This window comes from Abrus precatorius, unplaced genomic scaffold, assembly GCF_003935025.1.
Source record: "Abrus precatorius isolate BTA unplaced genomic scaffold, Abrus_2018 Scaffold2, whole genome shotgun sequence".
Lineage (NCBI taxonomy): Eukaryota > Viridiplantae > Streptophyta > Magnoliopsida > Fabales > Fabaceae > Abrus > Abrus precatorius.
The window spans coordinates 23075331-23147419 of NW_020874362.1; the positions used below are offsets into that span (position 1 = coordinate 23075331).

The 72089-nt window shown below is 30.4% G+C and overlaps 5 protein-coding genes across 6 annotated transcripts; 3 read left to right on the forward strand and 2 right to left on the reverse strand.

Moving 5' to 3' along the window:
* The first annotated feature begins 12063 nt into the window (after positions 1–12063).
* On the forward strand, positions 12064–15620 carry LOC113859637 (probable serine/threonine-protein kinase PBL10). Its single transcript, XM_027492358.1, has 6 exons — positions 12064–12067; positions 12515–12816; positions 13285–13420; positions 13564–13703; positions 13855–13978; positions 15277–15620. Exons 1-6 carry the CDS (start codon positions 12064–12066, stop codon positions 15618–15620), a joined length of 1050 nt encoding a protein of 349 aa, XP_027348159.1.
* Positions 15621–15901: 281 nt separating this feature from the next.
* Positions 15902–19102, reverse strand: LOC113858719 (probable serine/threonine-protein kinase PBL3). 2 transcript variants are annotated; one of them, XM_027491456.1, is made up of 6 exons: positions 18845–19102; positions 17853–18169; positions 17577–17712; positions 17125–17261; positions 16911–16995; positions 15902–16515 (listed from the first exon to the last, which is right to left on the reverse strand). In XM_027491456.1, the coding sequence occupies exons 1-6, from the start codon at positions 18906–18908 to the stop codon at positions 16064–16066; spliced, it is 1191 nt and encodes a 396-aa protein (XP_027347257.1). In that variant the 5' UTR covers positions 18909–19102; the 3' UTR covers positions 15902–16063. The 2 variants fall into 2 exon arrangements, with proteins under 2 accessions (XP_027347257.1, XP_027347256.1); XM_027491455.1 differs by having other exon boundaries at positions 16911–17034.
* A 4647-nt stretch (positions 19103–23749) lies between these two features.
* LOC113859639 (protein MAIN-LIKE 2-like) lies at positions 23750–24484 on the forward strand. The gene is made up of 2 exons (XM_027492359.1): positions 23750–23824; positions 23912–24484. The coding sequence occupies exons 1-2, from the start codon at positions 23750–23752 to the stop codon at positions 24482–24484; spliced, it is 648 nt and encodes a 215-aa protein (XP_027348160.1).
* Positions 24485–32653: 8169 nt separating this feature from the next.
* Positions 32654–35309, forward strand: LOC113859127 (UDP-galactose/UDP-glucose transporter 3-like). The gene is made up of 7 exons (XM_027491942.1): positions 32654–32757; positions 32840–32937; positions 33276–33406; positions 33865–33895; positions 34163–34266; positions 34384–34505; positions 34904–35309. Exons 1-7 carry the CDS (start codon positions 32654–32656, stop codon positions 35307–35309), a joined length of 996 nt encoding a protein of 331 aa, XP_027347743.1.
* A 1912-nt stretch (positions 35310–37221) lies between these two features.
* On the reverse strand, positions 37222–49408 carry LOC113858390 (transcription factor MYB88-like). The gene is made up of 12 exons (XM_027491037.1): positions 49119–49408; positions 48431–48614; positions 48308–48354; positions 48145–48201; positions 47908–47980; positions 47610–47665; positions 47342–47521; positions 47066–47253; positions 45938–46011; positions 45241–45377; positions 44963–45165; positions 37222–37854 (listed from the first exon to the last, which is right to left on the reverse strand). Exons 2-12 carry the CDS (start codon positions 48497–48499, stop codon positions 37751–37753), a joined length of 1188 nt encoding a protein of 395 aa, XP_027346838.1. The 5' UTR covers positions 48500–48614; positions 49119–49408; the 3' UTR covers positions 37222–37750.
* Positions 49409–72089: the final 22681 nt, after the last annotated feature.

Here is a 72089-nt window from a genome sequence, read left to right on the forward strand (position 1 = left end):
GCTCTATATCTTGACTATTCATAAAGGAGCTCGTGAGCTTTGCCATACTGACATCCTGAACAAATAATGTTGTCTCGTATCTTCAAATTTGGTAGACCCCTTAACATTGTTTTCTTCATCATTACCTTCAACTTATTATAACTCATATGTCTAAGCCTCGCATGCCACAAATCTATTGTCTCATTCTTTCTTGTCTTGTCTATATATGCCTCTTGTGCTGACATCACGTAAACAGACTCAAGTTGCTTTCCCTCCATCAATGGTTTACCTGAGGACTTCAAACTTTGATAAACTTTTACATCTTTAGGTCTAAACACCATGTAATTGCCTGAAGATGTTAGTTACGAGACTGACAATAAGTTCTTTCTCATCCAAGGTACATGGTAAACTTGGTCCACTTGTAGTAATGCTATCCAAAACGAGGAACAATAGTTGTCTTGCAAATATGAGCAATAGGCAACTAGAGTTGTTGGCTGTCACAACCACACGCTCTCCCTTGTACTCTTCCTTATTTAAGAATTTCTCCTCGTCTCCTGTCATATGGTTAGAGCAACCAGAATCAACAATTCAATCGCTATTATAATTAATTGCTTTGTCACTTAGTGTAACTAATGCCATCTCCTCTACTGGTTCCTCCATGCATGATACTGCCATTTCCTCACCGTGGTCCAGCTGGAGCTCTTCATAATCTAACTCTTTGTCATAATTAGATTCTTCCACAACAAATGATGCTTGGAAATCTCATTCTTTATCACTCTCACTTAGTATAATGACATTACCTTCTACCTTCTCAGCTCAACAATCTCAAGCAAAGTGACATTTCTTGCCACACTTGTAACACCGGTCATCTTGGTGACGATATCTCTTTTCTTCTCTATCATCTCTATATCGGGATTGTCTTGCTCTCCCTCATTGTAGACTTCCTACATGTCGACCTCTCTACCAACCTTGCCTGCCCCCTGAGCTTTCTCCTTTATTATTGAATCTAGTCATTGCATTGACTTCTCTAGGCACTTTCTTTTTGGCAAAAAGTGCCTTATCCTTCTCACTTATAGACACCTTAGACATTTGTTTGTCTAAAGCTTCTTGGTTGGCTAGAATATTTTCTAGCTCCGTCAAAGTAGGTTTATTCATCCATCCTCTAGTAGCATGTAATAAGCACATGATATTTAGGATTCAAACCATGAATTATAATTCTTCTTTTTCTAGCATCAGTAATGACACTCTCCAAATCCAACTTTGCAATTTCGTTGCAAATATACTTCACCTTCGTGAAATACTGGCTTGTTGTCATGTCATCTTGTTGAACTGACATAAGCTCATTCTCCAATAGCTACAGTTTTGCATCATTCTTCCTTGCAAATAAAGTTGCAAGGATATCTCAAGCCTTTTTTAGAGTTTTTAAGTTCTTGATCCGTTGTAAGAACTCATCCTCCATGGTGATGGAAAATACATACATAGCTTTTCAAATTTTTATCTCCCATTTATTTTTCTCTCTTTCGTCAGTTGGTGCGATTGTTTCGGCACCACCAACAACACCCACAAGTCTTGTCCAAGCATATAATATTTTATACACGTGCTCTAAGTATCGTAATTGTCATTGTTCAACTTTTCTATCGAGCTAGTTGAAGATGAAATATTTGTCATGGTCCTGGACCAACAAATACGAACACGTAGTTCCTTGACTGTACTCGCAGACAATTCTTCACAACGGTCCTTGATCGTTGTCACAACCGGAGGCACGACGGGAAGGCGATGACAAGGAGTCGCCACCAAAGTTTATTAAAGAAAAAAAACATTGAAAAAACTTTTAATAAAATAATCTTTGAAACCACGTTTGGACTTGGAAGTCGTTTACGCGTAGGGAAGGTATTAGCATCCTACGATGTCTGTTAATTAAAACGATTACATTCTAATTAATTATGTAAGAATCATTTCAACTTTAAAAATTATTTATTTCATTTTAAAAGAAAATTATTGATGTTTTTTTTTATTTTCTGATTTGTCATTTTTTTATCTTGTTTCTCATATTTAACAATTTTTTTAAGTTTTAATTTTATATATATTTTTTAGAAATACAATTAAAAAAATTTAAATTAAAGGAATGAATATATATAAAAATACTATTTTTCTTTTATTTTCGTATTAAATAAATTTAAATAAAATATGACATGATTTTTTTAATTTTTCTTAAAGTAAGATTTCTTTTTTCTTTTTTTGTATTTTTTTTATTTTTAAACAAAGAGCTAAAAATCTAATTCAAATGGAGAAAGTGAAATATTTATAAAATATTATTTTTTTTATTATCATATTAAATAAATTTGGATAAAAATCAACTTGATTTTTTTTAAGTAAGAATTCATTTTTGCATTTTTTTTTTGTAAGAACTAAAAAATTAGTTTTAATTGGGAAATTGGATTATTTACAAAATATTATTCTCCTTTTTTTTATTTAGAATGGGATAAATTTAAACAAAATTTGAATTTAATTTTCTTTTTTTTAGGTAAAATATTCGTTTTTATATTTTTTTATTTTAAATAAAGAATTAAAAAATTAATTTAAATTAGGGAAATAAATTTTTTAAAAATATCATTTTTTTAATTGATTAAATTTAAACAAAATTTAATTTAATTTTTCTGTTTTTAGTAAAATATTTTTTTTAAAATAAAGAACTAAAAAAATTAATTTAAATTGGGAAAATAGATTATTTATAAAATATCATTTTTTATTTTTCATATTAAATAAAATTTAACTTGATTTTTTTTAGTAAATATTTTTTTTATTTTTTATTTTTTATAAAGAAACATAAAAATTTAATTTGAATTGGGAGAAGGGATTAATCATAGGATATTATTGTTCCCTCTCTCTTTTTTTCTTTCTTTCTTTTTTTTACATTTTTTGCATTGATAAAAATAGTCTTAAAACATTTTCTTTTATATTTTATTTACTTATTCCCTTTTTTTTTATAAATAAACATAAAAATTTTGTTTTATTTTTATTATTCTGAATTTCTCATAGTTTAATTTTTTTTAAATAATTTAAACCTGAAAAAAAATATTTTTTTTTTACTTGAAGGGTCAGGTTCCTGCTCCTACGTATCCTCCGTGTATAACGTAGGAATCAAAGCTGTCACGTAGTTCTTTTGAAAATTAGGTTTGAATGAGTTTCAAAAGTGTTATTTTTTTTAGCTTAATTTTTACTTTGTTATTAATTTTTGTATATCTACTATTGCACGGGGTTCAAGTTAGTACAGGACTACTCAATAAATTCTTACGATCCAAGCGATGTTGAAGGTTGATCCACCACTCTATCAAAATTACTTGGTCGTTTCATGGATTTAAAAGACTTTTTTTTTTTTTATAACCAAAATGTCTTATTAATATTAGATTTATATATATGTATATATATATATATATATATATATACAATAAGAAATAAACAAGAAATATATAGAACAACAAAAACAAACACAAGAGCAAACAAAAACAACAAGAAAATAATTATTGTTTGATTTATGAATTAGTTTTTTTTTTTTGGATTTGCAAAGAAATTGAAATTTTTAAGATTTACAAAGAAAGAAAGAATCTTTAGGGTTTGGAAAATTTAGACTTTTATAATTTGTGAAATAGTTAGAGTTTTAAAAAAGGTTATTTTTTTAGGTTTTGTAAAAAAGAAATACTTGGGATTTAAAAAAAAAATATATTTTTAGGGTTTTAAAAAAAATAACTCTTTTGGGTAGAACATGTTTTAGGGTTTGCAAAAAGATACTTTAAGGTTAAAAAAAAATGTTTAGGGTTTGTAAAAAAAGAATACTTGGGATTTTTAAAAAAAATTATTTTTAGGGTTTGCAAAAAAAAGACACTTTTAGGTAGAAAACGTTTTAGGGTTGGCAAAAAGGCAAAGCAAACAATGCCCTTTTTTTAAAAGATTTTTTAGGGTTTGGGAAGACTAGGATTTGCAAAAAGAGACAAATTTTATTTTAAAAAAATGATACATTTAGTGTGAACAGACAAAACAAGGAAAAAAAATAGAAATGCAAGCAAAGTACACATAATAAAACAAAGATTTTTGTTTAGAAATAAAAATTTAGATTTTTAATATGAACAGAAGGAAGAAATGAGAGCAAAATAATAGATGAAGTGATATTTCATTTAGAAACAAAAACTCAAGACTTTTAATATAAACAAAATATACAAGCAGAAACAAGTGCAAATAATAGATGAAGTGATATTTTATTTAGAAACAAAAACTCGAGACTTTTAATATAAACAAAATATACAAGCAGAAACAAGAGCAAATAATAAATGAAGAACAAGCTACAAAAGGAAATTTTACTTGATTCAAAGAATTTATCCTTCAATTCTTTTGGTTTATTCTCTCTGTTGATCTCGGGTGTACCTTGGTATGCTCTCGGTTGATTTTCTTTTAGCTCCCTCCTCTTTTTCTTCGTTTTCCGAGCTCTCTCTAGGATTCTCTCTTTTTTTTCTCCCTATGCTCTCAAAGTGTCACGTAAAAATATGAAGTATCCAGGTCTCTCTCTAAAGACTTAAGCTTCCTATTTATAACCACACTTCCTAACCCTAGATCCTATTTTATTTATTTATTTATTTATTTTTATTGAAAAAAAAGGGATCCACCTTCCTATTTTTCGATGGTCACCTCTCACATTTTTCTTAAATATTTCATTCACTTCTCTTAAAATCTATTCACTAATCCACTAACCTAAATATCTACATATTTAAAATTTAAAATCCTAATCTCTTATAGACCTAAAATTTAAAATCTTATCTAATTTTTATTTTATTTTTATTATTTATGTATTTATTTATTCATTTATTTTTTAGATGGGACCTGGATAAAATTGAGTATTCACAATCGTAAAAAAAATATGCATTATATGCTAGGTAGAGCAAGACGGCCCTTGACCGCTTGCTCTGATTCCAAATGTTGAATGACAAATAAATGGGAGAGAGAAAATTTGGTGCCCAGCACCTTGAGTATTACTTATTACTCTTTGTTTTATGTTTTTGTGGTATATGATTGTTATATGTTACACAACGTTTACAAGTTTTATATAATACTTGATGTTCTAAAAATAATAAAACTAAAAATACTAGCATAAATATTCTCTGTAAACAAATATAGCAACTAGAATAAAAGAAAAATTAAGCAATGATGTCGCTCCTTGAGTTAAATTGAATGGAGAGAATAGACATTGCTATTCTTAACATGCACAAATTGCTAACATTAATTAACTTCAAAATACGACCAATGAAGAGAAAATTATATTAATTTGATGTACAACTCATTTTAAAAAAATAGAAATATATAATACAATGGTCCGAATACTTGTTTTGTTATCTGTTTTTAACTTAGGCTTAAATCTATTATTAGCCCAATTAGTTAATTCAAATAAACCACATGATTGGTTTGTATAATTAAGAATTGAAATAAAGCTGTTACAAATAACTTTTTCTAGTTGTTGTAGTTTGTTATTAAAGTTGTTATAAATAACTTTATTTAGTTGTTACAAATAGCTTTATCTAATTGTTGTAGTTATTATATTTTTAAATTTTTTAAATCAGTATCTATGCAATCCATTTATATATATACTAATGTAACACTTTGAAAAATTAAGAAAAAATTAATCTGATTTAATTCTCTACATGGTATTAATTTACCTATAGTTTCACCGCCAATTCGACCCTTTTGTCTCTAATTTATGGCTGTCACTAACACCACCTTTTCTGCCTCTTCTATATCATCCATTCTCCTCAATACTTCCATCACCTTTAAACTATTTCACTCTATTGTTCACTATGGCTTTACTATTTTCAATATCAACTACACTTGTTTTACTATTGATCAACTTATTATTAATTTTCTGATTGCTTCTATGATAGAGTAATAGTCATTCTTTTGCCTCTTATGAGACTGCTCGATCTTTATGGATTGCCATCAAAGCCCAGCTTACCAAAACTTCTCGCTCTCATGATATGTCTATCAAGAACCAACTTCAATGTTGCACTAAGGGGGACAAATCAATCACTGATTATCTATCCTCAGTGAAATGTCTTGCAAATAAACTTAATGTCATTGATAAACCCCTCTTAGATGATGATGTTGCACTTCACATTCTCAATGGCCTTGGCAATGAGTATCACAACATTGCTGCTTCAATCCACACCATGAACATCTTTTCACTTTTTAAGAACTTCAGAGTCATCTACTTGCTCATGATGAATACCTTTGTCCAAAATTGCTCAATGTGTAGGTTCCAATTGCCAACTTTGTCCATAGATTCTCCTCTCGTCAACAACGTCCCTCTAAATCAAATGGTCTTCTTCCAACACCAAACTATGGACATGGCAATTCTTTTCCTCAACCTGCTTAACCCATTGATGCATCTTTCTCTCTGCATTGTCCACCTAGTACTTTTTCTATAAAAAAATCATAGCTTCTCTCCACATGCTAATAGACTTCCACCGTGATGTTAGTATTGCTCCCTCGTAGGTCACATAGAAAATATTGTTCTTAAATCCTACAACTTAGTCACCCACCAACAATTAATTATGCTTCTGCCTCTTCTGCAACAACACCTAGTTGGGTATTAGATACAGGTGCTAGTCATCATGTAACCATGTATCTTAATAATTTGCATTTTCATTCTGAATATGATGGCCCCAACAAAGTTCAAATAATTTTCATAGAAGTCCTCCAAGCAATGTGCTATTGCTCAATCATTCATTAATGTAACACTTTGAGAAATTAAAGAAAAATTAATCTGATTCAATTCTCTACACATGTTATCTAGTAACATCACAGACTTTACATTTCATAGGATATGCCTCTTTTGGTGACCACAACATTTACATGTCACATGACTCTCAATCAATTTGACAGATTGAATTAAAAAAAAAAAAAAAAGCAAAATGTGATAATGCTCTGAACAAATTATTGTCATACTTTTTCTTTCTTTCTTTTTTTTTATTGATTCTCTTATTTGAATATTTAAAAGTTGATATCAAATTGTATATAATTTATTTTATTTTACTTTATATCTTTTTTATTTACACATAACTCAAAAATCCTCCTCTATATTAAAAAAAACATAAAAAAAATCCCACTTTAAATGTACTAGAACATTTTCTTTCCCTTTTTTTTATCCAGACTGCAGGTAAGTCTAGGATCAGTGCCTATCAATCTTGTGCTTTGCAATGGTTTTCTCATTTCTAAAACAACATGGAGTTAGTTACAACAACAGAACATCACTATAAAAAAAACAGGTTAGCATGTGTTGCAACACCAGGAAGCCATAGAAGAGTTGGAAGCACTTGAGAAAGCATAAATGTTAGGTGACCCCTAGAGTTCCGCTTAAAGCTTCATGGAGGACTCTGTTTTGGGTCAGATTTGGGTATATTATCCCCGTCTCTGTCTAGCTAGCTAGTCCCTACTGAAGTGTTTGGGGGAACCCCGTGGCACTTGATGCTGATAAACATCACTGAGAACATGCGAACTCCGAGATTTCCCCCATTGATGTACATTGGAGTCAATTTTCATTAATTTTCTGATTTGAAAGATAGATATCATCGTATCTGGGGGCCTTAATTTTCTTTCATGAAACTGCAGGTTTGTTTTGTTCACTGTAAATAGTTAATATTTTTTACTTTGTTAATCTCTTTTGCTATACGCATGGGGTGGTGTTAAGTTCTATTCTGACATGTGGATTTATATTAATGAGCATTCTCTACTTTAAATTCACTAATTATCTCTTCACATTCCATATTAGTGTTGCTCTTCCTTGTAGTGAATGTCTTCTTCTCTGAACATTTGATCCACTTTCGCCTATTTGCATCATAGGCAGAAAGAGCTCACTCAAGTGGGTACGCCTTGTTGATCCGTTAGCCTTTCGATAATTCAGTGAAAGTCGCAATTAGATATTAATGCAATTACTAATACTAATTATTGACTATATTTGTGATTAATTGTCATTTTCCATTACCTTATTATTTAAGCATCATCAGAAAATCAATAATTCACGATCCTTGTGGTTCCCATAATTCGCTTTCTCATCCTTCTTCAGAATCATACGCCTACGATGAGACGGAATGATCCGAGGGTAACCGGACCGAGTGAGAGAAACTGGTACCGTATTGTCAGGATGAACGAATTCATCACCACCATAGGCCATCATCAAGGATAAAGCTGCTTGCTACCACTGTCGATTTTCAGTACAAGTTCATATTAGTTCTCCAGATCTCTAAAAATTAAATGTTTTCTATTATAATTATTTATAATTTCAATCATGGAGTGTTTTTAAATGACATATCACTTCAAACTTTCCATCCAAAAAAGTTTTAAGTGCAATTCAACTACTGGTGAGACAGAGAGCTCCTGCATGATCGAAATAAATGTTGGCCTCCTGAAAATTTCACTCTTCAATGCACGTTGAAAGAAGTACATATCGTCTTGAGTGAATAAGTGAGTGATAAACAAGATTATATAATGGACTTAGTATATGGTATAAGTATCGAGTTAAACACTTTAGTTTGTATTTAACTTTTTTTTTATATATATATATTCTTATATTAGAGTATTATGAGATTTAGTTTAATTACTTACTTTATAGAGAGTTTGAATATATTAAAAACAAAAGAGAATAGTACATTTGTTATAAAAAATTTCACACAATATTATTTTTTTATTTTAAAATTTTCATGTTATATTAGAAGTATAATTTTTAAGAGATAAAGATGATATTTCCTAGTTCTTGTACATATCGTGTATAACATAGATTATCATTCTGTCTTTATATAATAATTTCAAGTCTTTATTTAAAAAAAATAGACAACCTTTATGTATACTTTTATTTTCACTGTCACACATCTTTCTGTTTTACATATCAATATTGTTTTATTTTTAGTTAGTCATTCAATAAATAAAAAAGGATTTTTTGTTTCCTTAATTTCTTTAAGCAATACTCAAATTTCCTGATAAAAATAAATATAACGAAATATTTGTAAATCAGTATTAAAACGTTATTCTCTTACTTAAAGAAAAATACTAATTATACAATAAGTTTGTCTAAATTAAAGAAAGATAAAAAGAAAAAACAGAGAAGTTGTGATAAAATGAACGATGCGATGAAGAGGGGTAAACAAAATTAGTTGTTATAAAAATATATTATTCTAACTTATCCCATGAGATAAATAACTCCTGTGGACTAATGAAATTTTTAATTATTTAGAAATAAATATTTAAAATAATTTTTAATATAATGTTTAAACTTCACTAGTACACATAGAATGAAATTATTTATGGGATAAACACTACAAAAATTTATTGTGAGAATCCTAAAGCGAGTAAAGCCCTTATTTTAGGCTCCTAATTTTTTCTTATTTATTATTATTATTATTATTATTATTATTATCTAAATAATAATGATTCAATAAATAATATTGCTCTATTAAGAGTAATTACATATTTTTTTTATATTTAAAAGTCACTCATTTTATTATAGTAGTATTTAATTTAATTTATTTATTTTTTATTTGTTTAAAATAATAAGTTGTGTCATATATAATTATATGACTAAATACATGGATCAACTGGTAGGAATTTTTCTAGTTTAAGATGTGGTCTTGCATTTAAGTCCTAATAAATGTTAAATATTTAAAAAAAGTATTTTGTCATCTATAATTGTCCTACTTGTCTGGAATAGGATAGCATCCGGTAAAGGAAATTAACCTCTAATTTAGAAAAAAAAAATTATAGAGAAAAATTTTAAAATGATAAATAAGCTTCTCAAACACACACACAAACATACGAGTTAGAATATGTCAACTTTATGAAAATATATACGAAAATATAATTAATAGATTCTTGATAGTATTACTTTATTTTAATGTGTCACACATTAATTATCTTATTTTAATTTTAACTTTAAAGCGAATTTTAAGATTTTAAAAAATGAGTAAATAGTCACTCACTAAATATCCCTTCTAAGGTAAATGGTGTATTCTTTCATTTTTTTTATTTTTTTATTTTTTAAGCTTGCTCTAATTGAACGTGACCAAAATCATGCATTTTCATTGAACTTCAAGTGCAATTGAATGCATCGTCCTCTTCACCGAAACAATTAGGACTCTTCAATTCTTCAAATTTTCATGAATGTCCATCATTAGTTTGGGCAGAATTATCATGATAGGTCTCTTATGGCCTACACCATCAGAATAAGGTCCTTTCCTACATTGAAGTCTTTCCACACTTTCTCTAAGTTAGACTCAGGTCCAGTCAATAAGCATTTGTTATAAATTGATATCGAAGCTCTTTACAGTAATTCAATATGCTAAGCCAATATATCATTATCACACTTAAACCATACATCCAAACTATCCTTTCATAGGTAATTTTACTATCTTTCCTTTAACAAAGTTACTACTATAGTGTATGTAAATGGTTATCATCTCTACATTATCAATTTTAATCTTTCAATAATGACTAATCACATTGCATGTGGTACAATACAATTACACATGCACTACACATACACACAATGTTTTCTTTGCAATCTAACTTGGGGACCACGCAAACATTTTAGAAAGAAGAGAACCTTAGAAAAAATCTTTCTTTCCCTGTCTAACAGTGAAATTTTATTTCACATAGGCGTAAAATGTATGTATGTTTAATTATGCAAAATCTTAACTAAAGTAGTTTTAATTATGTCAAAGACTAAAATAAAACGTAACATGTTAGAGTGGAATTAATGTTCTTCTAAAGTAATTTTGTTAATGATTAGTAACAATGTTTAATTGTAAGAACCGACGTGAAACATGACTGACGAAGTTAAGTTGCGTTTAAATGAAGAATTTTAAATTTTAAAAAATATAAATTAAAATAAAAAATGTTTAAAGTGAGAATCAAATATGAGAGAATTTTTAAATGAAAAATACAAAAATTAAGTATACTAAAGAAATTTATAAATTCTCTCTAATCATAATTAATTTAAAATATTTTTTTATTTGCATACAAATTATCTAATTAAAATTTTAACAATATTTTAAGAACACTTTTTTTTACTATCCAAATACATATAAATCAGTAAATTAAAATTACTTTATCCAAATACAACTTTAAGGATTAAAATGAAATGTTAATTAAGTTAAGAATTAAAGTGAAAATACATTACAAATTGAGTTAAATGTTACATATCATGACTTTATCTCTTTTCATAAATTTTACATCTTAAAAAACTCAAAATAAATTTTAAATTGAAATTATAATAATTATAATAAATTATGTTTATTAATTAAAAAACCTAGTATTAAAATTTGCTTTAAACCTATACAAAGATAAAGAGATTGGTGTCCATCACGGAAGATGGTCATAGCAATTGCTTAATGTTAGTAGTTCACAAGTACAAAGTGATCGTGAGTCATGTACCTACAAGTCTCCAAACTCTAGATGAGTTACCCATCTTAGATCACCTTAAACATATCTTTTTACCCACTTTTTTTCTTTTTCATTATACACAAGCATATAAAAAATATACCTCAAAATATAAATGAGACACCTACCCTCCAGGCTCCAGCAATACAAAAAATATTGAAGTAATTGTTATACCAGGGACATGTCAAATTTAGAACTCACTTTGTGGCTTAAGAAATAGAATAATGGAAAATTGAGATATATTATCTTATTCTTGTCATCACAAGGTGATGGTGGCAAAACCTAGGTCCTAGGATGTGAAGCGGCTATATGAACTTGCTTTTATTGCGTCAAGATCATTGGATGTTCGGTTCTTCCATTCAATTTATCTTTATGCTCCAAGTGACAAAAATGATGCATGAATCAATTCAAAATTCATACTTTGTGTGCATCGCTGTAAATGTTTAATGACAGGACTAGAAGCTTTTACATAGTCCACTTCACCAAGTCATTGTCAACAAAGCTTCTTAATTGTGACTTTATTGCTCCATTCATTTACTGTCTTTGGATAAATCACTGTGGCTTTCAAAATGCTCAAAATAAGCCTTCTGAAAGTTGAAACAGTTAATTGGGATCATGGGTAATTGTTGGCGAAATCACTATCTTAATCCGCCAGTGAATATAGTGCAGTCTCCAATTGGTATATATATATGCCATCATGACCAATGAACTAGTATTTACACTGAATACTTAAGTTTCTTCCACTAGACATTTACAAAACAAATTATAGTTTTATATCACTCCATGAAGAAGTATCATAATTATATATCATTGCTTCATTAGGACTTCTTTGGTTTTATCAAGAGTATTAGATAATTTTTGCTGCAGTGCTAATCTTTATGGAGTTCTGTCAGAGAACAATTTCTCTGTTCAATACTACTAATAGCAAGATTTTTTGGTGCAGGAAAAGATGCAAAAGACCATGGAATTGTCCAATCCCCTAACTATGGTCTTTTTCTTTTTGTCTCATTCCAACAAGGATGAAAGCATGAAGCTAGTTATCTAATAATCATCATTTCTGTTGCAGGGAAATGTAAGAAAGGTGAAAGGCATGGAGATATGCCAATTCCAAAGGACTGGAATGTTTTGAAAATAGAGAAGGGTATAGTGCTGGAGGCATGTAAGCTGAAGTGTTTTACCTATGATGTATTGAAAAATGCAACTCAAAAGTTCAACTGTCAAAACTTGATTGGCCGAGGAGGCTTTGGTGATGTTTATAAAGGATATCTCACTTACAGTACCATGGATGCTGCAAGATCAAATGAGGGCTTTCCAATAGCTGTTAAGATAATCAGGAGGCAAGGAGCACAAGGCGATGAAACATGGCTGGTCTGGTTACTTGTGATTTTGTGTGTATGTGTGTGTTTGTGTGATTGGTTTAGCGCATCACTGGGTGTCATATGACATTTACAATTTCTAACACAACTTCTAAAATTCATGTGGAGCTTACTAAATGATGCGAGTCTCATCCTCTATTTAATGATTCATATTCATTGCCTGTTTGGTTTGAAATTGAGTAGAACTGGTTTTGGTGAATTTGATTTTTAACCGTTAAATGTAATTAAAATACGTGTATAAATTAATCTGAATCACATTTTTATTGGAACGTGTGTTTCTTATTAGAAAATGGGAGAATTAATTTTCTAACTGTAAAACCCACAAGCTCACCATTATTTAGTGATTTTGCTTAATAATAGTGTCAAAAAGTGTATTAGAGAGAGTTATGAGCATAATCACAAGACATTACGAGTGAGTACTAAAATGTACGTGCATCTGAAAAATATGTTCTGCATGCAGAATGAAGTGACATATTTGAGCAAAATAAATCATTCAAACGTGGTGAAGCTCATAGGATTTTGCTATGAGGATGAGCATAGAATGCTGGTTTTTGAATACATGACTGGTGGAAGCTTGGCGGATCATCTCTTGGAAGGTAAGGCACTATGAGACTTATGTAAGGACAAAGATTAGGAAAACAGAAAAAAGAGAATAAATTCATAATAGAGGAATCAGCATGTTCACCTTAAGAATTTGATTAAGGTAAGAAATATTTTATTTTTTTCTTGGCATGAACAGAAGAAAGTGACTCAAAGCTAAATTGGACTAGAAGGATCAAAATAGCAGTAGGGATAGCACGAGGTTTGGATTATCTTCACACCTATGGAAGACCTCTCATTCATCGTGATATCAAAAGTTCCAATGTCCTTCTTGATGATGTGAGCTTTTTAATTTCATGTTTTCCTTTTCTACCTCTTCAAATAGAAGCATTCATTTTTCTTTTCTGTTGCAGCTATCATGATTTGCTATGTTCTTTGTGTTTATTACTTTATATTTATTATTACCAATTGGGTAAGAATGATATTGCAGAACTTCAATGCAAAGATCTCAGACTTTGGACTGGCTAGATATGGACCTGAAGGTAGCCTTACCCACGTGTCCACCAGAGTTGTTGGCACTAGAGGCTATTTTGCCCCGGAATACATAACCAGAGGTACCTAACATTTGCTTCATTTCTTATTAGATTAAATAGTTAGGTACTATAATTCTTTTAATGTTAATGTAACAGAATGCTGTTACCCTGAACCATTCAATATGTACAAAGTCTGTTGTAGATCATTGTTGTCTTCCACTATCCAATACACTATTCATGGTTATCACTAAAAAGAATTAAATGTTCCTGTTGAAGACAACGATGGTCCACCTAATTGACTTTACATGTTTAACAATACCATGTGAGTACATTGTTTCACACTATGTCCTAAAAATCTCCCTCATTGGATAGAGTTATTCTAGTTTCACTGTTCACAATTTTGTTTTTCAACCCCTTTTTTTTTCCAAATCTGTATCACATCAATCATCTCATTTCACATTTACATCTTTTTCCTTTGCATCTTTTTCTTTCAGCCTCTTTATTAGTGATACTCAATGAAGTATTGTAAAACTTGTATGAGTAGGTCTCTCTCTAACAAGAAATAGTTGCTTATGTAAGCATCAGTTTCTTACTAAATACATATAAATAAGACTACTCTAATTGTGCAATCGGATAAGACGAAGTTTTTTAAATTGACGTAACTTGCTTTAAAGTTGCTCTTAATTGTAGAAAAAGTTATAAACAATAGGAGTAGAAATGAAATTTCTCTATTTGGTAGTACACAAATTGGCATTATATTATACAGATTAGCCTTCACTAAAGGGAGAAGATGTATTAAGTGAGACTCGGTTTCCTGTTAATTTGAAGTTGTTATGCTTACAAAATACATGAATTCAAATTAACGATGAATTAGTCCTCACTTTCTCACTTTACATATTGGTCTACTTTAAAGAAGCTAAATCCATATTAGACAACATAGTCCATGTTAGAAGATGAACTTTCCTTGAGGTTAGTGGTAATTATACTTAAACCCTTCTTGATTAAAAAATGACATTTAACCCCATTTTTATGTATATATTTTCCTTACATATTGTCATCTGATGTTTTTTTTTTTTTTTTTCCTAAAGCTAAGCATGCCTTTCTTATTTGTTTATACAGACCATAAGCACAATATCCTTAAAAATAACAAAGGAGATGCAAGAGGGTGATAGGTCTATTTATCTAATTAAAATAGGTGTTATTCTAATCAACAACAGCATTAAGCGAGACCAGTGTAATTATTTTCTTTTGCATAATTTTAGGTGTGTGTGATATAACTATATTGCATAGATTAACTAATAAACCATAAACAAGAGAATGGACGCAGAAAGTTCTAGAGTTTATATGTACAAGCAACTCATTTTAAATTTATTTTATAGGGCATTTGACACCTAAAGCGGATGTATACAGCTTTGGAGTGGTTCTGCTAGAGATTTTATCCGGCTATGATGCAGTCAGAAAACATTCAGAAGGAGCAATGGGGGATCTTGCTCAGTGGGCAAAACCATTTCTAAGAAACAAGGTGGAGCTGCCCTATGTTATTGACAAGAGCCTTGGAAACAATGTTTCAATCAAAGCAGTCTCCGAATTTTCTGAAATAGTACTCAGCTGCCTCTGTTGTAGTCCCAAAAAGAGACCAACAATGGCCGAAGTTGTGGTTAGCTTAGAAAAACTAGAGCAAAATTTGGAACATCATAATCAGAGATTACATGGTAGCATCTGAATGATTTTAACATTCCTCCTTCATAAAGCCCCTTAACTTTACCAATAAGGATATATAGGAAAGAAAAGGTTGAGATAAAGTATTTGCATTCTTCTAACTTTGTGTGTTTATTTCCTCCAATTATTTATGCGTAACAACTTGTTCCTACTAGTTTCACATACTAATAATGATTGCATGATGATCATGTGTCCATGTAAAGACAACTGATTGGACAGCTTTAATGTAACTCTTGGCTCGCAATGTAAGTTGTACAAATGTCTAATTAGCTACGGGTCAACCGATATTCAGTACAAAAACGCCAAAGAAGAAATTAATATGCACAACACTGCTTGGCACGCTTTTACAACTTGTGTAAATAATGTGTTAATATTCAATTTGAATTACATCTCAGTCAAAAACACAACCTCATAAAAGTAAGGAATTTATATACACATGTTCAGAATCTAGTGTACATAAGCAGATTGTGGGTGAGATTGCAAAGGGAATGCAGTTGGAGCAAGTTTTAAAGGAGACCCATTTTGTGCAGAAGACTTTCTGACAGAAACATGGACTCTCTTCTGTTCTGATTGGGAATTTCTCCTACTGGTTTTTGAAACTTCAATCTGTTCAAGAGTTTCTAAAACCTCTGTCATCGGAGGCCTTGCCTTGGCTTCACGATTAAGGCATTTTAGAGCAAGAGTAGCAGCCATGTAGGCTCCTTTCTGTGGGTATTGGCCTTCCAACTTGGTATCCATAATCCGAAATAGTCTTCTCTTGTCACCCAAATATGGTTTTGCCCAATCTACCAGATTCTGCTCTATACCAGCTTTTGTTCTATCAACAGCACGTCGACCAGACAACAGTTCAAGCAACACAACCCCAAAGCTGTATACATCACTTTTGGCTGTCAACCGACCTGTCAATGAATTGGACTATGATAGTTAGCATAAAATGTGACATGGAATAAATTAGCTTCTGGATCTATTATAAGAAGTAATACAATCGAGCAAACAAAATGAATCCAAAAGTTGAGGCACAAATTTGCCTGTTTTGACAAGAACATATCGATTAGAATTATAGGGAAAATCATTAACTCCATTGATCCTAAGTATTTGTGTGACAAACAACATCAGACACTTATAATGTAAACTTGCAGAAGAAACTGAAATATAGATAGGATTAATATGTTGACTCTCATAGGATTGACTTGGACAATAGCATGTGAAAATGGACAAAATGATTAAATACCAGCAATCACAAATCCTAGAAACAATGCAAAATAAAAACAGTTTGAACAAAGCCAAGGCAAACCTGTTGCAACATATTCGGGTGCTGCATATCCTTGAGTACCCATGACCTGAGTAGAGACATGAGTTCTATCACCCGTAGGGCCTGCCTTTGCTAACCCAAAATCAGAGAGTTTAGCATTGAACTCCTGTAACCCAATGCAAGACAAGAAATTATCTTGCATGATACAATAATAATGAAGAAATCATTACATCATTTTCATTCTCATTGATCTTACTGCATCTAGTAGGATATTAGATGCTTTGAAATCACGGTATATGACTTGCGATTTGGCATTATGAAGAAAAGAGAGTCCTCTAGCAGCACCAATGGCCACTTTCATCCTCACTGACCAAGAGAGTGGCTGTGGTCCTCCTGTCAAATATAGTGAACCAATCCATCACAATACAAACTACAACTATGGAATAACCTAAGTGCAATAGTTATCAAATCATACTCAAACTATTTCGGCAACCCATGAACTGACATCAGAATTTTGACATATGTACTTTTTTCTTTTCCTGAATGACACATCCTTTGTTAATGACATAGAAGATCATTCTTAAGGAACCAGTTATATTTGTTGACATCTTTGTTATTTTGTGAGTATATTTGATGGCAAAATGATTAAGATAATAGTAAAATAAACTGAAATTACTAGACAACAGTGTGAAGGTTATGATAACTTACTTCTAAACAGATGATTCTCTAAGCTCCCTTTGTGCATAAACTCATAGACCAACAGCCGGTCCTCTCCCTCCACACAGTATCCAATCAATTTAACAAGATTTTGATGGTGAAGTTGGCCAAGGTAGTCAACTTCAGTCTGGAAAATGATTAAAGCTTCACCAATTAGACCATGAATGATATCCATAAAAAAGCATATACTTTTCCTAGAGGCAGGGGAAGGGGAGTAAATATGCTTAAGCCGCTTTATGGGCTTAGAAATGAAAACAGAACACCTACCAGCCACTCCTTATGACCTTGTAAACCTTCAGTCTTAAGTTTCTTAACAGCAACGACCATTCCTGATCCAGGTTTCGCAGCTGTAAACGTGTGTTCATCAATCCACCCTTTGTAAACATAACCAAATCCTCCTTCTCCAAGAAGACTGTCGGGGCGAAAGTTTCTGGTCGCATTCTTTAGCTCATTGAAGGTGAAGGCCTTAAGATTTGGAGAAGACAAGATTTCACCCTCAGACCTTGGCGTGGGAAGACTTGAGGCGTCACTTGTTTCAATGTATGACAGAATAGATAAGCTGGAAGGACTAGCTTTTGAAATTCCTGATGCATACAGAAGAAGAAAACGGTTAGTCCAAATATTATGCCACTTCACAAACAAAAGCACGTTTCACTTGCAAATAACCTTATTTATAATACAAACAACACACATAAGTCATATATATAACCCATTTAGGCAGATCAACATACTTTATGTATTACAACAAAACTTTTCATAATCACTTATTAGGACCACTGATTACAACATACTTTACTAGGAATATACTTCAATTCTCTGCATCATCAATTGAAGTATATTTTTGGGGACATTGGTGTTTTGAAGTATATTTTGGGTACATGTGCATACAGAAAAGATAATAAGTTAAGGATAGAAATAATTAATTATATACAACGTCTCTGCGGTGTTATCTTTTGGTGATTCAAAGAATAACAGAACTCAAATGCTAGATATCCATTCTCAAATCCAAACAAATAGCAACCCAGCAAAGCAAGCTTCCAGCCCCAAATGCAAAAAAGGAGACAAGAAAGAAAGCAATATTGAAAATCTACAACACCATAAAATCCATAGCTTTGAAATCAAGAGTGAAAAGCAACATTGACAAAGGCAACAAACAGGGACATGGGCACATGACATGTCATATACCCTTCCAAAAAATGGAAACAATGTTGTTAGGCATGGCAAGTGAAGTGTTGACATAAAAGCAAAAACAAAAGTACCAGAAGGGGTTCTGGAACTGTGAGCTGCTTCCACTTTAACTGAAGAATCTATGCAGTTACCCATATGTTCCTGCCAGCAAATCTAACAGTGTTTGTTACAAGAAAGAGAGACCCAAAAAGTGGTTTTTAGTATTTTTCTGAAGGGGGTTTAATTTGCAAGGATATGAATATGGTTGCTTGATAAAAAAGGAATGAATCAGAGGTTGACAAGAAAGAAAAGAAGCAGGAACGGAAAGAGAGGAGAAAGTGCGTAGTACGTATGAATGAGAAAAGACGTTGGGTTGAAGCCAAGTCCTCTCCTCTACGACATACACGGGAACCGCGTGGGGTCACTCTGCCCTCACACCACGGGTTCCTCCCCTCCTCATTTACTAAATTACCCCTCAATTGTCCCTTTTCTCACAGCTGGCATATCAAAATATTATACTTTCGCATTCATGGGATATTCTCCTTGGGCCGCAAGAATTGTAATTATTTATCTCATAATCATATACAAAGTTAATGAAGTTTCTTCAAATAATATATATATATATATATATATATGAAAATATTTTAAAATAAAAAAATTATTATTATAAAAAGTGAGAAGTATTAATAATGGTTATATATTTAATTTTTTAAAATTAAAATTTTAAATTTTAATTTATATGTAAAAATAAAAATCAAAAGAATTTATCTTACTATGATATAAATAGTTTTAACTCAAATAAAATTGTATTGCAAAATATATAATCTTTGATATGTTAGAAAAATATAGATGCCGAGTCATTCTAATTTTTAAGTATCATAAATAAATAACTTATTAACTTAAAAGTTTATATATGAGATATAAACAAATGCAATTGAGTTAGTAGCTACATCAAGTCTAATTCAATTAAATTATTTTTCAAAATGTTAATAATTTTTAGAATAGTTTTTCAAACAGCAAAATCTTTTGAGCCTGATTAAATAGTTTATACGATTATCTTTCATACATTTAGCCTTTATTATTTAAATTCATAATATAGGTCATGCAAAATATATAATACCAATTTAGTTATAAGAATGACATTATTTTATTAAATAATAATTTTTTATTTAAGTATTTTTTTTAATTTAAATTCACTTGTTATTCAAAAATTAAATTTAAAATTTGTGACTTGTTTTATTTGTCGTATTTGCGAAGAATTTTTTACAAAAAAAATATTAAAAAAATAAATATATACACAGATAGACTCAGCTCCAATATATTTATCCAACTAGACCTGTTCCATGTCTGGTCAGTTTTTTTTTTTTTGAAATTTGGTTTTTTGTTTTAATATAATAAAATAATTTATATTTTTTTTTATGTTTATATATTTATATATTGTGAATTTTAATAAATATTTAGTTAATTTTAAGGGTCGATAGCGTGGGAAGTAAAACTATAACATATATTAATGCAACGTCCTCTCAAGTTAGGTTTTCCTTTTTCTTTACAACATGTTACAACAAAAGAAATCAATGGTGGGAACTAGATACATAACCAATGTTTGGACATGTCTTCCTTGTATGACCAGGGGTGTGACAATAGAAACAATTTTTTGCACGATTTTGTTGTTCTCTAATGTTCATCTCTGCTCTTATCTTGTTAGAATTGAGTCGATCCCTTGAAATTCTTTTCAGTTCTGGATTTGAACACAAAGTTGGATTAGTATAAGTTGGTCAATAGTCTTCATGTCTGAGTCCTCCAAATTGACCTTCGTATACCTTAGAAACTTGTTGTAAGGTATATACAAGACATATGTAAATGTCAAAGTTGTGGTGTGCGTGTAAGGATGAAGCAACTACATGCGAGCATGGAATGTGAACATTTTGGAACTTGCCACAATTACACCACATTTCATCTAACTGTACTGTAAATCTCCCTATGGGTCGAATTTGTCTCAGATGTTGTATTTTTCCGACTAAAAATCTAGTACTTGTTCTGTCAAAGGTGATGACTCTATGAGTGTTCGCCTTTAACGGTGCATCTTGAATTGCTTTAGTTGCAACCTCCGAGTACATATATCCAGCATTAATCATTGCATATACTTCCATGCCTCTTTCAACAAAGAACTTATTGCAACAGGTATATGTCGCCATGACCATGGAACAAATGACAAGTTTCTAATTTTTTTAAGAACAAATTGATTGACTCCACTAGGTTTGTTGTCATGTGTCCTCAACATCGTCCGTTGTCCCATGTCAGCATCCATTTTTTCTTTGGGATGTTGTCCAACTATTGTGCAGCTTCAAATTATTATCTTTTACTATGTTGTAATAGTAGAAGAATCTTGGTTCAGTCATCCCATATGCTGAAAAAAAAATTACAAATTAAATTAATATAACTAGCTAAGCAAGTGTATAAAATATTAATGATAATATATAGTATGTAAAAAATTAAAATTAGCCATATTGACAAAAATTTTCTTAAGTGCAGCATTTTTGAATCGTCGCATGAGGTTTTGTGTAATGTATCTAATGCAATAGACATGGACAAAATTGTTTTTCGTCCAACCACTTCCATTTCTGGAGTATGCACTTCTTATGGCCTCGTGACAATCCAAAATGAGGCACAACACCTCTTGCGAGGTTATGTACCTCCTTAAGTTTCTAAAAAAAAAAAGAATCATGCATCACTGGTTTCGCCTTCAATCACAGCAAAGGCAATGAGAATTATGTTGTTGTGGCCGTCTTGCACAACTGCGACCAATAAAGTTTCTTTGTATTTGCCGTATGAAAATGTTCCATCCACGTGAAACAATTGGTTTGCAGAAGGCAAAACCATCAATGCATAGCTTGAAGGTCCAAAACAACCTCTTGAATAACATATTCTCCTTGTCTAACAAGCTACCCTGGTATGCCGGTTGTGTACTCAATTTCCAGATGAAGCCCAGAATATACAGTTGCATTGCTTGCAATATATTAGGTAACTTGTGGTATGACTGCTTCCAATTTCCAAAGATATTTTCGATGGCATTTTATTTTTCTGACCATCCCTTTCTGTAGCTGATTGTGTAACCCATCGTGAATTTTATATGGGCTATGATAGTTGCGATGAGTGTTGATGGATCAGCCTTAATAATTTCATGAATGGTTTGAGAAATCATTCGTGATCCTAACTTGTTATAATCCTGTGAAATGAATGGGGAAACACAAGTGTGGTACCTTTCAAGCTTCATTATTTTCCAGTGTTACTCTTTGATGCGCAATATAGCTCGACATCTCCAGTCATAGTCGTTGTGAACGCATTCCACGACAAGCCTAATTGTGTTTGACATCTTCACCTTGTAAGTGCAGTGATTCATAATGTGAAATCTGTTTATAGCATCTTGCACTTGTTCTTTTATCAAGAAGTGTTGGCCAACAAATAGTGTTCCAGACAGATACACTACCATTTCACGATCGAGGACATGGCCAAACTTAGAGTCATGTTCATGTATTTGACTTGGGAAGTCTAGAAAATATGGAGGTAGGTTGTATAATCCTAATGGTTGTGACGGTGGAATATTTGGAAGTGAGAGGAGGTCTTCTTTATCATCCTACTGTTGTGACAGGATTTCATATTCGTCCTCACTAAAAAGATCAAAGACTTCTGTTGGGAGACCTACAATAGCATATTCTTCAATAGAGGTTTCTTTAAGAGGTTGAGAGGGTAGGGTTTGCTCAAATGACTAGGAGGGTATTTCATTGAGGTCCATAGTTAAAAGTTGTGTGTAGGACTGAAGGTTGGAATTCATATCATATGTTGGAAAAGATGGATTTATGGTTTCGTAAGTTTGGTAAGGGGAAGGTGAAGGTGAAAGTTGTGGTGCATGGGTTACATTTATAGTAAATGTAACATATAATTCTATACCTGATTGAAGTTGATTTGAATCATGGATGTTAAAGAGTATCTCGACGTCTTCATCATCGTTCAACTCAACACATGTATAGTTGCTAACCCTCAAGTCTAATTGGGTAGCAAAAATGTATGGTTGCCACCCTTTCATTTTTGTCTCGATGGAGTTTTGTGTGGATGACTTTCTTGAGCCTTTGTAAAGTCATTCCTCTCTTTAGATGTTCTAATTTGGTTGATAGTGAGGTGAATGTGACTCCTTCATTAGGACATTGGTTAATGACACCAATAGAGTGAACAATGACATAGATTGAAGACATTTTTAGATTGAAAAAAATGAATGATGAACAAGCTTAGAAGGAGAAGGTTCACAAGAACAAGGAATAAGCTTGGAAGGTTTAGGGTTTTGATAAATGTCTTCTATACTTGATCCTATAGTGTAATTCATGAATGATAATTGAGATTATTTTGAGCTATTCATTGAGAGAATTTATTATTAAGTACATTTTATTCATATTTCAGAAAAAAATGATCAAGAAGTGAGAGCTTAAAAGATATTGAGAATTGAAACAAGAAAAGAACCAAAGATATACATGGGCAAGTACACACCTGTGTATATAAACGTGTACCTCACTGATTACATCAATTAAGCATATAATTAAAACCAGAGACATACACGGGCAAGTACACGCCTATGTATATGAATGTGTACCTACTGGTCGCATTCATTTAAAATACATCATCAAAATCAGAGATGTACACAGTCAAAGTATATGGGTGTGTACTTTTCAGAAAAGCTATAAAGGTCAAATGTTAGAGATCAGAGAGGTACACAGTCAAAGTACATGGACATGTACTTTTGATGGTGTCCTCTCTATGACACCATTGGATTCTCTCTCATTTAAATCTTCACAAAATTCGAACAAGCTTTATCTACTCCCAAGAACGTGACTCAATGTTCTACCATCCACGTTTTACGAGTGATGGTGACCTCTTTATGACACCATTGGATTCCCTCTCATTAAAAGGTTCACAAAATTCAAACAAACTTTATCTACTCCCAAGTAATGACTTACTCATCAATCACAAAAATATTGTTGTCAAAGCAAAATAAACACAGGTCTGCCCTCATTGGTAGAACAGTAAGTTTTAGACATTATCATTATTTATTTAAAATGTAAATCAATTTTTACGTTTAATGTTACTCACTAATTTGTTAATAACTGCAGAAAAATGAAAACATGATCTCATCTTTCTGTCATTCAATGCCAAAACCCAACCCCGTGATTGTTCCTATTCTTGAACAACTTGGTTTTGCTGGGGTTGTAAAGTTAAGGCATCTTAAAGTGGATCAAGCACTAGTGACAACTTTGGTCGAGAGGTGGAGACCTAAAACTCACACATTCCATTTTTCAACTGGAGAGTGCACCATAACCCTAGAAGATGTTGCACTTCAACTCGAGCTAAAAGTTGATGGATTACTAATCATTGGTCCAACAATGTTTGACTGGAAGGATGTGTGTGACACATATATCGGCATCGTACCAGTCAAGGGAGAGACACTTATTGGCTCTATGATGAAACTAAAGTGGCTAAGAGACAACATGTTGTCATTACTAGATGAACCATCTGAAGAGCAAGTTCATGCCCATGTTATGGCATATATATTGGCTTTGATTAGAGGTGTTTTGATGCCTGACAAAATAGGCAACAAAGTTCATCTTATGTATTTAGCTTTATTAACTAATCTTAAGAGAACTAGAAGATATAGTTGGGGGTCTGCTTATTTAGCTATGTTGTAAAGGAAAGTCAGGAGCAAAACAATGAGTGGTTGTGCATCACTGTTAATGTCCTGAGCATGTTATCGCATGTCATATATTGCACCAATTTCCAGTAATCCATCAACATACTCTCTGGTGTGCAGATGGAGCAGGGGTAAAGTCCTAAACTTCCTGGAATAAACCTCACAATGATGTTGTGGGGGGTACAGATTAATGTTTGACCACATTCAGGCTAATCAAGTAAATCTTCATAACTAATATTTTAATTTTTTTCTTATTTTATTTTATTTTACATATTATCTTAATTAACAAAATTAAATTTATTTGTAATTTTTATGGGTGCCATATCTTGTAAACATCAATGCGTATGGAAGTATACATAGATGTCCAAATGTAGACTTCATGTACCACCATCTTTTGTTTTGCAATTGTTGAATGACACCAATTATATAGAGTCAAATTACAGGTTTGTCTCTTACAAGAAGTCCCTTTTCCACCCAATAATTTAGATGATCTTCATACAATTAACATGAGAGGAAGACATGATGAAAATTGGATCACAAGACATGCTCAATGGATCGATGTGTGGGGCAACAGACGTGACCTGACATTAACGGATCATCCAATGTTAGGCCTATTGTGTCACACACGAGATTACATGGAATGGTACATTGCCAATTATATCTATTTTCTATTTGTGCCACCACTACTACAAGATCCAAGGAAGAGCCACCAATAGTTAAGGACTAGCACAACATTTGTCACTAGTACGACTTTCACACCATCGTATCACGAGATTGCATCAATATCTCCACTGGATATCACGCCAAATGCAAACATAATGGACAGAAGACATTCGTTTGCAACAACTTTGGATGATTTTTTTTTTACAAACTTATTTGGAGTTGATTTTACAATTTCATCTTCAGCACAGAGTTACATGCAGTATCTTTACCAACCAGTTTTTGGATAATCCTCCATAAGTTCATCTTGAATTTTTACAGCAACAACCACAACGACAAAACTTAGCACGTAATAGACGTCGCCCTCATTGTGAAACTAGATATCATTATGGAGATAGTGACAGTGAAAATCACTAACGAATGTTGTTATTAATATTGTGTTAAGTATTTTTTTATTAAATATTTAATGAATTATGATTTCTTTTGAATATATATAAATATCTACATTATATTCTTTATTCATTTTATTAATATTAATAACAAATTTTATATCCAAATATTATAACTATAATTTTAAAAATTAATTAAGTATATATTTTAATAAACATATGAACAAAATATTCTTCATTATTTTTATTCATCTTATATACAAATTTTATGTTTTTAGAATCAAATACTTATTCAAAATATTATTATCATATTAATATTCAAAATTCATAACTCAAAATTACATATTCAAAAAAATATATAAACAAAATATTTTTATTATTTTTATTCATCTTATATACAAATTTTATTTTATTTTAATAAAATACTGATTCAAAATTTTTTTATCATATTAATACTCAAAAAATATATACCCGTATATTCTTTATTATTTTTATTCATTTGATATACAAATTTTATTTTTTTAAAAATTAAATACTTATTCAAAATAATATTATCATATTAATATTAAAAATTCATAACACAAATTTACATATTCAGTAAAATATATCAACATAATTTTCTTTATTATTTCACATAATATAAATATATAAATATTATTTCACACAAATTAACATAATATAAATATTCATTTTCACATAATATAAAAATATAAATATAATTTAAATAATAAAACTTATTCTATTATTTAAAATTAACTAATCATTTATAAATATTTATTAAATTTCAAAATATATAAACATAAAAAATACCTAAAAATTATTTTATTATATAAAAACAAAAAATCAAATTTCAAAACAAAAAAAAAACCTAACCAAAATTCGGTTATCTGGAAATCGAATTTCAGTAAGAAAAATTTGGCCAACTTACAAAATACAGGTCAGAATTTGGTCTAAGGACACGAATTTTGAACCACAAATTCTGAAACTATAAAAGAAACAGGTCTAGTTGAGTAAATATATTAAAGTTGGGTCTATCTGTATATATATTTATTTTTTTAATATTTTTTCTATAAAAAATTCTATCTACGAGCTAATTTTCGTTATCTATTTGCAAATAATTTTGAGATTTGACTTGAACAAAGATTTTAATCGGCCATTCCACCTGATGGTTAAATTAATTTTTAAAATGTTATGTGCAAGGTACGATGAATTGATGTGTCAAATTCAATAAAATGATATTTTAAATTTTATCTAAAATAAATTTTATTAATTTAATTATTAAATTTTATATTATTATAGCAATTATGTATGTTAAATTTCAAATGATTTATATATTTATAAACATATAATAAAAATTGAATATTTATATTTTAATTAATATCAAATTTTGTGATAAATTTTAAATTTTTTAAAATATAAAAACATTAAAATATTTTATTAAGTTAATAGCATGATGAGAGATGAAGGTATGACACCAAAAGCAGGACAAAATGGTCAAGCAGAGAGAGTGGCTTGCAACCTAAACGTAAAAATGAGTATAGAATTATTTATTGCTAAAAGTCAAATAAAATAAGGAAAAAAATGGGTTGAAGAAATTGATTGTGATGAGAGGAAGCATTTAAATTGGAAGCTGCCAACCAAGTCAACTAAGCAAAGACAAGATGACTTATGACAATTGACAGATAATTGGATTGTTTCCTACCTGAGACTCCTAATGCTACAAGACTCATGAAAAATCTAGGAAAATTCTCTTTCCCAAATCGCCTATTTCTTTAACGCAACAATTATTTGATTATGAGCTAATATTATTTGAAATATTTTTAGTGTTAATTAATATTATAAACATATTTTTAATAAATAATTAGTTATATATATATATATATATATTATCTTGATTAATCTTGCAAATATATGTGCTCAAAAATGAGAAAAATATTTTATATGTAAACGGAGAATATGTATAGAGATGTTTTATTTTCAAAAACCGAAAACTCAAATTTATTAATAGCTAAAAGTGAAAAGAAAAGTAACAATATTCACTTTAGCAACTTCTGAATTTGCAAACAAAATAATAATATTTTAAACTTCAAACGAAAGAAATAATAATAATAATAATAATAATAATAATAATAATACACTTTTTAATATGTGGGTATGTATATATGTTTACAACATTCTTTATTATTAAATAAATTTCATAATGTATGTATAGGTGTAGAAACAGGAGAAGTTAAGCCAACGCTTATCTTTGACAAACTTAGCCTATTTTCCAAAATAATGGCTGAAATGTAGATTATCTATCTAAACAAGGTCTCTTCTCTAAAGAAAAAAAATAGTCTAACCTAAAGTTTATTTTATAATAAAATTGTTTAATAAGTGAATTGATCTACATCTCCATCGGCTAACATACGTCATTTTTTATTTTTTTTTTGTTCTAATATACTTTGTTGTTATGTTAACAAGTCTAAAAACACCAACAATTATATAATTTTAAGGCATGGTAGAAAAAAGTAATACATTACAATTATCTATCATAGTTATTTTAATTATCGTGATCTTCGTTTACTTATATAAGGGAACAAACATTAATAAAAAATAATCGATTGACGTATCAATATATATATGGTGTAAATTTAGGTTGCAAAACTTTACAAAAACTAATAAGTATAGCATATTTTAATTAAAAATTTGAAAATTTAAAAAAATGTATAACCAATTCAAATATAATTATAATTATAATTAGAAAAATAAGTAGTTTATACTTAGGAGAAAAAAGAAAAGTAAAAAAAAAAATGAAAAGAGCTAATTTAAAAGTCTAATTTGTTGAGATTTGAGAGAAAAATTTATATCATGCAATAAAAATTTTAAAAGTAATTAAAATTGATATTTATGAAAAAAATAATGAATTAATAATTTTAAAATTAAATAAAAAATAAGTACTAAATAACAATCAAGTCATGTATCATATTGATAAAAATAAAAAGATTACAATGAGTGCTTTGTCAAAGTTTCATCTAACATAAAAGTTTATTTCATATTTTATTTGAATATATATATATATATATATATATATATATATATAATGAAAAAAATATATAAGTGACGTAGGCAACGTTAAACAATTCAATATTAATACTTTTGAGTAAATCTTTAAATTAATATGTTAGATAGGTGTGGTCATGCATTTAAATTACTCACATTAATTAACAACTAAAAAATATTAACTTTTATCATTAAATGACACGTAAAAACTAAAACAATATCGTTTTACATTTGTCCTTTACTTTCTCCATTCCTCATCCTCAAAGTCACGTGCTTTACAGTAGTCATGCCTCCAATCTCTCTGTCTCTCTCTCTTCATCTCCTTAACGCCATTTCTCTATAACCTAACTTCCAATGTCACTATTTTGTCATCCTCCTCTTAACCTTTCCAATATTAAATGCAAATACCCAGCTACATTCACCATGAATGAAATGCACACAAACCAACCATGAATCACAAGTGAGTCTTCTTCTTTCTTAGATGTGAACTCATGAACAATTATTGAAGAAGAAAAGAGAGAGTTATAACAGTGGCCTCAATGTTGTGATTCGGCAAGAGAGAGAGAGAGAGGTGGTAGGAACTGTGGGAGCATTAGAGATGAGTGCAACATTGATGATGCAAAATTAGTCATATTAGATCATGACTTTATGTGAAACGATATCATTTTAGCTTCCACGTATCACTTAAAGATAAAATTTAACATTTTTTCAGTTAGTTAATGTGAAAAACATAAATGCATGACATATTAATATGAAAAACTAAGGGGACAACTTAAATAACTAAAATACTAATATGCAAGACTTTCATTATCTGATGGACTAATATAAGGGTTTACTCCAATATTTTTATAATAAAATTTTAAGATTTTAAGGTAGGACAAATGTACCTAATAATGTAGAGATTAAGAAGTTGATTTTGGAAGAGCTCCAATAATAGTAGATTTAGCATCCACTCTCAAACAACAAATATATATTAAGGTATAAGGAAAAAAAAATTTGGTAGCCAAAGATGTAGTAAATTGTGTTTTCCTATTAAACTTGCCAAGGGTGAAAGTCGAGCATCGACAACAATTTGAGATATACAACACCTCTTACTATTTTACAGAAACATCCACACCATAAATATCAATCAAAGAAGAGAATACACAACTTCATCACAAACCTGATGCTTTAAGAAAGGATATATAGTAATCCACTAGTTAGTAAAAACAAATCAACTCATATATAAATTGATTGGGGGCACAACACATAGAGTAGTATATGAAATAGTCTATTTCCCATAATTTCACTCCAACTACATCCTACTGACCTACTCCAAAAAATACTTTCTCACACATCCATCGCCTCTTTAACTAGATGCTCTAGCAGGAACCCATGAAGATTCGCAGTTAGGGCATGAATCTGTCCCACCTTACTTGGAGAAGGATCAGAAGGCTTTCTAGTCTAAAACAGCTCAATACTAGTGGACACTCATCCTCTTATATCCAAAAGTTGCAGTCGATGTCACAAAAATAAGGCCCAATGCTGACCTAGATGAATGGCAAAGGATGAGGGGAGTGAGTCTAAATTTTCCTTCTAAGACACCTTAGAGGAGGAAGGAGTAGGGTCGTCAAGTGGAGGTCTCACTTGATGCAAAAGGATTCTAAGAGGGAAAGAAGTACGATAAACTATATGAATGGGGATATGTAGTGTAGCACGTGTAGGTTTGTTTCTATTTAGCAAAAAGGCCACAATCTCAATATAAATCACTCTCCACTGCTTCCAATAATTGACACCCTGTTTGTGTGGGTTGAAGATAATCTTCATTGACCCAATAGCCATTTAATGAACTAAAAAATAGTCTTTGAATCTAGATTTTCTCTCATTAATGTAGGAACTATCCAATTTTATTTTTGTTTAAACAAAAATAAAAAAATAAAAAAAAAAAATTTATGCAAAATTCTCATCATCACTCTCTTCCATGTAGTCACAAATTTTCAAGTAGGAGGATAGGTAAGTGTGAGAGTTAGAAGGAGAAGAGAGGTGGGGGCAGAGAGATTGGAGAGAGAGAGAGCATAAAAAAAATTTTGTAGTGTTTTTTTATTTTTGCTATAAAAAGTGAAATTGGTCCAATTCTCGCATTAAGAAAAATAATTTGAATTCAATGATCTTCGTAAGTTGATGACATATCTTGAGTGAGTCTTATAGGTTATGTTATAAAGAGACTATAGGAACAAGAATAACATGTGATATCTTTATAGTTCTCTTGATTTTTTGAATTAAGGGGAAAAAAAAACATATCACACAAACTCATTTGTCAAGAGCACAAGAACTACTCATATTTCATGATTAAGCCATATCAACAAGCAATAAGATTTCATTTAGTCTGACATTGATTTTTCTTACTAATATTGAGTTATATTATTATTAAACTAAATGTTTTATGTGCAATATTGAATTGAAATCAAAATAAGAAAAATACCAACATCATTCAGTACTGAAGGATGAAGATATAAATAGAATAATAAATGCAAGGAAAAAAAAAATCAATTGAAAAGTTACGTTGCCAAACGATGTTAAAGAATTGCTTGGTTATTCTTGAGGTAAAAAAATCCTTCTTTAAATCCTTCTTCCAACTTTAGATGTGATTTCGGCAAAGAGAAATGCATGAGCGGAAATAAGAAGCATCTCCTCCGAAAGAGAGAGAGAGAGAGAGAGAATGGTGCTTTTATCTGCATCCCCAGAGTAACTGTGTGAGAGAGAAGTAAAATATGAAAAAAATCTTACTGTGCCCCCATCATGGAGAGAGAAAAAGGAAGTGGAAAAAAGAAAGAGAGAGAAAAAAATTGTATAATTAGTTAATTTGTTTAAAATTGTTAAAAATAAAGAAAATTTTGTTATAAAAATTCATTATCATTTATTATATTTAATTGTTTATTAAGAAATTATTATAGAACTTTTATTTTTCATAAAAAATAAAATTTATTTTTAGGTGTATTTTATTTTAGCAAACAATAACCGTTTTTTATTTTAATTATATTTTTTACTTTTACATTATTTATAAAATATCATTTCTCATTTTATTTTATTTTTTAAAATTAATTTTATCGAAGTGATTGAAATACATAATAAATATATTTACATTAAATATTTATTTTAAAATAAAAATAATTTTTTTAATTAAATGAGATGACAAGTTCAGAATCTCAGCACTTCTCATGGTGGGTTAATCAACAAGTTGAACATGTATTCTCAACCCTAATTTATGTTGTTTTTGTTCTATATGTTAAAAGTTATCACATCTCCCATGTGAACTTGTGGTCTGTAATATCTATTAACCTTAGAATTTAAATTTTATAATTAATTTTATTCTTCTTTTGACTTGAATTTGGATCCAAAATTTGTTTTTTCTTCTTCTAATTTGATAGAAGTTTCTAATAGAAATTAAAATTGAGTTTTCCTATTTTCTTTTTTTACTATAATTTGAATTTTTATCTTGAACACAACAATATATACACATAATATTAACACAGCTATCACCATTTTTTACGTTAATTATTTCTTTTTCACATGCGTAAGGAGTCCGACAAGAAAAATTAAAACTTTAATATAAAAGCACCATACACTTGGAAGTTATTGACACACACAACTTTTAGTTTTATAAAAGAAAAACACCACATTAATACCTCAAAACTTACACATGATAATTTTTAGGATGTAACTTCTCTAATTTCTGCCTTATACATATCACTTGGCCAAACAACTCATTTTAATAAATAAAATTATTTTAAAAATAATATTAATTTGGTAAAAAAAAAAAAAAAAAAACCCTTTTATGCACATTTTGAAAATCAAACAAACACATTTTACACGTTTAGGAAAAGAAATAGTATTTTAAGTGAAACAACAAACCGGAGATGTGCGTTTGTGCAGCCAATGAAGAGCGCGAAGGAAAGTCTTCAACCAACAACAACCCTCCACGTGGAACAATGATGTAAGTTGGCGCCCCCTATTTAAACATTCACGTCGGTCTCTCTTAAAACACCGTCCCATCGTCGTTAACCTCAGTCGTTCACTCCTCCGTTTGCAGCACACTAATGGAGGCTCACGACGGCGCTCTCCGCCGTGTGCTCGTCTTGGCCTTTTGCGTCGTCGGAATCTGGTCTGCATACATCACCCAAGGCGTTCTTCAAGAAACTCTGTACGCTGAAAACGTAGAAATTTCTCACAATTTTATTTATTTTTAGTTTTTTTTTTTATTGATTTCATTCGGTTCGGTTCAGGTCGACGAAACGGTTCGGTACAGATGGACAGAGGTTTGAGTATCTGGCATTTCTAAACTTGGCGCAGAACGTGGTGTGTTTGGTGTGGTCATATATGAGTGAGTTTCCCACCTCTAATTCCTTATTCTTCTTTATTTGCATTGCGAACACAATGGAGTAATTCAGATATAAAATTAAACTTAAAGGATTTTTTTTAACAAATGCTAAAATTTATACACAAAAACAACTTATTAATAGTAAATTTTAATTAGAAATCATATTATATATAATAGAATTTAAATGTTATAATTTTTTATAAAAGTTTTAGGGTTTAGGGTTTAGGGTTTATTGTGTGCTTGAATACACGTCGGCAAAACTGAAAAATTAAATTGCTTTCTTTTTTTTCTTTCTGTGTGTGTGTGTGTTTGTTTTTTTTAATTCAAATGTGATTGCACAGTGATTAAGATATGGTCAAGTGGGAGTGGTGAAGGTGCTCCTTGGTGGTCATATTGGAGTGCTGGCATTACTAACACAATTGGTCCAGCAATGGGAATTGAAGCACTCAAGTATATCAGTTACCCCGCTCAGGTATGTTTCATTGATATTGTCAGTGGGATTTGTAGCTTTTATTTACTAAATTTGTGTGTCCCCTCATAAATGGATGTTAATATTCTGCAATGATCTTTCTCATGAAAATAATGATTGTAATTATAATAATGATAATGAAATGATCCTAAAAAATGTATAAATTTTATCGGAAAATAAATTATTTATTGCATCAGAAACGCAAACAAACTATCATTTAACACTTACTATTTTTTAGTTATTGTAAATTTGGAAGTATTTAATTGCGTTTATTTAGTACACCTTAATCACTGTCGTAAGGATAGCATTAGTAAATCCTTATTTCATTACTATGCTTTGTTTATTATTGGATACAACAACGATAACAAAGTCGTATTCCACTTGGCTTTGATATGATTTTGTTTTATTTCAATATCTCCAGTATAATGTTTTTAAGGATGGTATTCTTTTGCGACTTACAGGTCCTTGCAAAATCCTCAAAAATGATTCCAGGTTAGTACAATGTACTTCACGCACGAGTTGCATTATATTAATTTATCACTGGAAAGTAGCTGAGTTTCTTTTTTTGCCAGAGAGTGAAATTTGCTCACTCATTGTTGTTTACCATCTTTTTGGTGTCTTAGTATGCAGAAATCAAGTGTTGCGCTGGAAAAATAATAGAAAATCTTGTAATTTAATTTTTTTTTTCTTCATTATTTGGTAGTTATTCATTGTTTACGACCAAATGTCTACCGAAGTATTCACTTTATATTTATGCAGTTATGCTGATAGGTACTCTGGTATATGGTATAAGATACACTTTTCCCGAATACCTTTGTACATTCCTTGTTGCTGGAGGGGTATCAACATTTGCACTTCTAAAGGTTAGCAACCCCTCGCATTAAAAGAGCAAAGCATTTTAGTCTCTAGCAAAGCATTACATGGAGTCTGAATGCTGCAAAGCTTTCAATTTGCTCATCTTTGCGTATGCTTATTGACAGACTAGCTCAAAGACTATCAGCAAGTTGGCACATCCAAATGCTCCCCTTGGATATGGGCTATGTTTCCTGAACCTTGCTTTTGATGGATTTACAAATGCAACTCAGGATTCCTTAAAAGCAAGGTAATACAAGAGAAACTTACCCCTTTGCACGATACTAACCAAATCTATCCGATTTAGACTCTTGCACTTTTTTCATATCTTTCTTTTGTGTCATCTACATTTACTCCTTGCTTCCCATGCCCTTTGGAACCTAATAATGAAGTTTTTCATGTATTACTTATCCCTCTCCTATGACGATCAAGTTGTTTTAGGTGTACAACTAGTTGAATTTTTGGTGCTTTTAGGAGTCAAAATTTTAGTTTCTTTCTTTGGTGTTTGAATATTGACTTTTCAACATTGTTTGACTATTAGAGAAGTAAAAAATAATTCCTTTTGTCGAGAACATCTCCAATGTAGATTCAATTATAGTTTATTACTGCAATTAATTTTCTAAACTATTGGTTTGTCTTAATACTTAGGTACCCAAATACAAGTGCTTGGGATATTATGTTAGGGATGAATTTATGGGGCACCATATACAATATGATTTACATGTTTGGCTGGCCCCATGGCATTGGATTTGATGCAGTTAGCTTTTGCAAACAGCATCCAGATGCAGCATGGGATATTTTTCTCTATTGCTGTTGTGGTGCTGTAGGCCAGAATTTCATCTTTTTGACTATAAACCGTTTTGGCTCTTTGGTTAACACCACCATCACTACCACTCGCAAATTTGTTAGCATTGTGGTGTCTTCATTATTGAGTGGGAATCCCCTATCAACAAAGCAATGGGGATGTGTCCTTATGGTATTCTCTGGATTATCATATCAGATTTACCTCAAGTGGCAGAAGCTGCAGAGATTGCAGAAGCGAAAAGCCATATGAAGAGGAAACTTCAGCAGTTTTGAATTCTAATGTCCGTGCTATTGTAGCTTATTTGTCCTTCAACTCATGTCAATATAACATTTTATGAACCCGGTTTAGATTTACCCATAGGATCATTTTAACTGGGTCTGTAATTGAATTGATGTTTTATTGAGAAAAGGTTAAAAGTTGAAATTTATATAATTCTTACTATTAAGTCCTTCATATTTTAAAAATCACTTATTTTAATATTTTTTCTTTATTTTTTATTTTTTTATATAAAAAATATTAAAATGAATGTCGTTTTAAAATAAAAAAAAGAAAAGTGAAATTTTTGTAAAGTCAAAAACTAAAATGGTGGACGCTTAAAGGACTAATTTCCTGTAAAATGTTTAGACCCCGATTCTTCTTGATTTGTAAAATTATTATCACGTGCCTCTTCATAGCATCTAAAATCAACACTACTCTATAAATACGATTCCCAGCTTATCTTACCTACTCTTTTGTGAAGAATTTTATTCCCACACTATGGCACTAAAGTGGCCTTGCTAAATAGGGAGATGTGATTTTATTCAATTAATAAGATCCGTAGTTAAGCTCTTACGCGAGGTTCGGGACTGTTCAAATAAACACTAAATCGTTTGTTTTTTAGTTTCAATGTTATTTACTTCGTTCAGATCTGGAAGCTCAAATTGCATTGTGTGGGAGAGGAGGAGAGGTGTTATAGGGAAAGAAATAGAATAGAAATTTCCGAGTAAATATCCCATTTTACTTCTTCTAATTGCAAGCGTCATCACTAAGTGGTTGGATCTTCTGGTATACTAATTTGAAATTGTTATGGTCTTACTTATCTTTAGTAGAGTAAAAAGAATATTTTTTAATTAAAAATCACAACTTGAGTGCATTAAAAGATCATAAAAGAAGTGCACTATTACATCTTTTAATATATAAATTATTTTTAATTTTTTTATTATTATTTTGAGTATTAGTTTGCATTTACCTTATTGTTAGAGTGGTTGGATCTTCTGGGTTGCACTGATTGGTTCAATTTTAACAGGATTGATGCTTTATGGACCACTTCTAAAGTTGACAAAAAAAAATGGACCACTTCTAAAAGTTAGTTTAATTGAACATGGATGGTATAGTACAGATGCTGAGAAATTTCTGCTTGGTCATCGTGAGATTTGTTGGGAGGTATTTCATCTCAGTTGAAAGATTAAAATTATAGTTAAAATGAATACTGGCTCAAACAATAATAATAATAAAAAAGCATCTTCCATTTTAACTAAAAAAAAAACACTTGTTTTCTAATAGTTGTTTAGAATTTCTCATAATTTCGATCACAAGAATTATGTAAATAACACCAAATATTATAACAATTAAGGTTTTTACCAGCTTATGTGTCAGTGAAATTGGATTCAATTCGAGAGAGCGGAATTTGGTTTGTCAAATCAAAGTTTGTCTTTCCTGGACAAAGTTAACAGCAATGTATGCACTTTATTTTGTAGGGTACTCCCTCCCTCTTTTCCCCATATGCTTTTGCATTTGTTATCATTATCTGCCTACTGTATTCCACCACAGCCATGAACTAAATAAGAATCAGTTGCACAACAATTCTTCCACACAGCACAAGACTATCTACATGGCGAACAAAGCATAACATAGTGATATGCTTGCCTCTGCCAGGTCAAGGTACGAGATATCCTGTAAACTCTGTCCGCGCATAATTTTGCATTCTCCATTTCTTGTTTAGTTAACTTTTATAGAAAAGGAAATGAAGCTTTTATTGCTGAGAATTTTGATATGAATTGGTTGACATTAGCTTTCTCTGACTTATGAATGTTTAATGGCATTTGTCTTTTTAACTCTGCTAAATCTGGGAAAGTAAGAGCAGAAACAGCATCTACACACCAAAACCAAAAAATGCATTTCCACTCTATTATAATTAAGTTTCAGTACATCAGAATCCAAAGGGAAAAAATATTTATAATACAACCCAAAACAACAAAGAAGAATCCAAGTTGCCCATGGTTAAGATTCTGTGTCACTCTTCTATGTTTCTGTTCATTATATGTAGTAGGATAAGCGAAATGCTAATCTATACATACTCACTCAGAATGCTAGTAATTACACAGTAGGCTCTGTACAAACAAAAAACAAGACAAAAGGCTGGATTGGAGAAAAACAAACCCAGAACAATATCAAAAGAAAACAAACCAAAGAATGATACACTAAGCACGACAATTTTATGTGCAAGCATCAAAAAGGTAATTTTGAGTGAAGGGGAGGAGGAAAAAGATGACGATAGATATGTTGAAGATGACAAGAATGTATGATAATGTTGTTTTCTTAAACGAGGCAGAGAAGATCTCCCACAAGCCACACTAGCACCAAGGATAAGAATGAACGACTTGGAAAGGGGAATGTACCAATCGGTATTTCTCTCTCAGATGGATTGTAGACTAGGTAGTAAGGCTCTTTTGCAGGGTGGCGGTTGTGACGGGTTGGCACTTGCCTTGATGGATGGAGATTCCATCCCTAGTGTTTTCCTTAAGAAGTTTCTTTCCTGAAAGAAAAGTTTTAGAACTGTTAGAAATATATAATTATAATAATGCTGTAAATAAGGAAAGTTATATCTTCATATTACCGTAATTAATCTTATATTTAATTTTGGGAATAATGATTTCAATTATAAATATATGCCCCGTTGTTTAGTTTAGACTTTAGACACAAGAATTCATCCTATGTATCTTCTTCCTCTTTTATCTCAACATGATCTAGAGTTTGACAAGTGACAATCTTAATATGTGATCACCTAGTGGGACAATTGCTTACTAGTGCAGAATTTTTTGAAAATTGTTCTCCCCTTTGGAAACAGATTATTCATTTCCAGTCGCTGACCGGTGGACCTCTTAGCCATCTTTTCCAGCAAATTTTTTTATGGGGACCACCCTCAGTTCAAGTCCACCACTACTACTTGAGTAGATCTACTGATAAACGGCAATCTAAAAGTTCTGTTGCTGATTGAGAGTTATAAGAATTTAATCATGTTATGATAAGAACTTTGGGAGAATCACACCACAAAAGTTAGCCGTTGTAGTTAAAGTCTCGTACTTCTAATGTGAGACTCAAGTTTCATACCTTGCAATTAGATCCTAACATCTCACTACTTTCCGTGGCCCTGATGCCCATAGGGGCTAGCTATGCACACTGGAATCTTTAATTAGCCGTGGGCAAACATTGTGTTGAGTTGAGATTGTATAAATATATTATATTTAGAAAGTTAAGATAAAATAAAACCATGACTGATTTTGAGTCTAATTTTGATTTTGATATGATCTTTTCCTTGTTTTTTTTATTTTATTTTGTAATCTGTTTTGATAAGAGAACCTCTTCTAATTGATTTTTCCTTTGCCTTCTTATTTTCTCTGTAACTCTAATTGAAAAATGACGAAAGAAATCATTCTGTTCTCCTAAATTAGATGGTATAAAAGCTTGACAGCTCTGATCCAGAGATTATTTCATCATGGTGAGGACAGCCATGACTGGGGAGACTTGAGAAACCGGATCAGATGGAATTAACAGAGGATTGAACACTACGGAAACCTCCTCAGCAACATCAAACACCAACTTGCCCTCTACTATTGCAATTGAGACGCTATCTTCTAATTTTGGCTTACATCTTGTAACACAAAAGCTTAATGGGAATAATTACCTAGACAGGGCATAATCGATTGAGTTCACATTAGAAGGCAAAGGCAAGATGGGGCCACCTTACTAGAGCTACTGCACAACCAGGAAATGATGACCCTGCTACAGAAATGGAACTCTGAGAATTCATTAATCATTGACGGACTTATCAACTTGATGGAACCAAAAAACAAAACCCTTACCTTTTTCTACCAATTGCCAAGGATGTTTGGAAAGCTTTCAAAAGATTGCTTTTCTAATCTAGAGAATTCTTTTAGATCTTTGACCTAAAAACGAGATTGAGGCAGTCCAAACAAGGAGAACATGATGTCACAACATACTACAAATCCCATGGTCACACTTTGGAGGGAATTGCACCAATGCTATGAAGACAACTGAAGAAGTCCAAAAGATGCTATGCGTTTCAAAAGATGATTTGGGTGAAGTGAGAGGAAGAATTTTAGGTAGGAAACCTTGAACCTCAATGAGGAAGGTGTTCTCCAAGGTTAGAAGACAGGAATCCAAGGAGAAAATAATGTTGCAATCGTCTCAAAATTTGCAAGATACTGAGCGTTCTGCCTTAGTGGAAAAGGTGTGTGATGCAGTAGGAGAAAGAAAGAAAAAACCATGGTGTGAACAATGTTGAAAGCCCTGGCATACAAAGGAGACTTGCTGGAAAATCCATGAAAAACTAGCAAACTGGAAAAGAAATCTGGAGGTGAAGGCAGAGCATTTCAGGCATCAAACTCCAAAGACCAGGTGCAGAAAAATGCATGAGTTGTCTTTTTTCACACAAGAGCAGTTAAAACAAATTCTCTGCTTCTTCTTTGGTCCAAAAAGGTACTTTCCATAGTTCTAAACCATGCTCCATTGGTCATTGATTATGGAGCCACAGGTCACATGACAAATTGCTTGAATTTTTTTCTACTTATAGTCCCTGTGCAGGTAACAAAAGTGTTAAAATTGAAGTTGGTTCTTTTTCAGCATAACTAGTGCCAGTTCCATCCTTACTTCAAGTTCCCCTACTTTCAATGTTCTTTATGTTCCTAACTTATCTTACAACCTTTTGTCCAGCAAGTTAACTCACTATCAACAATGTTTTGCTGTTTTCTATTCTTTTTGTAAATTTCAAGATTTGAAATTGGAGGAAAGACAATTGGCAGTGCTAAGGAAGTTGATGGCCTCTATTTCTTGGAAGAAGGATTTGTTTTCAATAAAAAGAGTGAGAGTAATTGTCTCAATTCAATCTCTATTTCTAGGGATGAGAAAATTATGTTATGGCATTAAATATTAGGTCATCCAAGTTTCTTTTACTTGAAACACGTTTCCTAATCTTTTCAAGAATAAAAATCCATCTTTAATTACTGGTGAAACTTGTCAATTGGCAAGGCATCATCACTCTACTTACTCCCCTCATCCCTACAAAAAGTCTAGTCTTTTTACTCTTATTTATAGTGATGTGTGGAGTCCTAGTCATGATCCTACTCCCTTTGAAAAAAAGGTAACTTGTTACTTCTATAGATGATCATACTAGACTAGTATAGGTATTCTTAATAAAAGAAAAAGTAGAAGTAGAGAGAATTTCTTAAAACTTATTTCCAAACGATTAAAACCCAATTCCAACTATAAATAAAAATCTTTAGGAATGATAATGGAAGGGAGTATTTTAACAAATGTTTAAATAATTTTTTTCTTCAAGAAGGAATTATCCATTACGTTTTTGTGTTGATACCCCTCAACAAAATGGAGTGGTTGAGAGAAAAAATAAACACATTCTTAAAGTTACTCAAGCTTTGTTATTTCAAAATAATGTACCTTGATATCTTTAGGTTGAAGCAATCTTGAATGCAACTTAATCAATAGTACCTAGCAAAATTTTAAACTTCTAAACTCTTGATCTTTTATCATTTGCATTATTTCAACAAATAGTATTTCAACTTGTTCGCCCCTAAAGATATTCAATTCTACAGTTTTTGTTCACTCACATGGACCAAATCAAAATAAACTTGATCCAAGAGCTAAAAAGAGTCCGTTTATCGGTTACACTCCCAACCAAAAGAGCTTTTGTAACTATTGATGTCACCTTTATGAAAATGCCTTTTTAGACAGAGGGGAGAGGGAGGAGTTGAAGATTCAGAATTTTTTTTTATTAGAACCTTTAGAACCAGATTTGTTAAGTTCTAGTAAAAATTATGAAACACAAGTTGAAGCTGAAAACAAGGACCTGCAAGGTATTTTTGGATCTGAAAACCTTGAAATAGGTGGAAATAAGACAATTACAATAACCAAGGGTCTAAAACCCTTTGATTTTGTCTCTTCAAGTACAAAAAGAGCTCATACAGTGAGGCCAAATGATGCTATGCAACTAAGAGAATCTCAACACTTCCAACAATCTGAAACATTCTTTCTGAAACTGTCCAGCCAACTTCTTATCCAACTAATGAGCTTGTTAACTTAAAATCAGATCAATCATATCTTCCCATAGCTATCCGAAAAGGTGTTCAATCTCAAACAATGTAATCTATCACTAATTGTGCATATGATAAGTTATCACCTTCTTTTAGTGCCCTTCCTTTAGAATTGGACAAAACAAATAACGAAGAGATATACATTCTGCTCTAAAGATTCTGGTGTGGAAGGGGGCTATCTTGGAGGAGATTAGAGCTCCAAAGAAGAACCAAACCTGGAAAATGCTGGAATTTTTCCCAATGGGAAAAAATTGTGGGTTGCAAATGGTTTTTCACAATCAAGTATAAGGCAGATAGAATGCTTAAACGATACAAAGCCAGGTTGGTGATCAAAGGGTTAAACCCAAACTTATAGGGTAGACTGTGTGAAAAGTTAAATATTATCGATGTTCTCTTATTATTGGCAACCAATATTGATTGACCTTTACAAATAGATGTGAAAAATGTTTTTCTCAAAGGAGACTTGGAGAAACATATATATATAAATTGAAACAATCACTCAAAGCTTAGTGAGAGTTTTACTCAATTCATAAAAAGAGCCAGAGTGATAGGAGTGGACATGTGGGCTTGGGTCGTGAGGAAAGGTCCAAGGCATGGAGGGTGTATGTCAAGAGAAACCGGGCTAAGAATAGAAAAGATGATGTGGCAGAAGTTGTAACAGAATTGCCAAGGAATATAGGGAATGAAGAGGGGAGAGAGAGATCACTTTTTTTTTGGATAGGGAAATTCTGTTATGGGCAGGGAGCTGTAGTCTCTCTGTAGGAGCAGTGCTCTATGACAGTGGGGTTGTTTATTTCCTCCTGTATTGTTTTCCTTTACGTTAAATAATATAACCATTCCTAGACTTTTTCTCAATTAATTCTTCAGTCTAATATCTGGTCCCTAACACAGAGTATCTGCAATGTCAAAGTGATCGCATCATGTTTGCAAAGCACTCCCTTGAAGGGAAGCTGATTGTACTAAATGTTTATGTAGATGATATAATGATCACAAGAGATGACTTGTTTGAGATGAATCAACAGAAGGACTCTTTGGATGCTGAATTTGAAATCAAGAATTTTGGATCTCTAAAATATTTCTTGAGAATTGAATTTGCAAAATTGGGAAAGGAAATTGTTTCTTTTTAGAAAAAATACATATAAGACCTTCTCAATAAGACTGGAACAAGTGGATGTAAATCGGTTGAAACTTCAATTAATCCTAATCAGAAGGTTGGAAATAACCAAGAATGACGCTTCCAGGTCCCAACATTAGTAGAAAAATTAATTTATCTATCTCATACTTGTCTTGACATTGCATTTGTTGTTAGCTTGATAAGTCAACTTATGCACTCTCCATGTGAAGAACACATCAATACTGTCTATAGAATCCTTAGGTACTTGAAAAGTGCTCTTGGTAAAGGGATGTTTTTTTAAGAAGACTAAAAGATTAAATAACAAACAATTGAGACCTTCATTAATACTAATTGGGTTGACTTGATTACAGAAAGGAAGTCAACATTTGGGTATTGTACTTTTGTGTGGAAAATTTTGGTTACATGGAGAAGCTAAAAACAAAAGTGTAGTTGCAAGGTGTAGTGCTATATTTGAATATTAAGTCATGGCATAAGTAATGTCTAAACTTTTGTGGTTGAAAAGAATCCTTAAAGAATTGCAGCTTCCTATAATTACCCCTATAAAACTATATTGTGATAATAAGTATATCTCAAAATCATGTCCAACACGACCATACACTTTATAAAGGAGAAAGTTGATGAAGGAATTATTTGCATGCCACTTGTTTGAACCTCACAATAGTTGGCAGATATTCTTACTGAAGGCTGTTTAGACCTAACTTTGAATTTCTTATAAGCATGTTAGATATATATATGCACCAACTTTGAGGGGGGTGTTGACATTGTATAAATGTTTTATTTTTAAACAATTAGGATAGAGTAAAACTAAATCTGACTCTGTCTGATTTTGATCTACTCTTTATCTTATTTTCTCATATTACTTGGATCTGTCTTTCTGCCTATTTATTTTCTTTGAAATTCTTTGATTAAATAATGAAGAAAGAAATCATTCTCTTCTCCTAAACTAGACATTACAGTATTAGTATCACAAACTGTGCCACTGGCACTCATATGCAGTCGGAAGACATGGTGAAAAGCTCTTATATCAATTAATAAAAACCTTAGAAAGCACACCACAAAAGTTAGTTGTTGTAGTTGGAAAACCCAAAGCTATATAAACCCCATATTAGAATGTTATATTTCCAATGTAGGAGAATTTATAAGAGCTTTGAAAAAATCATACTACAAGAGTTAATCATTGTAGCAAGTCTAAAACCTTATAAACCCCACATTAGAATTTCATACTTCCAATGAAACTTAAATCTCATGCCTTATACTAGCACTCATCACACTTTGTAGCCCTGACACCCATACAAGTTGACTATGCACTAGCCCCTATAACTAGTTCCGGGTGAACACTGCAAAGCTGACATCACCACCTATGCTGCCCATTTGTAGCTAGAAGATATAGTGAAAGGCTTTGATACCAATTGATAAAAACTTTGAGAGAATTAAATCACATAAACTAGCCATTATAGTTGGAGAGCTCAAGGCCTTATAAATCCCACACTAAAATCCTGTACTTCTAATGTGACACTCAAGTCTCATAAATTGAAATTAGATCCTAACATCCTAGGCTCTGATACTAATTGATAAAAACTTTGGGAGAACCACACCACAAAAGATAGCTCTAGTAGTTGGAGAGCTCAAAGCCTTATAAACTTCATATTAAAATCTCATACTTCTAATGTGAAACTCAAGTCTCATACCTTGCAATTGAATCCTAACATACTATTTGTCACTATTATAATTTTTGGTTGGCCTTAAAATTGTTGAATGCCCAAATGCCAAGATGACTACTTACACTTTCAGAAAATTGTGGAGTGGGAACTCCTGACGCCAATGATCTGAATAGAGGGGTTACTTGAAAAGAATCAACGTCATCATCGTTTATCTTTTCCTCACAACATGGTAACAAACCTGCCACAGAATACATGTCTTATAAGCAATTTTGATTCATTAAAACGTTAGGGTATTAGCACATAGATAAAAGCATTTAATTTTAGAAAATATAAAAAACAAAGTTGTTTGATTTGAGATGAAAAAATATCTCGTTTTATTTTCTATTTGCAATTTTAATTGCAAAAGCATCACCCTGTGTTTTCATTATTTCTTGTTTTCAAAGATTTATATAAGACAGTGAAAATAATAAAGTCATTTACTTTATTTCCTATACAAATCTTTCAAAATGGAAAACAAAATAAAAATAAGATGACAATTTTGTAATTAAAAGTGAAAAAAAAATCTCAAATCAAATAGCCCCTAAGTTTTATTATTTACAGCTTATGAACAAATTAGTCAAGTGATTAAGTCATTAAGTGGTCAATTGTTCCTAAATTGAAATTTTAGCAAAAATTCTTGCAATTTTCTTTTCATTTATTTATGGAAATGGATTATCTTACTTTGATCTACATTTGTGGTAGAATGCACCCCTTTCTCACCTCCACCTACTCCTTTTTCATCTCCAAATTGTCTAGACTTCATTTCAATTCCAATACCCTGATGCAATGAGTGCTCCAAAGTATTACGAGCTGACCATGGCAGGAGAGTTGATCCTGTACTGTATTCAGAACTGCCTGGAGAGTCTTCATAGCATTCCACTTGCCTAGACCATAATTTGGAACTATTAGAGGTTTCAGAGCCCATTCGTGAAGTTATTTTTTTGAAGAACTTAAAGTACCTCCAACAAGGCTGGCCTTCCTTATTACCACTCTTCAAGTCCTCAATCAATTCTTTAAGATCTACAAGTGGTACCTCTGGAATCTTATGTCCAGCAATATCTGATTCTTTGGTTATGTTCAGAAACTCTTTAAGAACCTAGCATCAGTTCAAACAAGTTTTTGATATTTCAAGTTTATAAATAATGACATTCTCATAATTATATACTCAGGAATAACATATATCAACTTGCGATATGCATTTTAGAGTTGTGTTAAGATTTTAATATTTGAATATATGCAAGCAATACGAACTACGAAATTATTTCATGGTTTTCATGGGCAAGATTAAAAAGTTATGCGATTCATGTGTCTTTTCAAATAAATTTTTCATCCTCATATCCATGAAATAATTGAAAATGTTATAGAAAACTATAGGAAAATATAATGTCTAATACATTTCGATTAGCTTTTAATGCTACTAGAATGCTAAAGAACAACGCCAAGACAAAAATGTTAAAAGATGTCCATAATTTTCGTATAAATAGGTTGACAGGTGACAAATTGCTTTCTACTGACGTTGAACTTCTAGAGATATAACCGATACTTTTGAGCTCTGCTCATCACACAAATTAGGAGTTTCATTTTTGGAGAAGCACATAAGGTGTTACATACTCAAAAGTCAAAACTGGAGCTAGTTTAGAAACTATGAAACCTCACCTTTCTTGCATTTTCAAAACTTGGGTCCATGTCATCCTTTTTGAGGAATGTTCCTTGAATATTGTTATTTTGGGCTGCAGAAGCATGATAAACCAATATCATCTTAGAATGAGAGGATGGCCAAAGTTTTGTTTGCTGAATAGGTGGTTTCTATCATGCTCCCTCTAACATCAGGTGCATCCATGCACCTTGAATCTGACATCGTTTGATATCAATGAAACAAGATCAATGGCCATTATTAATTATGGGTAACCTAATACAAAAGTAAGTATTTAATATTACATGTTATCTATATTGTATATAAATCTCCTCAGAATGTCACTGTAGAGTTACAGTAATTAAAAATATTATTATAACATTTCAAAATAATAAAATAACATTTAAATATTTAAAACATAACAAAATCATTTATATCTAATATAAATATGTTTAACATCAATCATTATATCTTGCTAAAGTGGTTATAATGTATTTGTTACCATACTTAACATTATTATAAAATATAAACTAAATATTAAGAAACTATCATACTATTATGCTAATAAAGTTCAGAAATAATAACAAAGTAACATTGTAAAAGTAAAAATAAAAATGAAAAAATAAATTTATACTTTTGTAAAATAAAAAATACAAACATTAAAACTATGAAATGATTATAAACATTATGTTTAAAAAATTTGAGTCAATAACATTAACATATTATAAAAGAAATAAGTATTATTATTAATATCATTTATCTTAAATAATATTTTTTCAAATATTAAGTAGTACACAAATAATTAATTTAATCACAATTTTTTTAAAAATATTAAAAATTAATGTTCAATAAATATTTATTTATTTATTATAATAAATATCTATAGGTTGGTAGGAGAAGGATTTCAGTAGAAGATATTTAGTAGTGTTAAGATTTAAATATAACCATATTAATATTAAAACCATTTCAAAACTAAAGTTACTTACAATAGCCTGTAAAAATTCAAGGTGCATGAGTGCACCAAACCTTACAGGGAGCATAGTAGAAACCACCTTGCTGAATATATTAATTCTATCCTGGTTTTTGTTTCAGATTTCACAGTGCATGAATAAAGTTGCATAATTAACTGTCTTCAGTTTAAGGATAATTACCCGAACCGTTAAACTTGGAAGCGCAAACATCATGCTGGTCTGGCAAATTGTTTGCATTAAGGGAATTTTCAGCTAATACTGCAAATGGTGTTCTTGGGCTTGGCTGCTGATTTACTTGAACTTTATTTCTTAAATGTGATCTGTCCTCAAATTTGATCTTTTCTGTATCATCAGGAATATGGGCCCTCCTATATTGCAGTAGGATAACATGTTAGATGTTACCACTTCACTCTGTAGAATTTGTGTATCTTGCTTGATACATACAGTATAACATACCTCATCTTCTTAATAGGTACTGCAGATTTTAAGGTTGCATCTGTATTATAACCATTTGGAAAAATAATCCTCTTGTTATTTGAATTGATGTATGAAGTGCTGTTCTCTTTGGCTAAAGCTGCAATTTTTTCTCTTTTTCTGCATAGTGTGGAGAACCGGTTTTTCACAGCATTATCCGTTCTGCATAGAAAGCGTTGCATTAAGAATTAACCATTCAAAGAATGACTAGCATGTATTCACATGGAGGAAAGAGTGAATTTTTGGCTACCTGCCTGAAACCACCTTTGCTATTTCAGTCCATCTGTTACCAAATAGTTTTTGAGCCTACAGAAAGAATGGCATTCGCAAAGGATTAGGTCACAAAAGCCACATCTCTTTCAGTGAAAACTCCTCAAGTCTCTCAATGGATTTTGTCTACTGCACGGAGGCATAAGACTGAATGGACAAAAATAATTCGAATTTTTCAAAGTTCCACATGCCTATATTATAAAATAAGGATATTAAATTCCCATGGCAACGGTTGTAGATGAAAAGGTAGCCTTTGAACACAGAGAGCATCAATATACCTCACATAAGAGCCTGTCTTCCTCAGGTGACCATCCACCTCTCTTAAAATCAGAGTTTAAGTAAGTGTACCATCTGAAATTTTATTAGTAACTTAGGCATCAGATTTATAGTAACAACAACACAGAAGCCATTTAAATCTTCATGACCTAAAGAATGATAAAATAAATAACTCAATAAGATCTCTTGATTGAGTCAAGATCAAAATTCAAAACATATAAACAATTAAAAAACTTCACCTCCTTCTGCACTGTCTTGTCGTTTTGTCCTCGAATTTAGATGCAATAATTGCCCAACTGCAAATAATTATTGCAACAAAAATCCATTTAGAGTCACACATCAAGGAAGAAAAAAGCTGTAGTGAGTATGCCAAAAGAAGAATTGTGAAAGGGGAATGAGTACTTTTCAGTTCCATGAATACCAATCTGCTCTCTAAGTATATCATCCTCCTGAAACTCACAACGGCAATGGATTAATAAGTAAACAAAAGAATAAAATACAAAGTGATAAAGAGAGAACAAATACCTCTCGAGTCCAAGTTACAATGTGACGTTCCTTCTTCTTGGATTCTTCACTGCACTGCTGCTTCTTCATATCTTGCAAGATTTGTCTTTGAGGATGTTTATTCTATCAGTGTCACTCTCTTTCTTTGACGCTCCCTTCCTTTACCGGAGCCAACTCAACTTGCATGCTAAAGCCAACGCTCTACCTTTATAATAAGAAATTTTTATAATTACTAGAAAAAGTAAAAAACAAAAAGGAGAAAAAGTGTTCACTTTCATTGTCCTTTACACCGTAATAAGCATAAATTCCATTCCCAAAAGGTATTCAAATGAAAAAGAGAAAAGAAAAATAGCTATCAACCTCTTTCCCTCTAAAGAATGGCCTTGGATACTAATTTCCTTTTTCGGAGTCGCTCCTTTGATTTAAGTAAACTCTGTGATCAAGGCAGAACAAAGCAGAACAGAGAACACAATTGAATGCCAAAACTAGGTAGCCATAACTACATGAAATGAGAAAGATAGAAAATGGACAACCAAAAATACATAAAAGGGGTTGCAAAGGGTAGATGGGATTGGATCGAAACCGTAATTTTAACTTATTTGATACTGTGTTGATATGGAACAGACAACCCAGAAAAATGTGGGGGATCCAAACAAATTGAGGAACTTCTGCGCCAAATGAGTAAAATAAGGGACAAGGAGACAAATACCTCAAAAACAATTATGTTTGGGATTTTGAAAGTGTTCTTTCGGATAAACAGGAAAACTGATGACAGAAGCACAGCAAGCACAGAGCCTCATACGAGAAACACTGTCGACAGCGAACGAAAGACTTTTAGACCAAAGTACTTAGGTTGATCTATTTGGTATCTTTTATTGTTCAAAATGCTCTGTTCACGCCATAAAATGCAGTGTTGAATCGGTGCTGAATGAAGAGAAAGATACGAAAAATTGGAAAGGAAAATTATGTCTTGCCATCGTTTTTCGGGTATCGACTTGGTGAAGAGAGAGAGAAGAAAAAAAAAATGTGGATGTATAAACAAAACACGAAGGCCAGCGACACATTCTTTATAATATATTTTAAATTAAAAATTATAAAATTATGTAAACTTTATTTTTTAATTTAATATTTTTATTTTATTCCTAATTTATTAAAAATAATACATTAAAAATATATTACTAACTTTCTTTTTTAAAAATAGAAAAATAATAATAATAATAATAATAATAATAAATTTTTATTATTGTTATAAAAATTTTAAAGACTTATCTAAACATTATATAATAGAAATAAAATTTAAAAAAAAAAGCATCTTTGATGAAATCTTATAAAACATAAATGACTTGTGACTTTTACACGTTCTAATAAAGACTTAGCATGAAAAGGTTTAGAGCGTTATAGCATATAAATAAAAATTAAATTATGAGTAAAAGATAAATTAATAAATTTAAAACTATATATAATCAGAGATATTTTAAAAATTTTATAAAATATATTTGTATCTCATGAAGTAAGAGATTATATTTGAATCAAATAACTTAAATATCTTTTCAAAAACACTCCAAATTAGGAGTGTTGGTCGTTTGGATCAATTTTGTGGTAAAAGAATCATTCAAACCAATTATAAAATAAACTTTGACTCATACTAATGTATAATTTTTGTTAGTAACTAATTTTTTTATAATTTATAACTATAAATTATAAATCACAAATTAACTATATATATATATATATTTGCAATTTGATTCACTTTGATTTGATTTGACTTTGAATATGAGAATTAGGAATTGAACTATATAAAAAAATTATATAATTATTTTTCAGTTTTTAATTTTGATTAGTTCATTAGCACTCTTACTCAAAATAATACAAAATATAAATATTTTTCTCCTTTTTTGTAGTAATTTTTTAAAACTATGACACACTCTCAATGGGTTCTCTTTTCTTACAAGAAAGAAATACAAAAAAATGAGAAGAGTGAGCTGAAGGAAAAAATCAATATTAATTAATTAATAGTTTAATAATATTTTTAATGTGTGTCAAATGACACAGGCTAAGAAATTTAAATTATAAATATTTTATTTAAAATAAAAATATTTATTATCTCAAAATTATTAAAAAAATTATGCATTTTTATAATACTCTTTTCATTTTTTATTTGTCACTTAAAATTATCTTACAGCAAACAAATTAATGTCCTAGATTATATAAAAATTGTTACCTAATTTTAATTTCACCCTTCTTTTTTCTCTAATTAATTAACTTTTTTTTATTTATTAATCATACTCTTTAACTTTCAATATTAGAAATAAAATATATTTTACATATTAATATAGAAGTAAGTTACAATAGATTAGTAATTTAGTCTCATTAATTTTGTCTTTTCAATAATTAATTATTTATTTATGGTAAAAATGTAAAATAATTTAAAATTTTGTGAATAGTAAAGGTACAATAGAAAAATAATAATAAATATTTTTTTGAACTTCTAAAGTTAAATAAAAAAAACAACTTTTTTATTTCAAAACTGTGACAAATAAAAAAATTTAAAGGTGATAATTTAAAATATTTAGGATATGTTTGATTTCTCTTTTAAAAAGAGTTTTTAATTTTTTTAAATATAGTATAAAATTTATATTATATTTAGAAAAAAAATACTATATTTAGAAAGAAAATTGAAAACTATTTTAAAAATAGAAAATAAATATACCCTTAATAAGCTGTGTTTATAATTTCTTAACATGTATTTAATATAGAGTAAAAAGAATCCCTATTTAAATAAACATATGATTGTGATTAGTGAACCTAATGAGAAGTTTAAATATAACACTAAATTTCACGAGTAACTTGTGGTGTGGGCAGCATGCAAAGTGAAATAGATTAGCGACTTGTGAATAATGGTGGTAGCAGAACTATTGCACTCAGAATTATGATAATTCATTATTAATAATAAAATTTTATTAAAAAGATATTGTAGATTTATAACTTTAAGATAATAAATATACACAATATTTTTTTATAAAATTTTTCTATTTATTAATACTTAAACCTTATGTTTATTAGCATTTAAATACCTATATATCCTGGTATCTTCGTCTATATTTATTTTTATATTGAGTGATTGACTATAGAGTGGATCTCAAAAACTCGTATATCGACGTAGGCTAGACATGGGTGTATCATAAAGACCTAGCTACCCTTTTTACTATTCAAATTCATCTTCATCTTCATATAATTAAATAAAAAGTAAAATAATGAATTTTAATAATTTTAAAGATATTTTAAAAGTAATATAAATTATTAATAAATTGAATATCATTGATAAAATTAATTATATGTATTAATTTTTATAAAACAGTTTTACTCTTGCGACGAGGGATAATATTTCAATGGCGGCAATTCTAATGTCAAACATTTTTATCTATAAATAAATGACGTCATTTTAGTTCTATTTTATTTTGTTCTTTTCTAAATATGTTTTACTAAGAATATTATGAAAACGTGAGTAAAATATAATTTTTATTACAATAATAAATTTCAATTTAAACTAAATTTGTAACTATGTACCATGCATGGGTGCTAATATTGTAATTTGGCAAAAATATTACGTCCACTAATTAACTTTTTGTTGGTAATAACACAAAGAAAACATGAAATTCCTAAAAATATGACAAATCCTTAATACTTTAAATTGAAAAAATAACTGCATGACGGAAAGAGAAATATTCTGATGAGCCCACTCACCTGTCCATGAGATGACCTGAACCTAACAATGCAGCAGGAATTTATGCAGTATATAATATACTTTCACTTTTTAATCAAATTTTGAGACATTGTGTAAGAATGTGGGTCTAAATTAAAGACTTCAAAGTAGCCAGTAGATGATTGTTTCATGTATCCCAAAGCATTAAACAGTTTATTATTAATGTATTTGCCTCTCTATTATTCTTTGTTGGTATATAGTTATATAAATGGTTTAGACAAAGCAAATTTAAGCAATGAAAACTCAGAACTAAAACTTTGGGTAGCAAAAACTAACCCAAACCTTGTAAAATACTAGAAAGCAGTGAAGCTATTAAACAACTGATTGACCCAAAAAAAAGAGGGTTATACTGTAATTTTATAGTATTTTTTTATATGACACCTTTGAAAATGTTTTAGTATCTTATTTTATAAAATATTTTCTAATTGTAAAATATTTATTATTATTTTCTTATTTACCATTAAATAAAATTAATAAGAAATTAAATTAAAATTTCAAAAGTAAATATTAATAATAACTAATGATATAAATTAGCTTCCCCATGTATTGTTTCCTTACTAAATCATTTTACCTACTAAATCGACCAATCCAACGTGGACAAGACGTTGGTCAGCCACGTAGAAGCTTACAAAAATGTACAGGGTCTGTGTGGGAGCAACCTTATCCATCCTTTTGAATCTTGAAACAGTTTCAAATAGGACCATTCAACATAGAAAATATTACAATGGGATAAAAGAAGGAATTCAAAAAATTCAAATAGATTCTATAATTCCAATTAAGAATTTATTAAGTCATTTAAATATTTTACGGATAAAGTTTCCAATACATATTTTTTAAAAATTTGGATAAAAATAAAACATTAAATTTTGTAAATTTTAATATTTTATAAGTAAGATTTAAAATAAATTGATTCAAGTCGTATAAAATACACTTATAGTCATTGATTAGAATAATTAATAATAACAAATTATAATAAAAATCAAATATATGTATAACAAAATTTGATTTAGCTATTGTCTTAATTATTAAATTTTTAATTAACAATTATTAGAATATTTTAAAGTATACTTTTCTTACTTTAAAATAGTCCATTTCTTTAATTAAATACTTAATAAAGAGTATTAGTGGGTGCCATATAAAGTCTAGAAAAACAAAATTAAAAGTATTAAAGAGAAGTTGAGAGCTTGTTTCTTAACATCCATGTCTCCCACTCCTATGTATATATATGAAAAATAATGATATATAATATCACATATAATATTGATTTAGAGTGATTTGAATAATGAAATTCAAAACAAATATAAATACAATAACTTTTCATGGTATTTTGAGAAAGAATGATACAAATTGAAATGGAAGAAGGAAAGAGATAACGAAAAAGAGCAAGCTAATAATCATCAAATACAATTATACAAACGAGCTACTTGAAAATGTGAATGACATGAAACATAGATGCTTTTAGGAGGGGGAATCTGTTGGAGGAAAGCACAATAGAATGAAGAAAAAGGGTTAAAAAAAGGTTAGGTATAAAATGGGGAAGTGATGGGTGTCAACACTGAGGATCAGTGATATTATGTCCCACGAGAACCCATCAAAATAGGGGAAGATGACCCTGAAAAAGACCGACCACGTGGAACCCTATGCAAAAGCTTTGCTTATTTATACACAACATGGCGCTCTATATTTAAACTACATTGCTTTTTTTTGAAGCTTTCAAAAACTTAATTAGACAATGATGTGGTATGAACCTAATTCAAAAAGGGGAGAAACCTTGCCTCTTTCTATTATGCCACCATTTGTCATTTTCGGCTACTCACTAATTGAAGGTAGACATTTAGTGCTTGAATTTTCTCCTTGTTCCGGCTTGACCCCAGGTAGCACACAACCTCTTCTTTTATGCATCACAATTAATAGTTGTTTTAGAATTAGTGGGTCATGTAGGTGACAACTAGGTATTGGGTAACTAAATAAAATTGACTTAATTTAAAAATGTTTATTTTTGTAGCTTACAATTTTTTAGTAGTGTTTGTATTAAATATAAATTTTAACTAATTTTTTAATTTTCAAATAATTTATCTATTAATTTTGCCAAATACATTTAAGTTAAAAAATTTGACTTTAAACACGTTGATATGTTGATTTTAATATTTGACAAGATGGCACGCGAGCGGTGAAGATTTATTGGACCCATTACTTTGTATTTGATGATTTATAATTAATGTGACAACTATATACAAGCAATAATTTAAAAGCGTTACATGACGAGGCCAAGATGGATTCACAAATTTCTTGCACGTGGTCCTAGCAATTCCAATATTTGTACTATCAACATTTAAGAGTATGTCCCCAAGAGATGAAGAGAAAAGGAATGGAATGGCACTGTCCAACCATTTGAACTCCCACTCGGCATTGTTTCCCAAATATCAGAATAAGGAAAATACTATGTGCATATTTTATTTTCTATTAAGATAGGGTTTAACGTACCATTGTCAAATAGAAATTAATTATTATTATTATTATTATTCATTTGAATGCTTAGAAACTCTTGTTAACAGACAACTACTAAACATATTCTATGATTTTTTATTTTTTCTAAGTTGCCATGCTTAGATGTTTTAATATATATATATATATATATATATATATATATATATATATATATATATATATATGGGTTTGAGCCTTTTAATTTAATTAATAACAACCACTTTGCTTTTTTATGTCATGACCAACCATCTTTGAAATTTTAAAAATTTGGTTCAACTGTTGGAAAGTTATTAGTATCTGGGTTGCATTACACTCAACAGACTAATTTTATGATCATGTTATCATAAACAATAAAGTTTAGAGAATTTTCCTACCAAATATGTTAAGGAGTCGTTTGTGCTATGGTTGCAAAATAAAATCATATAAGTGTCTTCGTTTAAAAACGTATGTACAGGTGTGGGTATGGACCATCTTTTTAGGCTAAAATTATTTTCCATGAAGAAAATAAAGTAGAAATGTAAACTAAATTGTTTATTTATTTTTATCAAACACAATTTGACCTTTTCAGTTATTTGCTAATTTACGTTGATATGATATATTTAAATTAAACGAGTATAAACAAAAATAAAATAAAATTATTGGTTTATTATACTGGTAGTATTTACTTTAAAAATATAACTCACAATTACAAAATTAAAATCCAAGATAAAAAGAATATATAAAGAGCAAAAGGATAATGCTTCTGAAACTAAAACAAAGTTTGAAGTTCCATTTGTGAAAGGAAAATGTTTAATATACCAATAAAAGTGAATATTTTTAGGAGTCTTTTTTTTTTTATGTTTTCAGTATATTTTTAGGATGTGTATATATATATATATATATATATATATATATATATATATATATATAAGGTTACATATAGCGTTTTTTGAATAATTTAAACAAAAAATTGATTTTAAAAAATAGTTGATGTATTTTTAAAAGTATATATTTTATGCATCTTTTTAAATTTCAAAGGTACTTTTGAATGTGTATATATAAAAAAGATTAAAAACACAAGAATAAGTGAGAGATAAAAATAATGGCATGCAGGAAAAGGTACTATAGAAGCTAAAGTATTTGTGTGTGTGTTTTTTTACAAGACACATTAATTTGTAACATTGACTATTTGACCCTAACGAATACAAAGTTAAATTGAAATGATGAGGGTAAAGAATAACAGAGGAGCTTGTTGGAGAGGCCCAATTTCCGAAAGAGATATTTTGATGGGATAGTGTGGGACTTAGGCTACCTTCTTTTGACAAGCCTCTCATTCTCATCATCAAGCTTAGCATCCACCAATCAATTAAGGCGTGCAATGTATCATCCTTTTTCTTTTGCACAAAAATTATCAAAACAAAATTTAAGAAAAAGACATGAAGAGGAAGGGGGGGTGGGGGGGGTTCACAAGCCTCTCCAAAAATCTATCTTAACAAAAAAGGAAATGAGTGAATCATTATGCACCAAATATTCAATGAGCTTATGATAGCTTACCACTATTTTTTGGTCTATGATGAGGAATTTCCTAGGCATTTGGCTATTGCTCACTTTACCAGAACCTATTCTGTGCCTCCTTTGGTTTTATTCGATCTCTAGCTCATCACTTTACACTTATTTGTGTCCTCATAGCAAGTGGTCTGCATGGGTTAGAATAGATTTGGTTCATCTAAATTTTGCCTTTAGTTTTCACTAGGCTTGCCTTTATCTCTTATGCATGATCCCTATGTATAGTCATTGACTCATTGGTCATCAATTTGAAATAGTGCAACTGCACAAAATGTAAAGTGAATCTTATCTTTGATAACATCTGAAAGCATTCACACATAAATTGCAATGTAGTTTATGGAATTTAAAGTTTGCTTTTCCCTTGGCCTTGTTTGTTCTCATATGTCTAAGCACAGGTCCCATTACTGCTTTAACCCTTTTATAAATGCAAAAAAGTTTAATACACCCTTTCTTCAATTTTCTGAGAATAAAACGAATCCAAAAAGCATGTAGGGAGCAAAACAAAATAAAGCTAGAAAAGGGAATGATAATACCAATTAAATGAAATTTTAAAAAAATTAAAGTGGGAATAAATAATCGAATTATACATGAAAAAGCATATAATGTGCATAATCATAGGCACAGTCGCAAAATATTTTATCCGAATTCTTGTTCTCACGTTCAGAAGACAAACTTTGTGATTGATCAGGGGACAACTTCTTTGGTTGGACTACCTTTTTGGTGAGGCTATGTGAACTATTTTAATTTTTTGCCTAACTACATTTTAGTTTATCTTGTTGTTTGTGCTTTGCCTTTTGAAAGTTATTCATCACAACATAATTATTACATTTTCTTCTTTCTAAACAACATTATCAATATTTGTTAGTGCTCTTTCATCATGCCCTTTTAGCTAAATGAATAATTGGACCTACCAAAAGAGACATGAAAAGAAAAATGTTTTACCCTACATACAAAGTTTGATTTATGATAATTTCTAAGAAAAACCACGAGAGTACAAATAACATATAAACTTTAATTATAGTCTCCTCAACCTAACTTGTTAAGTACACGGTTCTTTTTCAGCTAATAGTCTTCTTCCTCCTTCTTTCTTACTCCAATCAATCGATAAATAATCTCAGCAAAAAGAAATCAGACGTGGTGAAAAAAAAAATGGAAACAAATGAAAAAATAAGTAAAAAAAAAAAACAATATCTTTTTTTGGATTTATAGATGGCCAAAAACACAGGACTTAAAGACTATTTAAAAAATTATATTGATCTTTATCAATGTACTGCCAATAAATTATGCAAGCAGACTTGAATATTTATCTAATATAAAATCTTAAAAATATATTAATTTGCAGGTCTTTATATTTTGCTTAACTTAAGAAATATCTTAGTTAAATAAAAATACAAAATTTATATGAGATTTGAATATTTGATGTCAAAAATAGCGGAAGTTATAGTCAATTTTGTTTTCTTCCTTCTTACGAATTTACAAGAGTGAATGTGAAATTCGTTTGGTTTGAATCAAATTTCAATTTCAATATAGTGGTTGATAATTCTTATTCTATTTGAAAATTGAGAGTTTGCAATTATGTTTAAAATTAGCAAAAAAATAAACATTTGCGATAAATGAAACGATACGGAGAGATATAATATTGCTAGAGTTAGATGGTTTATATAGGTTCAGACGAGTAAACTTTTATTTTGATATTATTTATGATCACTTGAAGTCCCTTGAATATATATTGGGTCAGACTATGTCAAAATTTGTGTATAACTTATTTGTGATAATTTTCTGTTGAAATTGCTGAATACCTTCGGTCTCCATGACTTTCCTTTTAAGAATAGTTTAAAAATATTGGCATTTTAGTTATATACATTTTACTCATTAAATGAGAAAAGAGAATAATAGAGTATGATGATAACGAAGAAAAAGAACACTTACATTTTATTCAACGTTAAGAAAAAATATTAGAGATGTTAAACTTTACATGAAAATATGTAAATTAAGAATTCTCATTTTCTTTTATTTCAAATATTTATGTAAATTGGATATGACCAAATGAAACTTGGCACTACATAAAGCAAATTCCTACTAAAACCCTGCTTTTGTTTATTTATATTTTCAATGAAATTAGGGAGGGAAAAATAGGGGAAATTTCTTAATGATCCAATTTACATATAATTAAAAAAGAAGTGAACCCACGCGTTGAACAGAAATTTAAGCTCATGTTGTGGTTCTTTATCTAGTATAGCTTTATGTGAAAGTAGAACATTTTAGTTCTTAAAGTCGCATTCTTATTCTTCATTTTATATTTTTTTATTATAATTTTTTATTTTGTAAAATTATTTATTTTTACCTTATTTTATTTTTTTTACTATCCTTTCACTATAAAATATTAAAATAAATATATTTTATCAAGTTAAATATCAATACAATAACTTTATAAAATCAAGATTAAAATAATTCACGTTCTTTCATTATGTTTGGTATCTTAAAAAATATATATACAGACAAAGTAGGGGAGAGAAAATTAGACAAATTTTAATCCCTTCAACAGTTTGGTTGTTTTGAAAAAATAAAGACAAATAATTTTCTTAAAATTCATACAAATTAGAACAGTTTTTTCTTTTGCAATAAATATTTTTTTCATTCTTCATTTATGCTTTTTATTTACAGCATTTCATACTTTTTAAGGATATAGTTATTTACTCAAGAAAAAGCTAATTTTCTCTCTACTTTTTTCATACAATCAAATAATCAAAAGTTTTGCTCATTTCCTCACCACTTTCCTTTTATCAATATTTTTTCCTTTTTCTTTTCCCTCGTTTCATTTTTTTAAAACCAAACATAATGTTAGTTTGAAGGATGGAGGGTTCACACTAGGGTTTGTCTACTTGGGATTCCTTCGTCCTTGTGCGAAGTGGGAAGCATGCTTTTGATATTAGTGACACCTTTCCAAAGGGCAGTGGATTTTCACTTCACTTGCTTTCCCTTTCTTTTCTAGTTAGCATGCTCTTGCAAGATATAAAGATTTTTGGGAATCCTATGTCCCTCCTTGTATAGTTTGGTTCTTTTTGCTGTGTCCCTTTCGATATAACAAGATTCCCACGTTATAACTCATATATTTGCTTCTCAGTGCTTTAAATTATTTACGTTACTTAGAAATACAGAAGCTTCTCTGCAAAACAAGTAATGCAATGCAATGATACTGCAATCTTGTACACTGTGCCTTTCTACTTATTTTGATGCGTTGTCATATTAAATTCATAGCAGATATTTACCAAACCCGAAACAAATAAATAAATTCATAGTTGGATATCACTCATTGGAACTCTGAATGAGAATTCGGCCAACAACATTTTAGTGATGATGGTGACTCATCTTGGCCACCTATCGTTATCAAAGTGTTTGAATTCAAATATAAAGATTAATACATCTTTATTTAATTTAATTGGGTTTGAAGGCCAACAAAATATGGGGTTTGAATTACATGAAATTAGTACTGGTCATGTCACAAGAAAGTGACACTCTCCATTGCCTCAAATTCTGATAATCATAAGTACTTAGAATAAGTTTAAAGTACAGTTGATTTGCTTAATGTCTACGTGATTTTCTATATGGCCACCTAAGCAGAGGAATCATTACGAGCCGAATAGGAAATACTTATATTGATGTTTTAAGTGGGTGGTGAAGAAGGTAATAAAAGGATAACGCTGTATTTGAACTAGAGCTGAAATAGAATAAATATAAAAATCAATAATGCGTTATTTGAATAAGTTAAAGTAAAATATAAAAAATATTTTTTACTTATTTAGGTTGATAAAAAAATAATTATATTATATTAAAAGTATCATAAAGGTTATAAATAATCTAAAAATATATTTATTTTATTATCTTATTTCTTAACAATTTTTTTTATTTTTTAATATATAATAATTTTCATGTTATTTAATTAAAATAAATTAAATAAGAAATCCAAAAATCCCCATATCTTCCTTTAATTTTTTTTAACCAATCACGTTACATTATGTGTTTATATTTTACAATTTTTATAATAAAAATTGATAAATGTTGCTACATGAATGAGACAAATAATACAGTCTCGCACTAATTAAAAAAATTTCGCACTGATAAAAAATTTCCTTTCCTTCTCATGTCTTCTTCCCTCGCACTTCTCCCATTTTGAGTTTTTATTTTTATTTTATTTTTTATGAATCTCATGCACACACAATCTTTTCCCACTTCCTTTTCTAGTTTAAATACTTGACATTTTCTCGAATTTTTTCTCTTTTCTTATTTTCTACCGATCTAAATAAAATCTTATGTTATGAGATGTATGTAGATGTTAATTTTTATTAAATTTAAATTTTTTTATTTCTTATATCATATTCTTTTTTGCAAATTAATCTTTACATGTATAAAATTTGTATACAGAGTCTTTGTATGGATATTTATTTTTAATTTGATTTCTGCTTTTACTCTGATGTGGTTAATGTAAGTTTCTTTAACTACAACTTTTTGAAGGACTATTCATCTCCTGCTTCCATTCCAAATCTTCTCTCGCCAAAAAAAAAAAATTATATGTATTGTGTAATGTCTTAAAGTGTAATAAACTATGTTGAAGTGAAGAACAAAAATTATAATAAAGAATGACACTGGTAAAGCAGCTACATATTACTCTAACTTATGTAAGAAATTCTAACATCAAAAACTCCTATTGATAATATGTGATGCTTTATTTTATGGTTTGAAATATCAAAACATATATATTCAACTATTTGAGTATTGTTTTTGTGTTAACAATAGTTATAATGATGTCTTCTATTAATAATAGGGTTATTGTCCTTAGTGTTTATTGTCTACTTGTATCATAGGAGACACATTTTTAAAGTACCAACTAAAAAGGAAGGGAATTAGCTAACTTATGTTACAAGATTAAAATACACAATGTTTGATTATCCAAATAAATAGTCTCTGCAATAAATTATTGGAGTTTAAAAGGGATTAGGTACAAAGGCAATGTGAACAAAAGTGCATATTAGTGTCTCATGTATGAATACTAAAATTTTGCTTAAAAATTTTTAAAAATTTATTTTTTGAAAATATGAATTTACAACTGAAAAATAGATCACGATTTGGTTCTGGAACCTATGCTCTATTGACAACTGACCCTGTTCCTTGATCCAGCGTATATATATGTTATAGTAACCGATTCCTTCTTGAGTTATGGTAGTTGAAATTTTGAAATAATCCGTTATGATTCGCATGATGCTTTTTTACGTTCTTTAGAGAGATTTTTGCGGCCCTTGGCCCATTTAATAAAGTTTGATATTCAGCAATGAAACTCAATTACTCAAACATTATGAAATGATTGAAAAAGAATTGTAATGGATAGAACACCATTCGGTCTTAATGACAAAAGAAGGAATCTGAACACTCCTTCGACATTAATAGGACGAGTACCCTCTCGGTCAAATTAAAGAATAATTAAACTAATTAGGATAAATAATCAGATCATTATTTACTTAATTAGAAGGACAAAGTCAGGACTAACCCACAAAAAGCCCATTAACCCATAATACTGCCTATAAAAGGAAAGTAAAAAGTACAGGTAAAGGGTTGACTTTCGAATATTTAATAGCATTTATTGCCTAAATCGACACCTAATTCTATCGTCGAAGTACTTTTTGTAGGTATACTCCCTCCACATTAGACAAAGAAAAATTAGTAGTACTTGCAAGGACGTCACCTCATTTTGACGTCCATCGTGGGGCATGATTTGCCTCAATTTTCAGAGCCATCATGATACTTACCAGGAGCCAGCAGGAAGGATAGAATCAGCAAGGAGGAGCCTCTCGTTAGCAGGAGGATGCTACATCTAACCACTCGATCCTTGAAGTTCTAGTTGAGGGGAGGAGACAAAAGCCTTTTTTCGGTAGTAAGACAACTTAGGGCTAAAATGATGGAGATGCAAAGGATGAGCGAGAAAGATGTCATTGAGTTATCAGCTTTAAGGAAGGAGAATGCCAACTTGAGGGAAGAAATCAGAACTTACATACCCTCTCAAACTACTCCCCTTGTTCAGGAGCAGGGAGAGTCCTTGGCTTTGTAAGAAAGGCCAAACACATATCAACAGAATAGGCCTCCAGTTGAACAAGACTATACTTCAACCTGAAGCCCTTTCATTCAGCCTATTCTATAAGCTAAATTACCTGAGAGTTGGAGAGGCTTAACATTGGAGAAGTATGATGGGATATCCAACCTTAAGGAACACTTGGATATCTTTACAACTCAAGTCGGCTTATATATAGAAAATGATGTCTTATCATGTAAAATATTTCCCACCTCACTTCGTGGGCTAGCCCTCAACTAGTTTACCAAGTTACCTCCTTCGTCCATTGATTCATTTGCAACGCTTACCAAACAGTTCAGCCTACAATTTGCCACAAGCTATCCTCATCCTTTGACGTCTTTGGCGTTGGTCAATATCCGTCAGGAAAAGAAAGAGACGCTTAGAGTATTCATGGAGCGCTTTGATAAGGTGGCTCTCTCAATCCACAATTTAGAACTGGCAGTCCCAATGCATCACCTCACAATAGCCTTGAGACCGGGACCTTTTGTCAACAACATATGTAAAAAATCACCTGTTGATCTGGATGAATTAAGAAGTCAGCTTGCAAAGTATATGCAGATGGAAGAATTGGCCGAATACCAAAGCCAAGTTTGGATGGAGCAGGGGTCCAACCAAAGAGAGGGTGACAGAAGAGAATCTTTCAAAACTAGGCAAGAAAACAAGGACCAAAGAGGAGAGGCCGAGCGATCACCAAGAGGACCCAAATATGCCACTTATACTACTTTAAACACTAACCGGTCTAGTGTACTCTAGCAGGCATTGGCAACCGAGATACTGACTATCCCTAGGCATGCAAATACCCTCCTCGGGCAGACAAGTCAAAGTCATGTTGATAGCATAGAAACAAGGGACATATCACCAAAGAATGCACAACCCTTAAGGACCGCATTGAAGACTTTGTTAAAGTTGGACACCTATAAGGGGTTTGTACGAACAAACCCTTCCGGTCTTGCTGATAGAAGCAGGGACCATTATCCTGAGCTATCAAGAAGAAATGACGATAGAAGAATGGAACAACAACGTAGCAAGTTAAGAGAACTCCCTGTCAAGCATCACGATGAATGTGGAAAGTATCCTCGCAGAGTTATTAACACTATTGTAGGTGGGTTTGCTAGCGGAGGATCTACTAACTTGACTAGGAAAAGACATGTGAGACATGTCCGCTCGATCAACCACATATCATTGGGAAGGGGAATTCAAATCCCTCCCATTATATTTATTGACAAAGAGTTCCAAAGAGTGGACCCAGTTTAGGACGAACCCATAGTTGTAACACCCAGATTTAATTTTTCAAATAAATGAATTTCGCAAAATAGAGATAATAAAATTTTCATTTAAATGGTTCTCAAATCATGGTTCACAAAAACATTTCAAAATAGAGATAGGCTACAATTTGTATCAATCCTTGCTACAGGACTTTAACGAATACATCAAATTTTCAAAATAAATTTCTAAGTCCTATAGCAGCTTCATCCATCTTTCACTGAGTCTGGTGCTGATCATCTTAGTCACCTATAAAATAAATGTAAGGGTGAGTATTCTACACTATCCAACACACATAAACATAAAGACTCACCTTGGTCACCCATCACATAGTTTCTAACACAGTCATACAAGTATAATAAATCACAAGCAACATTTCAAGCATTTCATTTCAATTCATGACCGATGCACTCACGATACCAAAACATTTTACTCGCGTGTACTCACTGCACACAGCCATGCTCACTGTGACACTGTGATCAGAGATTCACACCATGGATAGTTTTCGGTTACCCCCGCCTCACAGATACTACGTGGGCAGTCACGAGTTGCTTGACAAAGGTTGTGGTCAAAGGTTTAATCAGGAGGAAAGTGTGTGGCCTATGGTGCACTCACGCTCACTGTTGGTGTCACCACCACTATCTCTTCCCTAAGGTATTTCTACCATCCCCATCTTCTACACCTCCAGTGTATCACTGAACCATTTATAACATCATTACAATGGCATTCAACATGCCACACTCACATGCATTTCCATTGCATACAACATTTATTCACAATACACGGCATAATGCCCATAGTCATTCAGATTACACAACACATAGGCCCACATTCACTTACAACACTCGGCACATATGCCCTTATTCCATCACACATCTTTTTCAATAAAATTCACATTTACATTCAACATGCCATCTACACCTATTTCTAACCATTTACGTTATTCAATCATCAATCATTGACATGCTCACACATTCACTCACATTCTTAATCAAAGGTATGTCAACCCTACAATCAAACCATATTATATTCGAACACACAATAATTTCCACCAATCACACACTTCTTTTCCTCTATCTTAGCCACATTGCAATATTTAGTAAGATAAACGGTAAACAAAATATAATGAGATAGGGTAGAGTCCCCCCTTACCTCCCATCGAAGACCCAACACAAAATAATGGTAGAAAACGTTCTCCACACGAATTTTGGTCCTAAAACACATGGAAAACTCCATGAGAACCCATAAAACAGAGAAAAGGGACGAAAACTGAAACCCTAACCGTTAAAACTTACCTGCAAGCATTTTTAACACAAATCTAACCTTCAATCTAGCTCATGAACGCCTTTGGAGGCAATTTAGTCAGTGCAATAGGATTTTGAGTCGAGAGAATCAAAGGAATTTTGAAGAGAAGAATGAAAAATGAATTTTTCAAACCCTAATCCCCTTCAAGTACCTCTCTGGTCGTGACACTCTCCTGGACCATTAGGTCTCAATGATAAAAGAAGGAATCTAAACACCCCTTCAGCATCAATATGACAAGTATCCTCTTGGTCAGATTAAAGAATAATTAAACTAATTAGGGTAAATAATTAGATCATTATTTACTTAATTGGAGGGCCAAAGTCAGGACTGACCCACAAAAAGTCCATTAGCACATAATACTGCCTATAAAAGGAAGGTAAGAGGTACAGGTAAGGGGTTGACTTTCGAATATTTAATAACATTTATTGCCTAAACCAACACCTGACTTTATCATCGGAGTACCTTTTGCAGATATACTTCGTCCACGTTAGACAGAGAAAAATCAACAGTACTTGCAAAGATGTCATCTTATCCCACAATAGAGGAGTATTGAGAAGATCAGTGTACCCATAATAGGAACAAGAACCATTGTGAAATAACTTGAAAATTTGTAGATAGGTGATCTTAGTAATGCTTTTTTGACATGAAAACTATATTTTAGCGAGATATCTAATTCCATTGGCACTTTTATTTTCCTTTTTATTTTAAATTAGCAAGACATTTTTTAGAACTTTGTAATTGTAACACTCTAGGGTTGAGACAAGTGTTTCACAACTTCTGCCTAGAAAATAAGCACATCTTTTTATTCCTATTATCCATTTGCATTTTAATTTATGCGAAACAAGCTTGCTGCAAGAAAGAAATATCATAATTATTCAATGAAAATAAAAAATAGCTAATTTTTGCCTTGAACTGGAACCAGACTTAGATATGTGACAATCACCCAGTAGACCTTAGCACTGTGTTGGGATACAAAAAGAATTGAGGAAAGAGATAGAGACTATGGTGGAAAGAAATAAGACAAAAGAGAATATGAGTAGAAAATAAACAGATTTAAGGTTATTTAAACAGAGAAAAAAAAGAAATATAAATAAAAGAAAGACTATTCATTTGTTTATTTAGATTGAAAAGTGAAAAAAAAAGGCTAATTAGTATGAAAAGGTTTCTAAATAAATTCATGCAATTTTATATTATTGACTAAGATTAAGTTAAAAATGAAAAACAAATAATGGGCAAGTAACAAAAATCAAGACGAGTATAGGACATACCCAATGTCTTTTCTTTTTCTTGCTCCCATCAATTAGTGGATTTGAACATGTAGTTCCAATATGTAAAGAAACTTACATAGAGCTTAATTTTTCATTAGCCTCTATATCAAGTTATATCATCTCTACGAAATATTCATTTGATATTTTTAACAAGCAACAATTTCTTTTTTTTAAAAAAAATAAAATATCATTTAAAGTATAAACATTTGTATGTTTTTTCACAATACTTAATTAAAACATAGCTAAAATGTATATATAAATAATATAATATTAATATTTATAATTTATTCAACATAAAATATGTACAAATATTTTAAAAATTAAAAACAGAATATAATTTTAAAAAATATATTAGTTTTAAATTATATTTATGCATAATAAATTTATATTAGCATCAGAAAATTAAAAAATTAAAAGCTAAAATTAATATTAAAAAAATTCAAAATAAATTAAAATATTAATTAAATTTATATTAAAAATTAAAATAGAACACAATTATAATATATATATATATATATATATATTATTAATATCTATATTAATATAATAATATTATAAAAAATTGAGACTGAGAAAAAAATCAAAACAGTAAATGCTCCAATCCACACATAGTCGAGAGGAAAGCAAAATGCACACCAACAAAGCAAAGTCAAAATAAACCTCGATAAGATGATAACCAGCCGACAACAGAACTTCATACTTTCCACTCCTAAATAGAGAAAGCGAGTGTCACAACCGAGTGGACGCAACAGTACGACAAAAATGTTTTAAAAAATATTAGAGGAGTCGCCACCAAAGTTTATTTTAAGAAAACATTGAAAATACTTTTTAAAATGATATGATCTTTGAAACAAAAAATGAGTTCGGGAGTCATTTACGTGTAGGGAAGGTATTAGCCCCCTATAACGTCCATTTAAAAAAATGATTACCTTAAATTAATTGTGAAAATTTATTTTAATTTTAAAAAATATTTATTTAACCCCTAAACAATAATTATTATTATTATTTATTTTAAAAGAAGACAAATTATTTAGTAAAATATTGACGGATACCTTAAAAATTATTTTGACTTGATAGGTCCGGTTCCTGCTCTTACTATCCCCGGATGTAATGAAAAACTCAAAGTCACATAGTTCTTCTAAAAATTACGAAGTTGGTTGATTAAATTAAGTTTAGTCAAAGAGAATTTATTTTGAAATTAAGATTATTTTCATAAAATTATGATGTTTATGATATACGATAACGTGATTATACATGTACCCTACGAGAAATAATATAGAAGGTGAAGGAAGATCACACAATATTCAGAGGACAAGTGTACCCATCGAAAAGTAATGAAGGGTTCTTAAATTAAGTTTCTGAAATATCGTCCCACAAGGATTATTTTCCAATTACTAAGAACTTCCTAATTCAATTGTTTAAGTTTCAAAGATATGAGATTGATTAAAACAATAATTTTTAAAATTAATTATAAACTAAGAGCAAGGAATACAATGCACGTCTTGGTTAAACTTATCAGAGATGAACCTAGGGCATATGGGTTTTCTCATTCAACCCTTTATCTTATTCTTCTGTTTAACTCTAAATTCTATTTCCTTGTGATTACCAATCATTCATACGAATACTATTAATACCCAATGGTCATGCAATATTAATATTTTTTCTCTAAATTAACATCCCCAATGGTCATGCAAGACATCAATTTAAGAAAGTTTAAGGAATCTATGAACTTGTTAATTTAATAACAATTAGAAGAGAAAGATTGGTTTGGTCCACTTAATCCTTTATCTTGTTTTATCCTATAGATCTATTAATTAACTGAGGTACGGTCGCTTGACGATATAATTAATTAGGATTAAGAGAGAAGCACAATAGGATAAAATCTAATCAAGAAACGGAAATCAAATTTAGATTCAAACGTCAAAACTCCATAAATTCATGAACAATAGTTCCTATAGCCTTAGCTATGGACTTAGTTACTCATGCTAAAAAAAAGAACTAAAACAATCATAAACAAAGCCATAATCAAAAGAAATAGCAAACTAGAGTGTGAGATGTGTTTCCGGTCTTCAAGTACGATTGCTTGAAACTCCAAGTCTCGCCAAGCATGTGTCAAGGATCGCATGCAAGAGAGACGAGACAAGAGGTGTATCCCAAAGCCAAAGACTCGATGTAAAAACGGTTTTTTACGATGCCTGAGATCTTCCCTTTTATAAGATTTGAAAACCTTAAAGACTCTTGATAATTGGGCTTCTTGCAGATAAGCATGGCCGTGCAAGGCCTTGAGCATGACCGTGCATGGGCTCGAAGCACCCCCGTGCTTGTTGGAAGGGCTAATTTTTTATCAATTTGGGCCCAAAACACACCCAAAGTATACTTGGGGCATCTTTATACCGAACTGCATAATTAATATATAAATTAGTGAAAAATTCAAATACAATAAAGGTTAAATATGAATATATAGGCTGTAAAAAGGGCCTAATTATAGACTTATTACACAACTATATTGCAAATCGTTAAAAATATTTTATTCATAAATGAAGTATTTGAATTTGAATTTTGATAATGATTATTGTTGAAAGAAAATTTATGGTAGCGTAAGCTATACATAAATCTTTTATAATTTATTGGATAATTAAAAGCCATGTAAATCACACATTGATGTTGTAAAAATATATAATAAAATAAAAAATTAAGTATTTAGTTATTTAATTAATTAAAGTTAGAAATATATCTTCAAAAAATTTAAAATATTAGATTAATTCTATTTAATGAAAAGAATAAATATATTTAAATTAATTAAAAAATTATTAAAAAAATATCAAAACTTCGTTTGATAAATTTATGTTGTATAGAACTTAATGTAACGTTAGTACACATAGGTTCTAATAATATATAATGCATAAAGGTAGAGTTGCTACAAATTAACATTATAAATTATTGTAATTATTTTATGTATTTATATATAAGATTTATAATGAATAAAATTAGTTTATCAATAAAAAATAATAAAACCATTTATTCATAGTAACCTCATGTAATAATAAAACAATAGCAAAGACAATAATATCGATAACAAAATGAATATTATGAGAGAGATAATATTTTTATTTGTATTTTTTATTCACTCCATCATTACCACTATCTAAAATACGAATTAATTTATTCATTATTACTTTAAAAATAATGTATTTTTTATAATAACAATAATATTATTAGAAAATTTATTTACTTTTTATTTTAAATTACTATTACTACTTTTAATATTATTACTATTAATTTATTGGCAAAAGTAAAATGAATAAGTAATAATGATAAATTTAGAGAAATTATTGGAACATAAGGGATATTTTATCTATTTATAACTATAAACATTCTTGAAATAGAAAAAAAATAATATACATAATAAAAATAACAAATCAGAGAAAAAAAGTGGCTGGACACCAACACAAAAAAAAATTGGCCAAATGCACATTTATGAATAAGAAAAGTTAACATATCAATATAAAAGCTATTGTGCAATTGAAAAGGCGCATCATGAAATGATTGTTCGATTGACATATGAACATGGCAGTCCACAACGCAGTGCTAAGGATACTGTGCTCTCGAGTTTTAACATAACTTTTACATTAAATCAAACCATATTATTAAACTAATAAAATAAAATAAAATAAAAGGATAATACGAGTTAGTAGTATTTCTATTTCATTCTTTTATCTCATTTATTTTCACTTCTCCAACAAGTTTCAAAATGCAGAATAAGAAACGACGCAATCTGGAAAATACAAGTGGAGAGAAGAACGCTAACCTAGAAAATACAAGGAGGAGAGATGAAGAAATGATCTAGCAGTGATTAACGGTGGGTATAATATTTTTTTATTTTTGTTTTCTTTCTTTTCTCAGATCTCTTTAAAAATTTCTTAAAAATCTCCTGCTCTTTAATCTCTTCCCCACTTTGAAAACTCTCTTGAAAATTTCCCTTTTTTTTTTTTAAAAAAAAGAAGATTTTGCCGCTATTTAAATTTTTTTCTTGTTTCTAAAAAGTCTCCCCCCTTTCTCAAATCCCTTACTTGTATATTTATATGAGTCATTTAGGGTTTTCTTGCAAAGAGGCAAAAATTATGAGTATTTCCATTTTCATGCTCATAACTGGTTTTTGATATTGGGGTATAAGCCTGTGTAGTGTAGGCTTCTGTTTCCGGGAAGCAAAAAAAAATTTTACAAAAATTTTCCATTTTTCTATAAAACGATTTTATTTTGTTTTTTTTTATTTTTTAAAATTTTTTTCAAACAATCCCTGAGAGGCAAAAAAATTGGTATTCACAGTTGTCTCTCGTTACTCAGTTCATATCAATTAGAGATATTTTGAAGTTAGAGTTGATGAGAATTGTGTAAAGAAGTGAATCAATTTTTGTCTGAAACGAACAAGGTATACAAGGAATACAAAGACAAATATAATGAACACTCAGCTATTAGAGAAAGTCGTAATTTATGATGATTTGTGTTAAATGAAATTGTGAAGCGACATTGAGTTTTAACTAAAAACAAATGTTGTGAGGTAGATATTGGGCTTAAACAACAGAATAAAAGGTGGAAAGTGTCAGTCAGGTTTTGAACTATGAAAGAGAAGTAAAAGGTGCCAATCAGGTGCTGGACTTTGACAGAAAAATAAAATGTGCCACTTTGGTTCTGGCTTTGACTGAAAGGTAAAAGATGTCAGTCAAATTTTAGACTTTTGACAAAAAGTGAAATCTACTAGTTAGGTCTTGGGCTTTGACAGAGAAGGGACAGGTGCCAGTTAGGTTTTGGGCTTTGATAGAAAAGTGAAAAGGGTCAGTCAGATTATGAACTTTGACAGAAAAGTGAAATGTGCCAATCAAGTGTTGGACTTTAAGAAAAAGTGAAAGATGTGCCAGGTAGGTTTTGGGCTTTGACAGAAAAGTAAAATGTGTCAGTCAGGTTCTGGATTTTGACAGAAAAGTGAAAAATACTAGTTAGGTTCTGAGCTTTGACAAAAATGTAAAGAGAGTTAGACAAGAAAGGTAAAAGGAAAGACAAAAAAATAAAAAGTTCGATCATGTTCTGGATTGCAAAAGAAAATAAAAGGACAAGCAGACTCTGAACAGTAAAAATAAGATAGAAAAAAAAAGAGATTATTCAGCTTCTGAATTTTGATGAAAGATAAAGATTTCAGTTAGATCATAGACTTGGACTGAACATAAAGGTTGTAAGACAGATAACAAATTTAAATTAAACTTCAAAAAGTGACAATGGATAAAAAATAAATGCATGCTAATGTAATGATGCGATTGTATAAATTGGATAAATGTTAACACTTGGAATGAAGTTATTGAATAATAAAGTCAAATGCTATGATGAGACTTATTAAATCAAAACAAACTCTCAATCCTTTGTTTTTCGGGGATAGTAATTTTTCAACCTTATCAAAACATGCACTTCAAGATTCATGAATGAGTAAGCTTTTCGGTCCACATTTATTCTTTCATGAAATTGGATCTGAGTGAGACATTAATCAAATTGAACTGCTATTTATTTTTGAATTGTCATGAGTGTGGTCAAATTCTTTTGCCACACTAAACTTATCAGGAAATTCATTAGACTTACCATGTAAATTTTTAAAGCCTATTATTGTAATCGTATTTTCTTATTACCCTTTTTAACAGTTTACATGTTTCCTTTTAGTATATAATTATTGAAATGACAACAAAATGTTAGTTAATGCTATCAAAGAAGTTGAGTAAATAAAGTGATAAATAAACTGAATGGAAGGTGACAAAAGCAAAAGACAAATAAATTTTTTTGGAAAACAAAATTCCTATAATAAGGAAATAGTGATCTTATGAAGAAGACTTACGACATGAGTAATGACAAAACAAATACATCAAGCAAAGGATCAGCATGACTACA

Excerpts from the sequence above, each read along its gene's own strand:
- LOC113859127 (XM_027491942.1), top strand. The coding sequence starts at position 32,654 with ATGGAGGCTCACGACGGCGCTCTCCGCCGTGTGCTCGTCTTGGCCTTT. Across the intron at positions 33,896-34,162 it reads ATCCTCAAAAATGATTCCAG|TTATGCTGATAGGTACTCTG; the intron begins GTTAGTACAATG and ends ATATTTATGCAG. Across the intron at positions 34,506-34,903 it reads CAGGATTCCTTAAAAGCAAG|GTACCCAAATACAAGTGCTT; the intron begins GTAATACAAGAG and ends CTTAATACTTAG.
- LOC113859639 (XM_027492359.1), top strand. The coding sequence starts at position 23,750 with ATGACTTACTCATCAATCACAAAAATATTGTTGTCAAAGCAAAATAAA. Across the intron at positions 23,825-23,911 it reads CTGCCCTCATTGGTAGAACA|AAAAATGAAAACATGATCTC; the intron begins GTAAGTTTTAGA and ends TAATAACTGCAG.
- LOC113858390 (XM_027491037.1), bottom strand. The coding sequence starts at position 48,499 with ATGAAGAAGCAGCAGTGCAGTGAAGAATCCAAGAAGAAGGAACGTCAC. Across the intron at positions 47,666-47,907 it reads AAGACAGGCTCTTATGTGAG|GCTCAAAAACTATTTGGTAA; the intron begins GTATATTGATGC and ends TTCTTTCTGTAG. Across the intron at positions 37,855-44,962 it reads TACCACAAATGTAGATCAAA|GAAAGAAACTTCTTAAGGAA; the intron begins GTAAGATAATCC and ends CTTTTCTTTCAG.
- LOC113858719 (XM_027491455.1), bottom strand. The coding sequence starts at position 18,908 with ATGGGTAACTGCATAGATTCTTCAGTTAAAGTGGAAGCAGCTCACAGT. Across the intron at positions 17,713-17,852 it reads AAGGTCATAAGGAGTGGCTG|ACTGAAGTTGACTACCTTGG; the intron begins GTAGGTGTTCTG and ends ATCATTTTCCAG. Across the intron at positions 16,516-16,910 it reads ACCCGAATATGTTGCAACAG|GTCGGTTGACAGCCAAAAGT; the intron begins GTTTGCCTTGGC and ends ATTCATTGACAG.
- LOC113859637 (XM_027492358.1), top strand. Across the intron at positions 12,817-13,284 it reads AAGGCGATGAAACATGGCTG|AATGAAGTGACATATTTGAG; the intron begins GTCTGGTTACTT and ends TTCTGCATGCAG. Across the intron at positions 13,704-13,854 it reads CCAATGTCCTTCTTGATGAT|AACTTCAATGCAAAGATCTC; the intron begins GTGAGCTTTTTA and ends ATGATATTGCAG.